Source organism: Glycine max, chromosome 9, assembly GCF_000004515.6.
Source record: "Glycine max cultivar Williams 82 chromosome 9, Glycine_max_v4.0, whole genome shotgun sequence".
Classification (NCBI taxonomy): domain Eukaryota; kingdom Viridiplantae; phylum Streptophyta; class Magnoliopsida; order Fabales; family Fabaceae; genus Glycine; species Glycine max.
In genome coordinates, this window is record NC_038245.2 from 30,159,555 (window position 1) to 30,231,643 (window position 72,089).

At 33.1% G+C, this 72,089-nt stretch overlaps 1 protein-coding gene and 1 pseudogene across 1 annotated transcript; one reads left to right on the top strand and one right to left on the bottom strand.

Annotated features, from left to right (window-relative positions):
* Positions 1-16,039: 16,039 nt before the first annotated feature.
* Positions 16,040-37,907, top strand: LOC100799477 (protein FAR1-RELATED SEQUENCE 11-like; annotated as a pseudogene).
* Positions 37,908-66,988: 29,081 nt separating this feature from the next.
* Positions 66,989-67,929, bottom strand: LOC100797734 (pectinesterase inhibitor 7). The gene has a single exon (XM_003533904.5). It carries the CDS (start codon positions 67,867-67,869, stop codon positions 67,243-67,245), a length of 627 nt encoding a protein of 208 aa, XP_003533952.1. The 5' UTR covers positions 67,870-67,929; the 3' UTR covers positions 66,989-67,242.
* Between the last annotated feature and the right edge of the window lie 4,160 nt (positions 67,930-72,089).

Sequence of the window (72,089 nt, forward strand, 5' to 3'; positions counted from 1 at the left end):
AACAAGGTTGTTTGGCATCTTCAATGGTCTTAAGGTTGCAAAGGCTGCTGGATTTCACATTGTTAATTGTGAGTCAAATTCTCAAATTACGTTAAAGATGATCTTCCAAGGTGTAGCTCTCCAGAATTAATATGCACTAATCATCTCTTCTATTCCCCTTTCTTGACCATGTCTAGGATTTAACTTTCAAGCACACTCTATGGAAAAGAAATGCTTGCGCCAATTGGTTGGCTAAATCTGGAGCCAACTCTCAAGATCATTTTCGCTTGTTAAGTTTTTGTCCCACACCTATGCATTACTTGTTACTTACTGATGCCAAGGATTATTTCTTCCTTAGAGTTTAGCTTCTGTTGTTCTTTACTGTCATACTCATCAAAAAAATTTATAGAGTTCATATACATAATATATTTTGTACTTGGTCATGTCCAAACTGATCCATTATAGCTTGAATGAGCTATGCATTAGAAGACACCTTTTGTAAATGGGCTGCACCTTACACCTCAAAGCTAAAGTACATCTAAGCATTTGATCAAGAGGATCTAGATATATATTTGGTTCATCTTCACTACACTAATAAAGTCAACTGATAAGAGATGTTAAAAGAAGGCTAATAATATAAGTTGTAAATAAAAATATAATTTGTGAGTACATACTTCCCTCATTAAATCTCTAAGCTCAAGAGCAAACTTCCCAATAATTTAAGCACATACACTATCCCAGAACACAAAAGTTGCACTATTTTTTTCTATCCAAGACTGTTATTGATAAGAGCTAAAAGGGAAAAGATTGGTTTCGAGGACCAGTGACCTCCAAAACAAAGAAGAAAAATAAGAAAAGACAATTTTCATTCATAACTTGCTTGATTATTACATGCTTATTTATACTATCCTTTGTAACAGAATTTGTAATCTTTGTGCCTAAGGGAATATTTATTTGTTATGCCTGCCTCCTAAGGTCCGACAAGCACCAAGCAAGAAGATCACAGATGATTTGCTGCTAAATTTCCCATCTCACCCTTAGACAAAGTCCTTGAGGTAAGATGGCTTCGTTACTGCCCTCTTGGGCCTTTCTACTTTTCGCACCTGTGTTGCATGTTCTGCTACTCTTGTTTTTGCTTCAGCTAGTTCTTCTTCCTTATCACTCTGTGGCCCTTGGAAAAGCACCTTGTCCTCAAGGTGGTATTCTTGATGAAGCTGGGACCAATCCTCCCAAGAGGTGTCATCTGGTGATAATCCCTGCCATTGGACCAATACCTCCCAGGCAGCGTTGGGTGGTGGTTTGGTTCTTCGATAATCCAAGATCTTCATTGGAGCTATGACAGGTTGATGATCTATAATTTGACCTGGCAATGTAACTGGTGCATTTTCCGGGTCCCCACGAAATGGCTTCAACATGGAGTAGTGAAAAAGCTGAGTGAATTCTTGCTTCTGTCGGAAGTTTGAGACGATAAGCCACTTTGGCAATGCGTTCGATGATCTAAAAAGGGCCATAAAACCTTTTGGCTAGTTTACACGAGAATGCTTAGGAGCCTTTGGCAGTGGATTGCTGATGAGGACGCAGTTTCAACAATACCCACTCTCCAGGGTGATAGTTCACATCACGACGTCTCGTGTCTGCTTGGTTCTTCATTGAAGCTTGTGCCTTCAATAGCTTCTTTCGAATGAGCTGAAATACTTCATCTCGGTTAGTCATCATGGTATCAACAACATCATGGTTAGAGGTTCCGACGATGTATGCCGGAAAATTGAATGGCTTCCGACCAAATGTAACCTCATACGGTGTGGTGCCTGTCGCTGAATTCCAAGATGTGTTATGGGAGTACTCTGCCCTTGCAAGAAACTTGCCCCAATTAGATGGCCGGTGGTGAACAAAGGACCGCAAATATTGTTCAATAACGTGGTTTAGGACCTTAATCTGGCTATCACTCTGAGGGTGATAGGCTGAACTCATCCTTAATTGCGTTCTGCTTAGACGAAAAAGCTCCTGCCAGAACTTGCTGATGAATAACAGGTCCCTGTCGGAGACCAAGCTTCGGGGTACCCCATGGATCTTCACAACCAGCTCCAAGAACAGAGAGGCCACTGTGTGAGCAGTATGCACAGTAGGAAGCATGCCCAAATGCATGCCCTTCAATAATCGGTCAACTACAATGAGAATGACAGTGTTGCCGTGATAAGGAGGTAGCCCTATGATGAAATCAAGGGAGAGGTCTTCCCAGGGCCGATGCGGCACCGACAGGGGACACAACAACCCAACAAGCTTCTTTGTCTCATATTTAGTGCACTGACAGTCGAGACACATGGCTATGAATTGAGTGACGTCACTCCTGAGACCAGGCCAATAAAAGTTCTCTGAAATTCTCACAATTGTCTTTGCAATCCCGGCGTGTCCTCCCATAGGAGTAGCATGATATTCTCGTAGCAACGTGGAGATCATTGGGAGGTCCTGCGGAAGCGAAATTCGACCTCGGTGGAGAATCATGTTGTTGGCAATGGAGAAGTCGGAGTGGTTTGTGGGGTTGTCAATGATTACAGTGCGTTGCTGGACATACCTTGAGTGAGCTTCTAGTTGGTGTCAAAGTTCTTCCAAGAAAGTCAAACAAGGAACCGAGAGGATCATAGAGATTGACGATTCTTGCTCCGGCAACCTTGATAACGCATCCACGGCTTGGTTGTGAGCACCAGAGCGGTACTGAATCTGGTAATCATAGCCCATGAGCCTAGCCAAATACATGTGCTACTCAGGTGTTTGAATGACCTGAGTGAGCAGTTCCTTGAGGCTACGATGGTCAGTCAGTATGATAAACTGATGACCAAGCAAATATTGATGCCATTTTTTGATGGCTGCGATAATCGCGAACAGGTCTCGCACGTACGTTGATGATCAGAGTAACTTGGCACTGAAAGGTTTGTTGAAGAATGCTATGGGGTGTCCTCGCTGTGAAAGAATGGCACCCATACCAATTCCTAACGCATCTGTCTCAACTATGAAGGGAAGGTCGAAGTCCAGTAAAGCTAACACTGGAGCTGTTGACAAGGCATGTTTCAAAGTGTCAAAGGCTTCCTGTGTCTCCGATGTCCATTGACGGGGTTCTTTGGTTGTGGCTTTGACCAATGGGGCCGCAATAGTGGCATACTTCTGAATGAACTGATAAAATCCAGCAGGGCCCAGGAAGCTTCTCACGACCTTCGTTGTACGAGGAACAGGCCATTGCTGAATTGTAGCGACCTTTGATGCTAAAGGCTCCACTCCCTGATGCGAAACCAAATGCCCTAAGTACTCCACCTGAGACTGGGGAAAGAAACATTTAGAAAGCTTCAGAACAAATTGGTTTGCAAGTAATACCTGAAAGGTGAGCTCCACATGCTTCATGTGTTCATCAATGGAGGCACTGTAAATTAGTATATCATTGAAGAAGACGATGATGAAATAACGAAGGTACGGTTGGAAGATCATGTTCATAGTTGCTTGGAATGAGGAAGGTGCATTGCATAACCCAAATGGCATGACCTTGAAATCATAATGGCCATGGTGGGTTCGAAAAGCTATTTTAGGAACGTCCTCAGAATTCATGCGAATCTGATGGTACCCCTGCAACAAGTCGAGTTTGGAAAAACACCTTGCACCCCCTAATTCGTCGATAAGCTCATCAATCATCGAAATTGGGAACCTGTCTCTCATTGTTAGAGCGTTCAAAGCCCTATAGTCAACACAAAATCGCCATGCACCATCATGCTTTTTGACCAACAATACCGGAGAAGAAAATGGGCTGGTGCTTGGTTGGATGAGCCTTTTTTGTAGCATGGAATCAACCTGAGCTTCCATTTCCTGCTTTTGGTAATGAGGGTATCGATATGGCCTGACATTGACCGGAGCTGCCTGAGGAAGTAGATGAATGTGATGATTAGTCTCGCGAGCTGGCAGCAATGTGTGGGGTGGCTGGAACAGAGCATCGAACTTGGTCAGCAGAGTGCGAATGGAGAGAAGGAGTTCTTGAGGAAAGGAATCATTGTCTGAAAGTAAAGTGATGTGGTAATAGAGAGCATTACTATGTCTCCGGGAGAGCCGCCGAAACGAAGAGATGGAGCTAAGAGAAGCGTCCATGTCACCCTATAAAGTAATCAGGCTACCTTTATAGAAGAATTTCATTGCCAAGGTGTTGTAATCAGTCAAGACCAGCCCCAAGGACTTGAGCCACTGAACGCCAAGCACTACGTTCGCGCCGGAAATAGGTAAGATATAAAGGTCAACTCAAAATTCCGTAGCCTGGATACTGATGGAAATGGCTTCACAAATAGAATTGCAATCTAATTGTTGACCATTGCCAACCATAACACACAAAGGAGTGGTGGGCCAAGAAGAAAGACCCAATTGGGTGACCAATTGTTGTTGAATAAAATTGTGGGTGCTTCCTTCATCCACCAGAAGTACCACGTCGCGACCGGAGATTGTGGCGACAAAACGGAGTGTTTTCGGGGCAAGGTGGCATGTCAGGGAATTTAAACTTAGTTGGGCCGGGTACGGGTCATGGGTTATGGGCAGGTCAGGAAGGGTCGAGGCTGGGGTCCAAATTGGCTATAAGAAGCGGGTCAGGCGGTTTGTCCTCTTCTGCTAGCAAAAGAAAGACCCTAGAGGCACAACGGTGACCTTTATGGTATTTCTCATCGCAGCTAAAGCAGAGCCCTCGCTTACGGCGAGAGACAATTTCCTCAAAGGTCAGGTGCTTGAAGGGTGGTGGCGGGTTTGGACGTGGGGAAGAAGAGGGAATAGATGGTGATGGCCGAGGGGAAGGAGGAAGTAGGGTTAGCTGCGGGTTAGGGTGAAGGGGTCCATGGTTTGTCAGGGAGGGTGGTCGAGGGCAAGGCGGGGGAGGTGATGGACGATGATCAAAGAACTTCTCCTTTTGGAGACGAGCCAAGTCGGCGGCTTGAGTGAGGGAGAGAGGCTGATGAGCCTGCACCTCAAAGCGGATCTCTAGAGTGAGATCGGAGACGAAACAACTGAGGAGGAACGAGGGTGGAATCCCCATGACGCGGTTGACCAAATCCTCGAACTTCAACTAGTAAGTCGCCGTTGATCCTTTTTGCGTAAGTTTACACAAAGCCCCAGTAGGGTCCTTGTACTGCGATGGTGCGAACCTAGTTTGCAGGGTGTGCAAAAATGTTGGCCAAGAAGTGAATTGACCATTGCTGGTCATCCAATGGTGAGGTGATCATACTCTGGGGTACCATGGTACCATGGTACTCAAAGAATTGGTTGATCTTGAAGGTCCAAACAAGGGGGTCAGTGCCATCGAAACGAGGCATATCTAATTTGAGTCTATGGTTTTGTGCAGGTGGATTGACAGGGAAGGTGTGGGGAAAGGATGAAGGGAAGGTGGGAGCAGTGTGGAACGAAGGTGCAACGTGTTGAATAAGGTCATCAATTTTGTAGGTTAAGGTGAGTTGTTGTTTGGTAAGGATAATGAGGATATCCTCTAGCTTATCGGAAGAGGAAGATGATTTAGCAAGGTCGGCCATGATAAGGACAACGAGAGCACCAGTTGATAAGAGCTAAAAGGGAAAAAGGCTGGTTTCGAGGACCAGTGACCTCCAAAACAGTGAAGAAAAATAAGAAAAGGAAATTTTCATTCATAACTTGCTTGATTATTACATGTTTATTTATACTATCCCTTGTAATAAAATTTGTAATCTTTGTGCCAAACAGAATACTAATTTGTTATGCCTGCCTCCTAAGGTCCGACAAGCACCAAGCAAGAAGATCATAGATGATTTGCTGCTAAATTTCCCATCTCACCCTCAGACAAAGTCCTTGAGGTAAGATGGCTTTGTTACTGCCCTCTTGGGCCTTTCTACTTTTTTTGCACCTATGTTGCGTGTTCTGCTACTCCTGTTTCTGCTTCAGCTAGTTCTTCTTCCTTATTAGTTATCTCCAGTTTATACCAAATGTATACATGATAAAGGAGGCAAACATACTATTTAATATTAGAATATTAGATTGTTAACTTTAGTTAATGCAACAAAAGAAATAAAAAGCCGTCGATGTAGCTCTTTGTTATTTGCAACAGAAGAAATGAGACAAGTTTAGAAAGAACCCCAATAGCCCACACCAAAAACCCACCGACGAGCCTTTGTTTTTTCCCCCCAAAAGAAGTTGTGGCGAGTTTCCTACTACAGAAGAAGAAGCTGCGACGAGTTTCCTACCAGAGAAGAAGCCACACCGAGTTTTCTCAAGTGTAGAACAGAAAACTCTTTTTCACTCTGAACACGGTAGGAAAGAAGAAGAAAAAAAAAGAATTTTTTTGCTTCGATAGGAGAAAAAAAAACAAGATTTTTCACCTTTTCTCTTCCTCTTCTTTCTAAAACCTTATAGTACCAAACAAAAAATGATTATAAGATAAAATAGCCTTTAGAATGGACAAATGTCATGAAATTAAAAGGAATAAGACACGAATTTCCCAGCCTAAATTTGGCATAGAGAGATAATAGACAAAAAAAAAGTTAGATTCTTAAATAATTAATAATGTAAGTGTTAAATGGATCAAACAATCAAATAAAATAAATGATGAAATTTTTTTTTTTAAAGAATAACGATTAAACTAAATATTTTTTAAAAGATAAATAATCAAATTAAACTAAAATATAAGATTAATAACCAAGAGGGAGAGGAGAAAGAGGGTGATGAGAAGTACTGGAGTGAATTAAATAAATGAATAAAAAAATGATAGTTTTGGAATTTTTGTAAATTAGGTGATGTAGTTTATTTATGTGACTTTGATAGCTTGATCTTTTAAATGAAAATGACTCTTTGATTGCATATTTTGTGTTTGTTATATGTGCAACAAAATCGATGTAGTCAAGCCAAATGGCATCCAACCAAGAGGGTCTAGCTCAGTTAGTTGAGCAGAGTATGTGAGTTTTGTAAATCTCTTGGTATCGTATTCAATTCATATGGATAGAAAAAAAATAGAAGCCAAATGGCGTCCGGCGATCCATGTAGATAACTTTACTAGTGGTATGATCTATGTACCTGACTTTGCTAGTCATATGATCCATGTAGTCGATTTCCTGGTGAGGTAAAGCTTTGTTGTTTATTTGTGCAAGAAAATCCATGTTGTATAGAGGATGCTGATGAGTACGGGGTTTTGGCTTCTCTATTTTTCATGTCGGGGAATTTGATATACATGTTGAAGTTCTACTATCTTAAGGCAAACTCTAATATGTCTGGTAGCTTGATTTGGTATCACTTGCACTGCATACTATCTTATATGCCTCAACGAATCTGCATGCTGTTTATGAAACTACAATGGCTTTGAATTTGGGATCCATAACTGTGGTTTGTAGTTCTGGAAGGTTTTGTGGCTGTATTAGCCACATTTGCCTGAAATTTCAGTAACCATGACTGTGATTGCAACTGTAATTTAAATCCTTGGATACTATCAACTGAAAATATTTGTGAGGATGTTTTATGAATTAGATTGTTCTGCTCAATGGGATGAGTAAACATGAATTGGATTGATATGCAGATAGAAGTATGAGAGGTTGTACTTATTGATTTAGATGTCAGAATAGGAGTTCTGGTTGTCTAGATTTCAGAACATGTTTGTACTGTTTTTTTTATGGCATAATTACATGGAGAGTCGTTTTTGTTTGATCTGTTAGACATAAATTATGGGAATCTTGGCTCTTAACTTAGGTTTATTCTGTCTCAATCTCACTTGTAACATTGGACATACTTATTATTATTTTTTTTTTCATTTAGGTTCTTATGGTGACCATATAAATTGCCTCTTTGACCCATAAATGGTTGTTATTAGTAGTTGCTCTGGTTTTTGGTGTGTTATGTGTCTCATTCTTTAAACAAGACATTCTGTTATGTTATTTGTGGTTTAATTTGGTTCTTTTGTCATGGTGATTGGGTTAGAAGAGACCAAAATAATTCAAAATTGCTGATGACAATGGTATTTTGCCTTCCAGTTTTTATCTGGGTATGGGGGGAAATTCATAATACACGACACTGTTGAAATTCTATGATCTCATGCATATGCTTGTACTCCTATAATAGATTGGCTTGATTTGGTGCCACATGCACTGTTTGTCAGCTTATATGCCTCAATGAATCTGGGTGTGCCATTGATAAACACTACTAAGGCTTTAAATTCTGGTGTGTGCAACTGCTGTATCATTGTTTTGGCGGTCTTTGCGATTGCATTAGCCACATTTACCACATATCAGTAACCACTTGACTACAACTATGACTGCAACTGCAATTTAAGATTTTTGTCACTACCAACTGAAAACATTTTAAAGGCTATTCTTTGAATGATAATCTTGATCGATTGGATGAGTAGGGATGGATTGGATTGACATGCAGATAAATGCATGGGAGGTTGTGTTTATTGAATTAGATGGCATAATAGGGATTCCAATTTCTAGATTGTAGACTGTGTTTGTACAGCTTTGTTGATGCATGATTACACAGAGTTATGGTTATTTGTTAAAACATAAATTATGCGAGTCTCAATTTTCAACTTGGTGCTATTCTGTGGCATTCATAACATTGAAGTATTGAACCTCCTATTTGTTTGGGTTCTTCAGATAACCATATAAATAACCTCTTGGACCCATATATGGTTGTAATTCATAGTTCTCTGGTTATTGGTGTTTTCTGTATCTCAATTGTTAAAAAAGGGATGTTATGATATTTATGGTCTAATTGGTCCATTTGTCACAGTGATTGGGTAGAAGGAACAAAAATAATTCAAAGTTGTATTGTAGTATTTTCCTTTTTCTTATCCAATATCAGTCTAATTATGCCATTTCCAGTTGTGATAAGTATTTCAAGGAAATAGTTGATATATGGCTTTGTGAAACATCAAACAAGAAGGTCACAATTAGAGAAGTTAGTCAAGTCACTCCTTCAAACAAGCCAAGCCTCCTGTGGTTAGATGGAAGAAATTATAAACTGATCTAGCTTTTTTCTTTTCTCTGGTGTGTAATAGTGTTCTTGGTTTGCTTTATAATACATTCTGTAATACGATGATTGGTGTGTGTTATGTAATTTCTTCTGTAATGGTTACTGTTTATAGGTGCAGCTCCAAATACCTTAATTTGGAACAAAAAGAAGTCTGGCGGGTACTAATTGATATTGAAATGCATTATGTCTGATGATGTGGTAAATTGATTGTTTGTGCTATCTTCATGATTTTTTTGCTGATGTGATTAAGTGTTAACCTTTGTCGCTCATGATGGTTATTCATGTTTGGTTGCTTGAATCTTGAGAAAACACTCTGGCCTTATCTTGCACTTAGAAAGACAACCCTCTGCTTGAGCCTTTTTCAACTGATTTTCCATTGAATCAAATGTAGTGAAAGTTCAAGATTTGAAGTAGTTATGAGTAGTAGTAGTAGTAACAATTGAAATATATCATCATGCCTAAAAAAGCCCTGAAATAAACATGCACATTAGTCATCAAAGACTCGTATTTTGTAGGTGTTTTTGCTTTTTTTAGTTGGAGTGGTTTGTGTTCTTTTCAGTTTGTTTCTTGAATTAATCATTATTTTGGTTCCTAAAAGATTTGAAGTTTGTCACATTAGTTTCAGAAAGATGGAAATCAACATTTTCATCTTTGGAAGATTAAAAAGTTGTTTTAGACACTTTGAAGGACAAAAATTCATCAACATTTTCATTTTTAAAGAACAAAAATTGTGGTTTCTATCTATCAAGGAATAATGTGATTGATTCCAAATCTTTCAAGAACCAAAATAGCGTTTTGACTAAATTTGTGTATTCATTTGGCCTTTGGGGAGATAGATATCGCTGAATCATCAATCTATCAATAGATTTATCTTTTGCAAGCTAGATAACTCTTTGAACTTAAAAATAAAAATTCAGTCTCTGAAGGAACTATGCGTTCCCACACAAATGACATAGGCTAATAACAAATAGCAAGGTGTCTCCGGATATTCCGAAGGGGTGTCAAGGTTTTTGCTTTCTTTATTTAAATTGTTGGTCCATGCTTTCTATATATTTCTTTATGTCATTCATATATTGAGTTTTTTTTTTTTTTTGAAACTTCATAAATTGAGTTGATGCAACATTTTCAGCTCAACAAGACTTTCATTATTATTTCGGTGTTTGACCCCTCTCCCCCTAATCTCTATTTAACAAAAATTACATATACTACAAAGCTTGTTGTTCCAACATAGTCATCGAGATTCCTAACCAAATCTTGCTTCAGAAGTTGTTCCCACTCCACACAACACCCTTATCTACAAGTAATCCAAAAAATAACCAAAACTTGTAATTGGCATACTCACCAGAACATCAAGGAGGGCAAGGGGAGACCTTTCAGAGTCAAAAGTGAAGTGATTTTCTCGCTGCACATTCTCTTCAATGGGTATTCAAATGTAACTGCTCATCTGTTTAAGAATTTTGGGAACAAAAGGGGGGCAATTAAAGATTTTTTAAAATATTTGATTGATTAATACAAGGTTTTTTAAGGACAGACGGGTGATTAAACGGAGATACTGGTTCAATGGTTCAATCATAGTTGAATTGTGATTGAATCGGTTTTATATTTTTTTAATATTATATATATTTTAAGTAATAAAATCATATATAATTAAAAAAATTAGAATCTAAAACGATTATAAATTAGTATAAATGAGTAAAGTATATGTTTTATGAGTTAAAAACTAATAATAGTTGAGAAAATAGTTGATACTTATGTGAAATATTTAAGAATATATTTTTATTTATCTTAAAAATATTTTAGATTAAATAAATAAAATTTGTAAAAATAAAAAGACCAGTTCAACCTAGTTTTGGCCGATTCCCAATTCTAAAGTCCTTTGGTTTTTAAGAGTCTTTGGACCGATCACCTGATTGTTTCTTGGTTCAATCGGTTGAACTAGTTGATTTGATCTAGTTATCAAAACCTTGGATTGATAGTTTGATACTAAAAGTTTTTTAATATTTTTTAAATATACGAGAATATTTTAAGGTTTAAATGTAATTTTGATCCCCTTATTTTTTAAAATTCGTAATTTTGGTCCTCTTATTTTAAAATAGAGAAATTTTGTTCCCTTATGGGGTGTTTGGTTTGGTTATTTTTTTTTCATTTTTACTGAAAATAGAAAATGGTAATGGAAATGCATTTAGTTGAATTTTTGAAAACATTTTCAGTGAAAATATTTTCAGAATTCTAATAAATTTAATTGTTTTATTGATTTTTTTTAAAATTCAATATTTTTTCCTTCTTAATAATAGAAACTAATTTTTTATTCTAATAAATCAACCTTAAAAGATACTATTTAGAAATTCATCCAAGTTAGTTAATCAATTTATTGATTTTCATAGATTTTATTTATTTATCAATGTTTACAAAGATAGCATTTTAATCTTAACTTTTAATTAGAAGATAAAATATTTAAATTAAAAAATACTATATATATATATATATAAGATAATATAATATACAAAAATGGACTATGCATTAATAATTTTAAATTACAATATATAATAAATTTGTTGACTTTTATTATTTATATCTTAAAAGTCATACAAACTGTTGTTTTAAATGGGTCAATAGTATAAATTTGTTTTACACAATTAGTCAGTAAATAAAAATAATATAATTATATTACAACGGTGGTTCATTAAGTGGTAATTCTGTTTCTCTCTTTTATTGTGTTTGGTTGTTAGGAAAGAAAATAAATGAAAGTGTGGGGAATGGAAAGGAATGGAAAGAAGTTGAATAGAGTAGTAAGAGAGTGAAAAATAAAGTGAAAGAAATTGGAAAAGAGAACAAATATTTGAATTAAAACGGTTTGAAAATAACCAAGTGAATGAACACAAATGATTAATGTGTTGAAATTAAAGTTGAATCTCTAGTACTATGTGAGTTTGGTCCTTGACAGAAACAACTATTGGTTAGACTTTACTTACCTTTCACTTGAAACTTCGAATTAGTCAATGCCTCTTTTCCCTTGTGAATCGAAGGGTTAAGAAAAAAATGGTTTGAAAATAGTGTCATTATATCTTTTGCCATCTCATTTTAACAAAGATAGTCAATTTGTGGGTTCTACTATTTTTAAAAAATAATTCACTTTCTTTGATTTCAATCAATTAATTCTTATTTTTACCTTTTCACCCTTTTCACTTTTCTTCTCCAATCTTTCATGTCAACCTAGAGGGCCGGCCCTGGGCCTTGCTTGGAGGTGCAATAGCACATGACCCACAAATTCAAGGGGCTCAAATTAAAAAAGAACATATTATAGTCCTGTAATATTTTTTTATATTATTTATGTTATTTTTGTGACAAAATTAAAATTATTATTATATTTCATATCTCCTTTTATTTAAATTAAGATGTGACATGTGATTAAAAAGTATAATTATTTTGGTTGTTAGTTTCTTTTTTTGCATTACCTTCATAAGTCCATATTGAATGAATGTTTAGCTCCCTATGACATATCAACATGTAATTATTCACCAAAAAAATATCAACATGTAATTGATCTATGATAATAAACTTAAAATATTTCTTTTATTTAAAAAAAAATAAGAAACACAAACAAGAACTCAAATTATAAATGAATAAAACTAAATATTAATATATTAATAAAAAAACAAATATATGAAATATTTAATATAAAATGATATTTTGTTGATGATAGACAATAACGATCGAACTAAAATATTTTCTTCGAGAGATAAAATGTAAAATTAAATTATAAATCTACCATTCCAATATATATATATATATATATATATATATATATATATATATATATATATATAAGTGGTGGCTATTGTGGAAATTTAATTTGTAAAAATGATGTGAAAAAAATAGGCTTTAATATGAATTGAGGAACCCTAAATTGCAAAACACAATAATGGTGGTAATGTCGGCAATGTCATACCACTGTTCAATAGTAGCGGTGCCACATGAGTTTGGGATCGAGGATCGAAGCCGTCCTCAATGTTCACAACGTGCCACTCGAGCAAACATTTTGTGAAGCCCAATGTATTGGGGCTTTCGAGTTTCACTCAGAAGTCAAAATACAATAAGGAAAATGACGGTGTGTGTGCTTAAGTGATAAGGTTAATTTGGATAATTAAAAAAAAATTAACACCCTCATTAATAGTGATAGTTTAGGGGAGGTAAAAGAAATGCAATTTGAAGTAGGAGGTGTTCGTGTAAATGGTGACAAAGTTATGTGCTACAAATGACTTAAAGGAAGACAATACGATCAAATCGGATACCGATTTGGATGATCCTATTAGGATATTTTGTTATGTTGTTTGAGTTTAACAATTTTCTTATAAAAAATAATGATTAGATGTTTGTTGATGTTGGATATTTCGGAATTTTGCCATTATTAATTCTAGGAAATTTCACTATGTAATTATCCTTCATTTATAAATATGACTAATTGTAACAAAGAAAGGAAACTCTACAATTCACTTCAGCTTTTCAGTCACAATAAGATTGATCGAAATGAGACCACTTGATAAAAGTTCGTAGATATGGGCGTACTATCATTTATTCTTTTAAGTTTTAATATATAAAAGAAAGTTGGTGGGGGTAGTTGTGGAAATATCAATTGCAATAATTATATATAAAAAAGGCTTTAATAGGAATTAATAGGAGTTAAAAACATAAATGAAAGAGAGCTAAATATCATTTGCAACAATGAAGTGAAAAAAAAAGACTTTAATAGGAATTAATAAGAGTAAAAAAATGTAATGAAAGGGTTAAAAAATATAAATGAAAAAAATATCGTTTGCAATAATTTGGATCAATAGAAATTTATAGGAATTAAAAATGAAGTGATCAATGGAAATTAAATGGAGTTAAAAAAAAGGTCATTTTACATTAAAACTTTGAAATTTTATGTTTTTTTAAAGAGTAGAAAATTAATGCATATAATTATATTTTCATATTCCTTCTCATCATCATAAATAGAGAACCAATTCGTTTAACTCATCATCATTTTTCTTTTTTCATCCAGTCAATTTTGATTCCGGTAGATAAGTATAGGATTGTCTTTTAAACGATGGGCTGAGCAATGGACTTTGAGAAAGGTTCGACAAAAAAGCCACACTCATTGAGTAATAGACTGAATTGTGTGTTGTAAATGGCTTGAAGAAAGATACCATAGCCAAATTGGCTATTGATTTGTATGATTCTATCAAAATATTTTATTATGTTATTTCTCTTTAATAATTTTTATAAAAAATAACGGTTACATGTATGTTTATGTTGGATATTTCATAATTTTGTTGTTAATTCTAGGAAAATTTTGTGATATATTGTTGTTGGTAAAGATTTGTCTATGAATATTCTTCTTTTTAGCTTCCAATAATAATTATTAATATTCTTCTAATAACCATACTAATTGTAACAAAGAAAAGAAACTCTACAATTCACTTAAGCATTTCGGCCACAATAAGATTGATCGAAAAGAGACCACTTTGATAAAAAGTACATAGACGTGGACGTATTATCCTTTATTCTTTTAAGTTTTGAATAGTGACTATATCATTTTCCTTAATTGTTATTCTATGCCAGTTTTCGATGATATAATAAAAGCTACTAATAATTATAGCTTTTATGTTTTATTTGTGAATTTTTTTTTATCAAGAGCAAAATTATTTCATTTCATCAATGATAATGGATGATACAAAAAGCATGAATATAATCAAAATTTTGGATGCCAACTTGAAATCTTGATGCTCTTGCAAACTTATGTGCAACGAGATTAGCATGCCTCTGAACTATAATTGCTTGAGTTTCTAATGTGAGAGAAAGAGGGTTTACAATTGGATAGAGTCAAGTAAAAATCAGATACTTCCTTTCTACCATGAGAAAAATGATCATGAACCCTTTTACAAGTCTATTCGAGAATTATATTGTGGATATTGAGTTCCTGTATCCAAGCAAGGCTTTGCTGCAAAACGAAAGCTTTTGAAAATCTTCATGAAGAGGAAGGCCAGAGCATTGTGCGGGCATTGATGAAAGTACCCTCAGCGTCACGATTGCAAGAGCTTATTGGAAGTTACATTTTAAGAAGCCATTTGGAAGTGCAATCCAGTTTTGAGGCGAGACCAGATTTGGATATGTTATGTGTGTAGTATGAGATCTCACCTAGAGCTACCACTCTTAGTATTAACCATCGTCGTATAACTTGAGTTAGTTGTTAGTTACCTAATTAACTAAGTCTGTTATAATTAGTTAGAGGTGATTATATTAACCATCCTAGTATAACTTGAGTTAATTGTTAGTTACCTAACTAACTAAGTATGTTATAATTAATTAGAGGTGGTTAGTTTTCGGTTATGATAGTTATAAAGAATACATAAGTAATGAAAGATACTTTGTATTCAATTTTTTGATAAATGATAAACACAATTTCTCATCCATTATTAGATATTCTTCCTATTCCAATAGTTTTCTTCACAAGTTATCTTTTCTTCTTCATTTGAGTTCATCCATGGCATTCCTACATACCTTTATTATGGTATCAGAGCGCTTCAATTGAAGAACTCTGCTGTGCTACTCTATCCTTCATCTTTCTCTCGTTTGTTTGTTTAGTCTTGTTAGTACTATGTTGATTCTTCAAGATGAGTGAATAACTACAAGATGAATCTCTCAATGTTCATAGCCATTACTACCTGCACCCTAGTGAAAATCCAACAATCGCATTAGTTTCGCCTCTTCTGGATCCAACGAATTACAATTCTTGGAGCAGATTAGCTTTCACGACCCTAAGTTCAAAGAATAAAGTAGAATTGTTGATCGTTCCCTTCCTCGACCAACCTCGAATCATAGATTGTACGCAGCTTGGAAAAGAGCGAATAACATGGTGGTTTCATGGCTTGTACACTCAGTTGCAACTTCCATTCGTCAAAGCATCTTATGGATGGACAACACGGTTGATATCTGGAAAGATTTGAAAACATGATACTCACAAGGTGATTTGCTTTGAATTTCTTATTTACAACACAAATTAGCTTCAATTAAACAAGGAGACATGAATATTACTGATTATTTTACAAAGCTGAGAACAATTTGGGATGAGCTTGAGAGTTATCGACCTGATCCTGTGTGTACATGTACTTCTAAATGTGACTGTGATGCTCTTGTTGAAGTAAAGAAAAGGAAAGATCAAGATAGAATAATGAAGTTTATGTGTGGTCTCAATGATCAATACAATCATGTTAGATCAAACAATTAACTCAAGTTATACTAGGATGGTTATAACCACCTCTAACTAATTATAACATACTTAGTTAGTTAGGTAACTAACAACTAACTCAAGTTATACTAGGATGGTTAATATCCCCCCCTCAAGCTGGTGAATGTATATCTAACATTCCTAGCTTACACTGAAGAAAATTGAAAGCGTATGGTGGAAGTGCTTTAGTATATATGTCTGCAAGTTGCTAAGCAGAAGCAATGGGCAACAACTTGATAAGGCCTGAATGTAGTTTCTCTCGCACAATGTCATTTACATAAACTAGTAAAGTAGTAAAAGATTAAAGATGCTGCTTAATAAACAAAGAATGGTCAGAAGAACATTGTCTATATCCATGTGAGATGAGGAAAGCGGACAATCGAGCATACCACTGTCTACTGGCTTGTTTAAGGCCATACAAAGATATCTGTAATCTAACAACTTGATTAGATTTTGTTGAGTGCATACCAGGAGGCAAAGTCAAGTAAACTTCTTCATTAAGGTCTCCATGCGAAAAGGCATTATTCATATCTAATTGCTTTAAATGCCAGTTGTTAACAACAGCTAAAGCAAGTAACAATCTCACAATATCTTAGCCACTGGGGAAAAAGTATCAAGGTAGTCTTGACCCTCAATCTGAGTATACCCCTTGGCTACTAACCTAGCCTTATATCTTTCTACTGACCCATCAGCCTTGTGTTTAACTTTAGAAACCCATTAGCATCCAATAGCAGATTTGTTAGGAGGGAGGTTAGTCAAAATCCAAGTATGATTAGCCTCTAAAGCCTCAATTTCAGCATTCATTGCTTTGATCCATTTGTTTGATTGGGAAGCTTCTTTAAATGACTTAGGTTCTATCTCAGAGGATGTAGCCATAATAAAGATATGTAGGAATGTCATGGATGAACTCAAATGAAGAAGAAGATATAGCTTGTGAAGAAAACTATTGGAATAGGAAGAATATCTGGTCATAGAAATGGATAAGAAATTGTGTTTATCATTTATCAAAAAATTGAATTCAAAGTATCTTTCATTACTTATATATTCTCTATAACTACCATAACAGAAAACTAACCACCTCTAACTAATATAACAGACTTAGTTAGTTAGGTAACTAACAATTAACTCAAATTATACTAGGATGGTTAATATTGAGTAATATTGTATAGTCATGTTGACCGATATAGATGGAGCTTACTTCCGTAGCACAACAGCAACAAGATTAAAAGTATGTAAGTGTCTAAAATCCATACCTCCAATTTCTTTTATTAGATTAAAATTAAGATAAGATTATTAACTTTTATATGTAATTAAATATATTTAAAATTATACCAAAAATATTAACGTGATGAAAAATTAAAATAAAAAACATTATTGAAGGTTAACGGTATTTTCATTATTGATGATTTGTTGTTTGTTATATCTATATTATTTGTTTTAGATTTTCCTTATTTTGTAGCATTTAAAATATAATGAAAAAATTTTGTTTTTGACATAAAAAAGGTTGGTTTTCAATTTTATGGTTAGATATAATTAATACAATTAGTTAATACAATTAATTAGTAAAAGATAATTTGCAAACAAAGTTTTAAATTAATAGCATTCTGAATAATCAATTTTGAAATCAAATGATTATTATTCAACTTATAATCATAAGTTACTAATTTTATAAACTACATTAACTCTATATATATATATATATATATATATATATATATATATATATATATATATATATATATATATATATATATATTTGCTAATGAACTCATTTTTTTAATGAGTTCATTAGCCCCCAACACCATTAGTATTGGATAGAAAAACCAATACTCTTCCTCACTTTAAGTGGTCTATTTTACGGTTATTTAAGTTATTTAATTATTAATTTTTGAAAAAAAAGTATAAAAAAAACTTATTCTCTCACTTGCCCCACTCTTAATCTCACGGATGAACATTGCTGGTTCGTTTTCTCTTTTCAGCTTCTCAATTGTTGGTGTGTCTTTTTCTCAGAGTTCATTTCATGTAATCGATTATTAGTTTTCTTTTCTCTCCTTTGTGAGTGTTGGTGCTCTCTTTTGCAAAGTTGCATTTCACATAAGTTCTCCATGACAATTCTTCGTTCATCTCCTTTTGCTGGTATTCACGTATCATTCTCAGCTTCATCATGTACCAATGACATTCTCAAATTCAAGTAAATAACATATGTTAATATTCTCTTGAATTTAGATGATTGCTAAATCTATCACGTTCTCAAATTCTTAATCTTTCTTGGTGTAAGTCCTTTTCTTTTGCATTCACATAACATTCTCTCATTGTTCTTGCTCTATGCTTAGGATATTTGCTGCCTTTCTCGTTGGCATCTTTGGTGCTTCAACCTCCATTTTCCATTGGTTTCTCATATCACAACTCCGTAGGGCAGTGAAGTAAGTCACTTTGGTTCCTTTTTTTTTTGTTGATTTTTGGTATTTGCATATGCTGTTTTGTTTGCTTAATTTGTTATTATATATATCAAGCTTATGGGTCTCTATGAATTGCACATTCATTTTTTCTACTAAATTTTAATAAAATCATAATTTTACCTTTGCATGTCCCAATTCTCAGTCTGGTCTTCAATTCCAAGGGTTTTCGGTGTCCACGTGACTCAAGTATTTGTTGGGACGTGATGATACAAATGCATATGCTATATTGAATGATGGTTATGTACTTGTATCATTGATGGAGTATAGCTACGGTGGATTAAAATATTGGATGGGGATTGGATATAAGAAATTATCAAGTTTGGGTACAATAGATGTTATACTCTAGAGTAGGACATTATGTCTCGACATTTGGAAATGGGAATTCAAGTCTTTTGTTTTGTGCTAGTGGGTGCAGGGGATTGTTTTACATTTGTATCTCAATACTTTATGTGGCATAAGATTTTTCTTTTATTTGTTATTTTTATTTTGTTTTAAACCTTCGATTGATTTTTTTGTCTTTTTTTAATCATGACAGTTTTGGTTCTTTAATGTGGATAATGTGTCCTTATGTATAATCCTTCTTGGTTGCAAACTCAACATTCACATAAAATTATTAGATTCTTTTTCAGGTTTTTTATTTCACAAACCCAATCATTCTTAGAATGAAATTTGAAGAAAGAAGCCATGTTGGTGATTGGCCTTTAGGCTTCTTAGAGATTGTACTTTTGTATGTGAAGATGATAAAAATATGACATCTCTAACTTTTGAAGAGTCACAAATTAGGCCTTTGCCTCAAATGAAACGTATTGATGCATGTGTTCCTTAGAAAGGACAAATATTTAAGAGTGATAATGATGTTTATGATTTTTACTCTTTATTTGCAAAGAGAAGTGCACTACTACAATGAAAGCCTACTACATCGGTTATTTGTAGCTTACAGCATCGATTATTGATTGTCGTCGTATCAGGCGTTGTAGAAAGTGTGGACGTCTACGACGACGATAGTATTAAACCGTAGTAGAATGTACCACATTCTAAGACGGTCTAAAAGGAAACTGTCTTAGAATGTATTATTATTTTTAAAATTAATTTCATTTTTTATAGTCATCTCCATGCCAGCTATATTATAATGATTGGCACCAATAGATTGCTACTTAAGTGTCATGTAATAATTGACAAAAATGTGTGACCATTCAACTAATTAATGTGTAAGAAAATTCTTTTTGTCTCTAACTATATTATAACAATCATTCATTCAGACCATTCTAATGTGTAACAAAAGAAATACTAAAATAAATATACATCCTTGCATACTTAAAGATGACTAGAAGATATGAAGATGACAGGCATGGCACCTGCATAGAGTGGTTGACAACAGAAGGGCCATGAGTAAGGACAATCTGTATAATTATGAACACTGGGAAAGATGCTTGCCCTAGGTTTGTAGTTCTTAAGAATCTCATATGATTCTAACCTGAAAATTACATAAACAAGAAAACATGATTAAAAAACAGTTAAAGAATCTCCCTACTACTTTTTGGGAATTTTTTTAAATAAATCACTACAATTTAGAAATTATAAATTGGTCCCTTTAATTTCAAAAACAGGAGGAACAATTGGTCCATCACTTTAATTTTAAATGAATCCTAGTTTAATTTTGTTCATCTGTAAAGATGTACAAAGCTAGAATGAAGAGATGTATGGATACACAATATTGCTTACTATAGGTTGAAGATATGTACATAGCTAGAATGAAAATATATTATAAAGATGTTATTACTTTTACACTTGAGAATGAAAATATTATATCATGATTTAATAAATTTATCCATTAGTAAGAAGATTTGGTGCAATACATATATGAATAACCATGCTAATTTGAAATGCCACTAAACTACAAGGTACATTAAATAACCATGCTATTATTCCCCTGAAAATTAAAAAACTTAGCAAATATTTATTTTCTATACAAAAAGGTGGTGCATAAAGCAATTGTCTTGATTGTGGTTATAGAACATTTTCAACTTTCATGCCTCTAGCCTTCAGAAAAAAGTTACAAGTCTTTAGCTCACCTAATATTAAGTTTGAGAATTAATAAAAGTAATACAATGGAAGAACTCTTCTACTCTCACAGAGTCAAGCTACTACAGAGAACTATTTCACTCCGTTCATATCTATCGTAATGTTTTCCATGTGATACCCCTATTACCCCACATTCCCACCAATACTACTGCAAACCACAAATCAGTAACAACCCTCTTCTTTATTTCTCTCTCTCTATCAACTCGACATTCTGCCATTCCTTCCTTTATTCTTCCTAGTGTAAACTCTCCAAACCTTGAGGCCATGTGCCAACTGATGTAAACAGCTGATCCTTGGGGTCCAATGACCCTTTTTTGGGCAATAAGAGAGAATGAACTAAATACAAACTTACATAGATTTCAATTGCTAATCTAGTAAGTGGAGCAATAGCATTATTGTTCTCTAAAAGCAAAAACAACAACTTTAACATTTTTTTTCTTAACTATTATAATTTCATATTAGCAAAAAAAAAAAAAGAATAGAAAATAAGAGGTCTCTACCTCTTAAAATAGCAAAGAAAACTTTATTTTAGAAGTTAGGAGATGGTGTCAAACTAAATTAACATATAGAAGCTAGCTAAGAAGCTAAAAAGGAGAAACATGCCTGGAGATTTACAATAACAACTTTACCACCACCATGAAGTGCTTTCAGACGCAAGTTGCATACTGGAGTTATTTGTAAACTGCATTGAGATTTTATCCATGATATATCAAATAACAAAAAATATAGCAAAGCAAAATATGTTCAAAAGATATGAAAAATTGATCATGTAGAACTCATTGATATCCCCTTCAAATACATAACAATAGCATAGTACTGAAAAACATATAGAAGAAAAAGAAAAATAAAATAAAATTGTTGGAGTGATAAGAAAAAAATTATTACCTTGTACCCATGCATAACACAATATATGGCTGTTTTGCAATGCTTCTCAGTAGGATTCATCTCCTTTGAAGGAAATGAAACAGTATGCTAGTTGCAAGAAAACAAAGAACCTCAAGCAAGTTCGCAAACCTTTGGCAATTACTAATCACTGATATGATTTCTTACAACGTCCACCCACCACCAATGGATTAAAATCAAGCCACAATACTAAAACACCATGTCATGAATCCAAATTTAAAGCAGCTTAAAAGAAGGACAATATTAGCAACTTCCAAAATGGAGAAAAGACTAATTATTTCATAATTGGTTGGTTTTAAACAGAAACCACTTTTGGTTTATATTGAAATTTTAAAAAACATTCCAACTAATAGCAAGTCAAGACTAAATGACCATTTTGTAACTAATCTAGCAACAGGATGAAAAGGCCCAACTCATCACTTAACACCACCATTTTTTATTCTTCTCACCCATTTTCTAAGTTCACCCCAACTTTTTAAATGAATTTGTTTTATCAAAATAGTTTCCACGCAAACCTGTTTTCATTTGAGAAAATTACAGCAACATTCCTTAAGATTTCATATAATTACAAAAACACTCACTTCTTGTTTTTTAACCATCACATCCATCTCCCTTATAGGAGTGTTAGTATAAGATTTAAAGAGTGTTGAAGAGATATCTGTGTAATATTTTTTAACTAAAATAAAAATTAGTACGGGTGAAAAAAAAGTGAAGTTATGCATAAGAGAAATTTAGTTACACTTAATGAAAATGACAAGAAAAACAAATCATGCGCGAGAGAGAAAAGCTGCACGTATTCAAAGAAGAAAAACTTTGTTCAATCTTTCAATTAATTTTTCTTGAAGTTTTTTACATTGTTATATAAAGTTATAGATATTTTATGACCCCTACCCTACTTTAAAATTTTAAAAATTACTTTATTCGTTTAATATATTCTTTTCTATTTTTGTACTTCATACTATTATGTATTTCTTTTGTTCATAATTAATAATTGTTATATGTTAAACTTTGAGATTAAAAAGTTAAATTCTTACATTTATATTAAGATTAGAAAGAAAAGAAACAATTTGTTATTTTTCTAATAAATTTTTTGTACTTGCTTCTCCAAAAATTAAATACTATCAAAGAGGGTTTATAATCTGCTTCACATTGATAACATACTTGACATCTTCAAAATTTGGGTTTATAATCTTTGTGCACCTTGCCACCTATTCTATAAATAACCATAGTCAGCAAATCCTGCAAATATTAAAACACTTAGAACAAATTCCACTAAATAACTCAAAAATAATCACCTAAAGAGGCTGCTCCTCCTGCATCATTTGCTTATTAGAAACAAGACCCCAGTGGCTTGGTGCAACTAAACCAGTATCAAACTCCTTGATACCTATTGTAACAACAGGAAACAAACATTTAAGGAGGTGTACAAGTGATAACAAAATCCAGTCCATGCAATTAGGACAACTAGTATAAACTATAAATGCAACGAAAAATAGAACACTACACTAACAATTATTAGCCCCTTCAGTTTTTTTTCCTGGTTAATGACCGATAGCAAAAACTACTGCTATCACCTATTGAGTATTGACAAGACATAATAAATTTATATCTAAAAAAAATACAATTAAGGAACCACTTGTGACCCATCACCCATCAAAAAGGAAAAGAAGAGTAGAGGCACACTAGCTACACAACAAGACCCACCCAAAAAAAGATATGAGATGTAGTTTTTTTATTTTTAATTTAAACAATTAAAATTATCTACCAACCAGAATAAAGATTTGCAGTAATAAACTAAATCTTTTGCACATACCAAAAGTTGTATCCTTTATCATCTTCACACATCTCCTTCATGCCACAAGCCATAGCTGTTATGACTCATATATGATATATTAATAATGCTTATTAATTAGTTATTGGTGTTATCTTTTTTTTTTTTGAAAAAATAAAGTAGAGAAGTATTCTAACATATTTTCTAACACGTGTGGTTTAACTTATTTTTTGTTATTAATTAAAATTTATCGTAATTTTTTAAAATATGAGTGAAACTTATTAAATAAGAAGCAAATATTACAAATATTTATTATTTTTTAACAAATTTTAAAAGCATACTGTAGGAATGAAACTCATTAAAACGAATATATGTGCGCAAATGTGTGAGTACAAGAACTGAAACATATTCATATATGTATTGCTTCCTAACAAAACACTGCAGGAGGCTGCTTGTCTTCATTCCAATAGAAAATTAATAGTACGCTATTAAAAACAATTGGAGAGCCAATTACTTAGTGTGTTCCAAATTGCTATACTAACCACAAAATGATTGCTGAATCCAAAGCAAGCTAATAACTAAAGCAAAAGCAATTTTGAGTTGCGGCTTCATTTATTCCAACCCATACACTGCAAGTGAAAGAAAGGAAACCATTTAGTGCCATACAAACACTTGAACAATAATGCTCCTCATGTTATGCAACAAGCCACCTATGCTTGATGATTTTTCGAGACAATAAACTCATCTGCAGAACCTAAAGAAATCATGAGCAGATGATGAGCAACATGTAGCTAAAATGTGTGTTTATGATTTATTTCCTATAAGGTCAAAAGTAAAACCAAGGAAATAAGAGAAAAAACTATAGTGATAAAATGTGAAGTAGGAAAAAAGAATACGACAAACTAATTAAATTAAAACAATTATTTATGTTATTTCAATTATTTAATTATGCTTAGATAATTACAAAATTTACTAAACTATTAAGTGAATATAAAACTAAAATAAGGATTTAAAAAGAAAAGGGCACCAAAAGATAAGATGAAAAACTTTCGAACAATTCTTCAGTAATATAGGAAATAAACTAGCAACTTCATTTTACCTTTTATATTATATTCAATTGTTGTTGAATTCACAAAACAAATTCCTATTTCTCTACAACTCTAAAGATATATAGTTACCTTCTATGCATCTTCCCTTGCTTAAATCTCAGATCATAGAACATGAATTTTCATTGTTCAAGTAACCAAAAGAAAAATTTATGGCCTTAAAATATACCATTTTCAAGCATCAAATTATAGTGTTGCTTCATAGTTGAAGGAAAATCCTGCAACATAAAGGATATCATTAGAATTTTTTCGACAAATATTCTAAGCATCTTGAACTATAGAATTCTATAAACATAACAGTAGCAGAAAACATATTACATTCCTCGGCCATATATACCCAATTGCTCATATACATATATATGCCTCAATATATATATAACATGATAGTTGGCACACACAATCAAGCATCAACTTCAAAGATATGCAGTATGGTAAACAACACAGTTTTTAACAGATAAATTGAAATGTAAAAGTATTCATTGTTACTTGTCCAATATAACCCAGCTTGATCAGACTCTCTTGGCTTCAATAGCAATTGCTCTGGATAAAGAACCAAAAAGAATCTTCACTCTGATTTTTATCTGTGTAAATATTTGATAGTTTAGAATAAGAAAAAGGAACTTATATCTGGAAGGTATTACACTTTGACGTTCAAACCTTCTCTGGATCATAAAAATCATGGAGTTGAAGTACTAATTGAGAACATGAATCTATAATAACTTATATGAAATAGTTCCTAAACTGGATCTCCAATGACTTGAGGCACAATCAGTAGTAAATCTTGAAAGTCCCCAAGCCTGAACCTGTTAGTCTATCTTCTCATACTCTGCTTGTAGATAATTCTTAAACATATGTAAGCAGGTTTTTCATTCTCTAAATTACTCACAAATTCCCAGCTATTCATGTTGAAGATTAATCTAGAAAAGTGTAGATGCATATTTGGTGGTCCATTATCTAGAGAGTTCCACACCTATGGAGATGTTGTAGTGTGTAGAAACTTCTTGATGGATGTAGAAAAATATCTTATAGAAGCACCTAGAACATTATAGAGATGGATGGTAGATGATAGATGAGTCTAGAAGACTCTAGGACTAAGTAGTATAGAAGTGTGTAGAAATCACCTATGTAACCTATATAAAGGCATAAGTTGTAGCAAGCCATGAAATGTAAGTCAAGAAACTAATAAGCACAATTCAAGTTAAGATGTCAATTTTCTGAAAACTCATCCTCTTCCTACTCCCATAATTTCTATCATACATTTCTACCATATCCTTCCATAGAAAAAAGACATAACCACGTCCCATATCCTAACAGTGGTATCAGAGCAGTATTGATCCTATGGCCTTTGCTACATCACCTAGCCCACCAACCTTCAACTATAACCAAACCTTAGTTCTCATATTTAATGGAGAAGCATATGATTATTGGAGCATCCAAATGCAAACTATATTCATCTCACAAGACTTGTGGGATGTTATAGAGAATGACTATCCAGTCCCAGAAAGCCAAGAAGAATTGGCTACGTGGACAACAACAAAGCAAAAGGAGTACAAGCAAAACAAGCAACATGATGCTAAGGCTCTGTTATTCATCCAACAAGGAGTTAGTAGAGAGATCTTTCCAAGAATCATGCAAGCAAAAAATGCAAAGGAGGCGTGGGAGACTCTGAAAAATGAATTTAAAGACACAGACAAAGTAATTTCTATTAAACTTCAATCTTTGTGGAAGGATTTTGATACATTAATAATGCGGGAAGATGAATCTATACAATCTTTCTTCTATAGTGTCTCTAATATCTTTAATCAAATTAGAAGTTACGGGGACACGATTGAAGACAAGAAAATAATACTAAAAATATTAAGAAGTCTTCCCGTAAAATATGATCATTTTGTGGCTGCCATAGAAGAATCAAAAGATTTATCTAAACTCACTCTAGTAGAATTAATGGGCTCTTTAGAAGCTCATGAAGCTAGAATAAAAAGATTTGAGCAGCCACTAGAGCAAGCATTCCAATCTAAAATTAATATCTCTAAAAATGATGGAGATAAGAAAAATAACCATGGTAAATTTCCTCAAAAAAGAGGAGGAGCATTTACTAATCGTGGTAAAAGGAGCGGAAAGCAACGGAGTAATAATGCTTCAAGCTCCTATTGCAAATTATGCAAGAAAAATAATCATGATACAAATGATTGTCGGTACAAATGCAAAAAGTGCAAAAGGCACCTATGCAATGAAAAAGATTATTTTTATTGACAAAAAGAAGAAGCAAATTTTCTAGAAAATAAAGAATTCCTTGATCATACTTTGTACTCCGCTTTATCTTCTCAAGAATAAAGGGATATATAGTATGTTGATAGTGGTTGTTCAAACCACATGACAAAAAACAAAAGTCGCTTTGTGCAACTAGATGAGACAATAAAATCCAAAGTTACACTTGGTGATGGAAATGTTCAAACAGTTGAAGGAAAAGGCACCATTGCTGTTAAAACTCAAAATGGTAGCCAAAAATATATCCATGATGTTTTTTATGTGCTAGGTCTTACTCAAAATCTTCTAAGTGTTGGTCAACTTATTCATAAAAATTATAAAGTCATCTTTGATGATGATAAATGTAATATCATTGATAAAAGAAAGGCCAAATTATTTCTATCAAAATGGCTCCTAATAAAGTATTTCCTCTATTTATGCCATTTGGGCAAAACAATGCATTGAAATGTGAGAATATGGATGAGTCCATACTGTGGCACTTGAGGTATGGTCATCTAAACTTTAATGGCCTCAAATTATTAAAACAAAAAAATATGGTGCTTGGGCTTCCTTTTATTTCATCTAACCTTAAAGTTTGCAAAGGTTGCATTTATGGCAAGATGCACAGGTTACCATTTCCAAAAGCATCTTGGAGAGCTAAAGCTCCACTTCAATTGGTGGATGTTGATATCTGGGGACCATCAAGTACCCCCAGCTTTGGTGGAAGAAGATATTTTCTCCTCTTCGTTGATGACTACACTCGAATGATGTGGGTGTACTTCATCCAACAAAAATCCGATGCATTCTCTTGCTTCAAGGAGTTCAAGGCCCTAGTGGAAAAGCAAAGTGGGCATTCCCTCAAAATCGTGAGAACAGATCGTGGGGGAGAATTCAATGGGCACATATTCATCAATTTTTGCAATGATCATGGCATCAAGAAGGAGCTGACTATTCGTCACACTCCATAACATAATGGTGTCGCTGAAAGGAAAAATAGAACCATTGTGGAAATGGCTCGATCGATGCTACAACACAAGAACCTGCCAAAGAATCTATGGGCGGAAGCTGTTAGTACAACAGTATACATCGTCAACCATTCTCCAACTAAAGCAGTCTTAAATATGACGCCATATGAAGCATGGTTCGACAGAAAACCAACAGTTGATCATTTTAAAGTTTTTGGATGTGTTGCTTATTCGCACATTCCAAAGGAGAACCGAGAAAAGCTCGATGAAAAAGGAGAAAAGTGCATCTTTGTCGGCTATAGTGACCAATCTAAAGGTTACCGATTATTCAAACCAGATTCAAAGCAGCTGATCATTTCAAGAGATGTCATCTTTGATGAAGGAGCAAGGTGGCAATGGAGTACTGAAGTCAATGAGACGCAATAAGTAACCAATCCAAGCCCGTGCACACTGCCACCATCACCAACACAGCATGACCAACAACACCAACAAGAAGAAGTAGAAGAAGTCCCACAACAAAAATTTCGAAGATCAGGAAGGCCACACAAACCGAATCCAAAGTATGCAAATGTTGGATTTTTTGCCTGTGAACCTCAAAAGTTTGAGGAAGCATTAAAAGAAGAAGTTTGGAGAAAAGCCATGGACAAGGAAATCAAAATGATAGAGAAAAATCATACATGGGAGCTCATGCAAAAACCAGAAGACAAGGAGATCATTGGCCTGAAATGGGTTTACAAAATTAAATATAATGAGGATGGAACAATCCAGAAACACAAAGCATGACTTGTAGCTAAAGCTATTCACAACTGCCAGGAGTTGATTTCAATGAGACATTTGCTCCCGTTGTGCGCATGGAAACAATCAGAACTGTACTAGCCTTAGCTGCACAGTTGAAGCTACAAGTCTACCAGCTAGATGTAAAATCAGCTTTCTTGAATGGAGAGATTGAAGAAGAAGTCTACATGGAGCAACCACAAGGATACAAAGTTCAAGGAGAAGAAGACAAAGTGTATCGCTTGAAAAAGGCGCTTTATGGTCTCAAACAAGCTCCCCGAGCATGGAACAGTAAAATAGACAAATATCTCGTCGAGCATAGATTCCTCAAAAGTCCAAGTGAGCCGTCACTATATGTGAAGATGCAAGGTAATCATTTCTTGATTTTGTGTCTATACGTAGATGATTTAATCTACATCGGCAACAACTCACATATGATGGAAGAATTCAAAAAGACTATGATGCAAGAGTATGAAATGACCGATCTTGGACTCATGAGATATTTTCTCGGCATGCAAGTCAAGCAAAGACCTAAACAAATATTTATCTCGCAAGAAAAATATGCGGATGACTTACTGAAGAAGTTCAACATGCAAGATTGCAAACCACTTGCCACACCTATGGCGATGAACGAGAAGCTTTCAAAAGATGATGGGCTAAACAAAGTTGATGCAACAGTTTATAGAAGCCTAGTCGGTTCACTAATCTACTTAACCAACTCAAGGCCAGACATCGTACATGCAGTTAGCATCGTGTCTAGATTCATGAGTAACCCAAGCAAAACACACTTTGCAGTAGCCAAGAGAATCCTAAGATATGTCAATGGCACAAAGGATTTTGGCATTTTGTATGATGCAAATAGAGACTTTAACTTGACAGGTTATACAGATAGTGACTAGGCAGGAAGCACAAATGATAGAAAAAGCACAAGTGGATATGTGTTTCTTCTAGGCAACAAAGCAATATCATGGGCGTCAAAGAAGAAAACGAAAGTTGCTCTATCGTCAGCAGAAGCAAAATACATGGCTGCAACAAGCGCTGTGTGTGAAGCGACATGGTTCAGAAAAATTCTGCAAGACGTACAACAAGACTACAAGACTCCAACATATTCATTGTGATAATATGTCGGCTATTGCAATGACTAAGAATCCAATATTCCACAGTCGTACAAAGCACATTGAGATTAGATAACACTTCATCAAAGAGCTCGTGGAACATGGAGAAATCAAAATGGAGTTCTGCAAGACTGAAGAACAATTAGTAGACATCTTCACCAAGCCAATTGCAACAGAGAAGTTCATCAAATTCAGAGACATGGTTGGAGTTCAAGACTTTTCTAGATTAAGGGGGAGTGTTGAAGATTAATCTAGAAAAGTGTAGATGTATAATTGGTGGTCTATTATCTAGAGAGTTCTACACCTATGGAGATGTTGTAGTGTGTAGAAACTTCTTGATGGATGTAGAAAAATATCTTATAGAAGCACCTAGAATATTATAGAGATGGATGGTAGATGATAGATGAGTCTACAAGACTCTAGGACTAAGTAGTATAGAAGTGTGTAGAAATCACCTATGTAACCTATATAAAGACATAAGTTGTAGCAAGCCATGAAATGTAAGTCAAGAAGCTAATAAGCACAATTCAAGTTAAGGTGCCAATTTTCTAAAAACTCATCCTCTTCCTACTCCCATCATTTCTATCATACATTTCTACCATATCCTTCCATAGAAAAAAGGCATAACCACGTTCCATATCCTAACAATTCAAATCCAATTAGAAAGTGAAGTATATGTGTTTACCTCTTCTTATCAATATTCTTTTTAACATGAACTTGCTCTGTGTTAGTAGGTCTCGAAGCTGCATACAAACAATTTCTTATTTTATTAAATCCTAACAACTTAAAGTTATTTCTTTTTAATTTCATTTCACAACCAAACACAGATTATAAGTCAAGTCTTGAGTTTTTTTCTTGAAATAAGAAAAAAGTTAGGAAGGATATAGATAACTGATAGGATTGGGAACGCTCCACCAAAAGAAAAAGGGATAATGTATTATTAGATTTCAATCTAGGTGATTTTGTTTTCCACATATATTTTGGTACTCAAACATACCACTAAATATCTGGAATGGATTGCCGTTGAACTTTTTTCCTTTTGCCAAGTTATCTTAATATTTAAATGTATTGACATTTTATAAATAATAAAAGTGCATGTGAACAGAAGCTAGGACAATCGAATTAGGTAATGTACGTTTGTTAAATGTAACGTTAAAAAGAGGTAAGAAAAAAAAAGAGAAATAAATGCTCATAAGTCTTGCAACTTGAAACTTATATTCATTAATTAATAAAATTTCATATAAAGTTTACTCTCTTCTTTTTATTTATATTTTTAGTTTAAACAAAGATGCTCATAAGTCACAAGTAACAAACCTCAATAATGGTGGGGACAAAATCCATGTTTGGAATTGGTTGAAGGGCTAAAACAGAAAGAAATGCATCTGTGTCAACTTCATACCTAACATACAAATAATTTGAAATCCATTAACTTCATTTAACTGAAATTCAGCACATGACAAAAGTCAAATTAAGTAAAAACTAGTTACTCTACTAAAACAAATGAACCTATCTATGTGAACAACTGAACATGGTGAAGCTTGCAATTGGTCAACATGGAATAAATAAATATATGAATGAATGAATGGAAGTTGAATAAAGGATATATCATTTGTATTGTGGGATAATGTGTTGTTCATCCCAGTACGTTGTACTGATCTTGTGTAACTGAGAACCTGCAGCATGATAACATCATAATAAGAAAGCAAATCAAAGAAAAATATGATCTTAGTTAAAAGAAAGAAAGAAGGAAGGAAAACCCACAGGGCAAAGCTCTTTTGTAACTTCATTCAAGGTCTTCTTGGGTTTTTTGATGTAGCTCCTGTTGTTTAAGCTTGAGGACTCAAATGCAGCTCTTTTATATTGTTCCATCATGTAAGTATCATATAGATGTGGTAACCTTCGAAATGGGTTTATTGCCAGTATACGTCTGCAACAATGTATGCAACAATGTAGTAGGAGTAGGGGCAGCAGCATCATGGTTACATTGAGTTCTACTTTCACTAAAATAAAATAAAATAAAAAACAATTTTAGCATTAAAAGAAATAATAAGATTATTAGTATCTTACTTAGGTACATAGATTTCATTGAGTTCATATCTAGCTGCCAAGTTGTGCAGAACTCTTGGTTCATGCAAGTATGACAGTTTTGTCATGTCATCTATACCTCCAGGGGGAGCTTCATCATCTTTGGGAAAACCTGAGATATTTGTGATAACCTGCAACTATATTTCATGCTGTTAAAAATAAAACCATAAGCAAAAACCTTGGACACTCTTCTTTAATTGCTGGTTAAACATAAAAGACATAGTAAATTAGACAATAAGGAGGGAATAAGCATAGGATTTGTTTTACCGAAGATATAAATTAACCAATTTACTCATTTGGAGAAAATGTGCGCATTAGAAAGAGGAAGAAGATTGCCATATATTAGGTGAAGTAACTTCATGATTAATTAGGCTCCATGTATCTATTTATCCTGATAAATCATGTGTAGAACAAGTGTCTTATAGTAAGTACAAGTCTGGGTAAATAACTACACCACAATACGCTTAATATAATTATCTAACAAAAATGATTTTACAAACTGTTCAATCTACAATATTTTCTTATTCATTAAAGTCCCTAGATCCATTGACTAAACTCCTCACAAAATTTGTATCTGCAGCTGAAGTTAAAGAACAAGTACCATGCTTATGTCGTATTGTTAAAATGGTTAGATTAACATAGTTTGTGAGATACCAACACAACCATGTGTGAAGTTTATAGCAGATAATGAAACGGAATTTAGTGACCCAAAGAATTTAGTACCAATGCACAAATTTTGTTGATATACAAAATAATCATATATACGAACAATGTGATGCTTATCCTCAGGATCATACTCTCATTTAACTGCAGGACAAAAATAGTATACATGTGTAATTTCTCATTGACTTGCAAGAAAATGACAAGGATCTTAATAATAACAACACGAGGTTACCGTTATTAAAATAGTTACTTCAATCAGCGCCCGTTGATAGTATGCAGGTTGATTTTTAATGATCTTCACGACAACAAAACTGTTGGTATCTGAATCCCAACATTTAGCCACTTGTCCAAATGTCCTGTGGCCAAGGAGATCCACATTATGTACCCTTATCAACTGCCAATGTAAAAGACCACAAAAATTTAATAGCTTTTTTGACAACTTTTGGTAAGATCACAAGTTATCCTCACACTATTTGGGTGTTGCCGCCCTGGTCACAAGTTGCTTCTGCTGGATTTTGAACTCTGCATTGCAAGTAAAATGCACCCAAAAAAGACAAGTTCCAAAAGGCCATCATCCAAGACAACTGTGCTTAGAATTTCCCCCAAGAATGTGTCCTACAAGCACAAAGGGCATTAAATTATAGAAACAAAGCAAAAACCCCGGTTTAATTCATTTCTGCATAGCTTACACGATTTTAATAATTTCTGATGCACTGTAGTGTTGATGAGAAATACCAAGCCATAAAAGTAATTGAAAATCACATTCTTCGATTGCGTTGTAGATCACGAGTGCAGGACAAATTCTTGAGGGAAATTTTCTATGATCTCTCATATATAGTGCAGTGCGAGCAAATTAGCCAAACCTCACTCGTAAAGCCTCTTCAAATTACACTTCAGGTCCAACCAAGTTTTTCATCAAGGCCAATTTTCTCTCCAATGTAGTTATGCAAAGTGAAAAGCAAAATAACAATAAACATATTACTATATGCACTCCAACATCTAGCTATGTTTGCTTCGTAAAAAATAAATAAATAAATACTGCAACAATATTGTTAAAAATTTTCAGAGAAACAAGAAGCAGGGAAAGGCATGCTATGTTAACATTTTGGAAAAGTGAAAGACAAGAGTAACCATAATAATGGGGCGCAATGAAGGTGTCCCTGCCGACGCCGCTAAGGCCGCTGATGACGATGATGAGGGTGTAACCGTGAATCTCTTTGATTAAATTGAAAACGGAGAGGTTGACGCAAGCACGGAGCAAGGACAAAAGAGTAATTAAGCACAACTATAGGTTAAGGGGTAGCATTTTGTAGTAGAAGGAAATGAAATCGAAGGGGTTGGTGGTGGCAAGGGCGGAGATGATGGGGTTGAAGGTGGAATCGATAAGGTTAGTGTCGAGCGAGTGGAAGAGTTGAAGGGCTTGATGGAGGTTGTTGTTGTGTGCGTGGAGGGAGATGATGGTGTTCCAAATGACGATGTTTCGGTGCCGCGATAAGGTTTGGAGGAAGAGTTGGTGGGCTAAGGGAGGGAGAGGCGGGTGTCATAGAGGTGGAGGAAGGAGGAGGAAGTTATGAAGGAAGGAGGACTTGGCGGCGTGGGCGTGGAGCAAGGTGGCGAGGAGGTGAGGGTTGAGAGGGAGGAGAAGTGTATGGAAGCTTCTAGGGCACGAGGAGCAAAGAAAGAGAATGGAATTCTCAGCGTCAAAGTAAAAAGGTGAGAAAAATTCAAAGACGATTTTATTAAAGACATGTCTTTGAATATTTTGAATACTTAATTTCTAGAATAGTTTTCAATGACCGTCATTGTATAACTTTTATTATTTACAAAATTGTCACCGTGTGATATTCTAAGACGGTTTCATATAACCGTCTTAGAATGTGTGTCGTAAAAAATAGTTTTTTTAATAGTGGTGGTTTTTCAATTAGAAGTGATCATGTTTTCAAATGTAGTAAAAGTGAGAATGAGAAGAACCCATCAGGTGTTTATAAAAGGGAGTTTGTTTGCCATCGTGCAGGCAATGCTAAACATCACAAAGTTATTGAATTAGAAAGAAAAAGGAAACAAAAAAGTTTAAAATGTAATTGTAGTGCAAAAATGTGGATTGCTAAAAGAAAAATTGGTTTTGAGGAATAATGGATAGTTTCATGTTTTAATAATTCTCATAACCATGAGTTGTTGGATGATAAAGAGGTTCAGTATCTTCCTGCTTATCATGACATCCCTGCTGATGATCATAATCGTATATTATTGTTGTCAAAGGTTTGTTGTCTCGTAAGTCTCATAATAAAAGTTCTTGAGTTAGAGAAAGGAATAGATGCAGACAATCTATCATTTTTAGAGAAAGATATTAAGAATTTTATTCAATCTCAACATAGTATTGAAGAAGAGAATGAAGGTACTGAGGTTCTCAAATTATGCAAAAGTTTGAAAGACAAGGATGATGCCTTCCAATATGATTTCACATTAGATGAAAACAATAAATTGGAGCATATTATTTGGGTATTTGGTGATTCAATTCGAGCATATGAAGCTTTTGGAGATGCGGTCATCTTTGATACCACATATGGAATTAATCGTTATGATATGCCTCATGGACTATGGATTGGGGTTGATAATTGTTATGCTCTCTGCTATTCAACAAGTGTACCGAGTCTACAAGTAATATATAAAATGGTAAGACCGAGTATTGTATCCACAAGGAATTTGTTTCACTCAGAAAATGTATATTCAGTGAGCAGACATTTGTATAAACCGAAAGCAAGTAAATATCAAGTTGGGTTTTTGTGTGGAAATCTAGTTAACTATAAACTAAATATCTATGGTTTGAGAAGTAAAAACAGTCAAGTGAAAAGCGTTGGGTCGTTCTACTGAATTTTCCTTGATGTTGTTATATATTTTTCTTTATTTAATGTTATCCTAGTGTTCTTATGCCGAGAAATTACCCAAACCAAGATCCCTCGAGTGAATGGGCCCAACTCTCTTTAAACCTCGTCCTTGATCCCTCAACAAACTCAGCCTAAAAGAGTTGCATTAAGTCTACATCATAATATGGACTAGATCGCTGCACTCCATTCCTAGACATACAGTTTTCTAGCTTGCTCTATCAAGCTCTAAGGCTTTAAAGCACTTTCCAATGCTAAAAATCCAAACTATACATACAAATGGGTGATCAAGCCACAAGCATGTAAAAATAAGCATGGATAGAGTAATGAGCTTTTAATACAAAGAAGAACATATTTTGAGTGAAGAAAAATGGCTAAGAAGGGTTGAGAATGTCTCCTTCAACCTCTAGAACCTTAATCTCACTCCTATAACCTAAACTATCTTAGTGGCTTCGTTTCTGTCGCTCTAGCTTCTCCCTTGGCTCTATTTTTCAACTCCTTCCTTGATTTCCGCCAACTTCAGTGTTTTAAAGGCTACTTGGACGTTTCAACTTCTGAAGGCTCGCTTAGCGAGATTGGCTCGCTAAGTGAGAGTAAGTGAATTTGGCTTAGCGAACTGGGTGCGAGAAGAGACAAACTACTCGCTGGGCAAGCACATCTCTGATTGATCCTCTTCTAGGGTTTTCTAGCACGCTAAGCGAGTTGCATGCCTCGCTTAGCGGATGTCACTTGCTAAGCGCATAAGCCTTGCTTAGCGAGACACTAGCTACTCGAACCTTCTTTTCTTTTAGCCTAAAACTAAAGTGGTTTCAACATTAATTCACAAAATGAGAGTATCTATTATATAAAATCAAACTAAACATGAAAATATGTACAATTCCTACAAAAAGAACCATAAATTGGAGGAAAGATGCTAATTTCATGTCACTATTCAATACAAAAGTTAGTCGTAAATAACGACTAACAATAATCATATGGATGAAAAAATTCCTTCCTTCATACGGGCTTTAAAGGTATGTTCCTATTTTTCAAAATTATTATTATCCTAATTCTAATTGAGATTTTAGTAATTTTTTATGATTTGTTTTTTTTTCTTTAGAGTTTTATGTCTTTTGTTAAAGGAAAATGTCTTCAAACAATTCTTACAGATGAAGATCTTGCACTTGAAGAAGCCATTTCAACGGAGTTTCCAAACACAAAACATGCATTTTGCATATGGCATATTGTGGCAAAATTATCAACTTGGTTCTCTTTTCCTTTGGGTTCAAGATATAACGAATTCAAATATGAGTTCCATAGGTTATATAATTTAGAATGTGCAGTTGATTTTGAAAACAATGGGAAGTAATGATTGTACAGTTTGGTCTAACTATGGATGGACATATAGACTTGTTTTATTCTCATCTTCAATTTTGGGCTTTTACCTATTTGAAATACTTTTTTCTATTGGTGACAACAACCTGGAGTCTATAAATTCATATATATAAAGGTTCTTAGATGCTAAAACAAGTTTGGTGGATTTTGTATACCAAGTATAGAGTCGTGTCATAAGTTTTATTGTGAGCATATTATTCCTTTAATCATTTAGCTTTTAAAGTTGTTATAGCTAATATATTTTTGTGTAGGTTGGTGTTGATGTCACTATTAGAAATCAAGCTGGAGAAGAGGCACGAATGCGGAAAAAGTACCATAATCCTTCAATTAGAACAAGTTTTCCTATTGAGGAACATGTTGCAACTATACTTACACCTTATGCCTTTGAGTTGCTACAACATGAAATTGAGTTATCTACAAAATATGCAGCAACTAAAACTAGTAATGACTCTTACACAGCATGACATCATACCAAAGTTGATGGAGGCATTTCGTAAGTTGGATAGAAGAAGAAGAATCAATCTAATGTTATTGTAAAGAATTTGAATTCTTTGGGATATTGTGTAGATATGATATTCGAGTACTATTGAAGAATGATCATTTTCATCTTCAGACAAAATATCTTCCTCTTCAGTGGAGACAAAAAAGTTCATTGGTCCCAAAATCTAATCACTTAACTAATTTCAATGATAAATCCTCTATTGAGATTTGATCTCTAATTCAACATCTAGAAGTTAAATGTTTAAAGACAAAAGATCGAGTTGAAGTTGTTGTGAAAGAGTTAAAGAGAATTATTGAGTTGGTAAAAGGCATGCCTGAAGTTCAAGAAGACTCCATTGAGTTGGAACATTTTGCTCCAAATGATAATGAGTGTGATGTTAAAAATTTCATGATATCTAAAACAAAAGGTTGCCCAAGAGGGTCAAGGCCAAAAGGAGGAGTTGAAGTTGCAAAAAATTCTGGTCGTTGTCATATTCCTAATTATGATGGGACTAATCATGACTCACAAAATTGTCCAAACAAAAAGAAAAATGTTGAAAATTTGTCTTCTCAATCTTCAACTAAGTAAGTCCTAATATTTTTTTTGGTTGATCATGACTTGTTAAGTGTTAATGATGACTTACTGAGTGTTTATGTTATTTAATAGGATAGCAAAGGGTTGGAAAAGTAGTCTAAAAGAGGATGTGCACCAGTCAATGGATGAGTTGAAAGAGTACTTCAGTTTGTTTTGTGATTAAGTGTTGTTTCAAGAGTCGAAGCGAATCTTCAAACAATCTAATTGTGTTTAGTCTAAGATAATGAGAATGTATTTTGCATCTTCTATTATTTTAACCATGAAAAGCTTAGGCACGATATTGTCTTGAATATTTTTCCATTTTAATGTCAGCATATTTCCTCTCTGACTTATTTTCATTGAGTCAGAAATAATTTTCAATGAACGCCCTTTTGATTAATAGTATTCATTAATGTTAGGATTGGTCTTGGCTCATTTATTAAGGGAAAAATAGACCAGAGATTTGTTTCACCAACTGGTGCATACTGCACTATATATTTATTGTAGACTTCTTCACTTCGGACCCATTCTGTTATTACAACATTGACATATATTAGGCATTCGATAACAAGGATATATTAAAGCTTATAGTCCTTGCAAGGTAGTGTACTTTCATGTCTTATGCTCTGCACTAGCTATATCCAATAAATCTTCTGTTCATATAAATATGCTTGTAAAAAAAAGTAACAATAAATTGGTATCAACATTATGCCACTAAAGAATTTGGTGTTAGTGTTAAGCTTTTCTTAATATTCATGACCATGAATAAATATTATTCAAACAAAATTGTGTTCTATTACAACAAACAACTTAGATATCTGGGAAGTAAAACTTAAAATCAAGAGATATATTTACTAAACTCTATCATTTTATATTTACCTAAAGTACAAAAGACTGGAATAATGTTCCAAGATTTGACAATAAGAGCACATAGACAAAACCATTAATTATAAGATCGACATTACAAATAGCCTAAAAGCACATATACATCTATTTGTGCACATGGTAGATGTTGATATGACTCCAACAACCAGTCACTGAAGCAAATTCCATTGTTTTTTATTTTCTCCGAGAGCCTTTATTGTATCACCTCCTTGAGCACATATCACAATCTTTAATCTATTGTGCATGATATTGACAGACTCCTAGCTTCCTTTTTGACAACCAGACACGTATTTGGTTCGTCTAGCAGCATTTGGCACCAAGCATCAAAGGTTACTCATCTTTGTAGCAATCTTACATGACATCACTTTGGCACAATATCAGTATTATGCGTCTCTATTGCATCACCTACACCAATACAATTATACACTTAACGAACATATTAGAAGGAAAAAAAATCACTCACAAAACACCCGCGAAAAAGATAAATTAATGATAAAACTAGTACTAGAATATATGCACAGTAGAAAACAAAAAGATCAATTAAAATAGTAATAGAATATATTGACTTCCAAAAAATTCAGAAAACTATACGTTAAAAAATTTGTTCATGTAAAACTAGGAGCAACTAACAATTATCATGGTCAAAGAAGTGATGTTTAATGTGCTTATTTTTCTGAGAAGTCGTGAATTTTTCTCACCAGCTAGATCTGAAACTTGCTTCTCTTGTACCTTTCTTCAGTTTCTTGTCTAGAATAAAAAGAAAATTAAAGACCAAAAGAGACACAGAGACCCAGAAAGGGAAAAACGAATACGGTTCAATGAGACTATGAGAGACATAAATGGTCAAATTTCAAAGATAGATAGGCAAAAGAAGGTATTTTAAGATAGGTAAAAGGAGACACTTTCATCTCTTTCTCCAACAGTGCCAACAATGCCAAAGCAGCGGCACCCTTGGTGGTGGGTGGAAAAAGATAAAGATTGAAGACGGAGCGTCATTCAGAACGTTCTATGAGTGGGGCAGGTGAAGTGTGACATGAGATTCAGAGCATGTGAGAGAATAGAATTTTTTATGTTTTAAAAAAATTAATAATTAAATTACTTAAATAACCTTAAAACAAATCACTTAAAGTAAGGCAGAGTATTGGTTTTTTCTGTCCAATAATTATGGTGTTAGATGCTTATGCACTTCTAAAAAAAAGGACATGAGTTCATTAGCAAGCCCCTATATAACAAATTTTAAAAAATTAATGATTAAAGAAATTTAATCATTTAATTTTTATTAATCATGTTTTCACAACCGTTAACATCTTTAATAACCATGATTAAATTAATTTTCAGCAATTACAACTTTTTTCTTATGTAAATTAAAAAGTACAATATGATTTACTTATACTTATTTAGCATTGTTACTACAATGTATGTAAGGTTTTTATGATTTTTTTGTATTTTTTTATATTTTCTTTGTATATACTATCATGCTGTTTGCTTATTAGGGATAAATTGTTTTCCTTAATTTTTTGTTATAATTATTTAATATGAATGAACTTTTTTACTTGCTTATTATTTTATGAATTATTTAATTAATTTATTGAATATTCTACTTTATCTAGTATATAAAGTGTGACTGTGTGAGTAAAATTAATATCTAAATTATGTTTTTCAAAAATCATTATTAATTTATTCTTTGTTATTTTTTAAAATTATTGAAAATTTTCATTTATCTACGTAAATTTAATTTTTTTATACATTGATATCTATGTGTAGTTTTTTTAATATAAAAATTATATATATAATAGAACTTGTGAGAATGATTTTCTTTTATGAAACCAAATAAGGGATTTCCTACTTAGCTCACAATGATGAATAATTTACTTGAAATCACATTTATTCTTAAATTATTAGAATAATTTTTTTTCAATTCATTGTTATAATAAAAATTGTAATATAACTGCATTTTTATATTAATTTCTGTATGAACAAAATGAACTTTTTAGGCAAATCATTATTCATTACTTATTATTTTCATCTTAATTATAGAAGTTTTTCTTCAAATACGTAAATCCATTTTTTATACAGTGGTATTTATATATAAATGTTATTTAAAACTTATGCGGAAGTATTTTTTTAATGAAAATTCTCTAGCTCTTAACGTGGATGAATAATTTACCTAAAATCACATTTCATCTATATTATAAGGTTGAATTATTATTTTTTAATTTATTGCTATAATTCTTTATTATAAATATTTTTTCTTATAACTTAATTAATTTATTGAATATTTTATTCTATCTATCATAGAATGCGAGTCAAATTAATTTTTAGACAAATCGTTATTCATTTCTTATTTAGTATACTCTTGCTTAAGTACTAGTAAATTATTGAAGATTCTTTCTTACATGTGTAAATTTTTTATGTTTTATTCTTTTGATACATTGTATCTATATCTAAATCAATATAGAAATTATATATAAAATAAAATTTATGTGAATGAATAATTTTTATGAAATCAAGTAAGGAGATTCACGCTTAACTCATAGGGATGAATAATTTAACTGAAACCATGTGAATTTTAAATTATTAGAGTCAAAGTATTCTTTTTATTCATTAGTATAAGAATAAGTTTAATATAAATTTATATGAATAAAATTAATGTTTTAAAAAAATTTTGTAGACAAGTTATAACTCATTTCTTATTTATTATATTTTCACTTGCGTAAATTATTGAAAATCTCTTTTTATATTGATTAATTTAAATTTTCTCTTATACGTTGATATCTAAATGTAAATATTTTAATAAATAAATTATATTATATATAAAACCAAGTAGGGGAATTTATGAAAATGCAAACTTGCTGCATAATTTATTGTAGATTTTGGAAGTATTTTAAGAATTTAGACATGTAACTTTTAATGAATTATTTAAGTTTTTTTCACATTTTAATAAACATTTTTTATTACAATTATAATATTATAGTTCTTTAACCTAATGAAAATATTCTATTCTAAAAAAATAATCAAAATATACAATCCTCCTATAATTTTAACTATTCAATCCATCAAAGTTTGTTAACAATTATTAATACTTACAAGCATGTTTTATAGATTCACAACAAAGATAAGTAAACGGTTGTCAGTGTCGCCCATTCATGCATGGGTCAACATACTAGGAATGTGGTAAACATAAAGGATGTGAATAGTCTTTCATTCGTTTTTCTTTTTTAATTTTCAATCTTTTTTTATAGTCTTGCATAAAATACATGAATAAATATTTTAATTTATATCATGTTTATTATTGGTGAGTTGCATCGAGCCATGGATATGTAATCTATGCTTTGCATGTTTTTATTTTGATTCTTTATAACATTTATGTTATGGTAAGTCCATAACCAGTTGATCCAAAAATAGATTTATTTTAGGTAGTTTTTAAATAAAAAATAAATATATTAAAATTCATGTGTTTGAAGGAAACTTTCTGTTTCATATCAGGCGACTAATTACATTTCTATGTTAGAAACATGTATGTCTATTTTGATACTTCAACTCACACTACATACAAGACAATATCTAACTAAAAACTCTAAAATATCATGTTCATATGGTGCAATGCACACTATTAGAAACATGTATATTGATACTAATGGAAGCTTGTTTGAGAAGCTTATATGAAGGTTGCATCTTTGAGCTTTACTAAAGTCTTTCAATGGTGATTTTCCACCATGAAGATGCAGCGGAAGATAAAGGAGAAGAAGCGAGAGCAGACGTCATCTATTAGGGAATAAGTCATGAAAGGAGAAGTTTCACCACCAAGAAAGTGTCTTGGATAAGAAGCTTAGAGAGGAAGCTTCAATGGAGGAAAAGAATGAGAGAAAAAGTGGAATGAAAAATTGAAGGAAGAAAGGGAGAAAAGTTTAACTTTAAAGTATGTCTCACAAGACTCTCATTCATCAAAGTTGCAAGTGTTACACATGTTTCTATTTATAGCCTAGGTCACTAACTTGTGAATTTCATTTTCATTTCATGTGAATCTAAGAGGAATATTCCAAGGATATGTCAAAGGCATCTTAGCATATTTCAAGAATATGTCAAAGACATCTTAGCATATTTCCTTTAGATGCCACAAGTATGAAAGAGGTGACTCTAGCACATGGGAAAGGAATATGTCATAAGAATATTCCAAAGAAATATTCCAAGAATATATCAAATGCATCTTAGCATATTCCTTGAGAAGCTAGAGGGGGGAAACTACACACATCCCTCCAATAGCAAAGCTCACCCTCATGCCAAAATACATGAAAATACAAAAAAGTCCCTACTACAAAGACTACTCAAAATGCCCGAAATACAAGGCTAAAACCCTATTACTAGTACCTTAACTCGTAGGTAGGGTGTTCTTAATTAGGACTCTACAAACTAAATGACCAAAATACAAGGCCTAAAAGAAGGAAAACATATTCTAATATTTACAAAGAAAGGTAGGCTCATACTTAACCATGGGCTCAAAATCTACCTTAAGGCTCATGAGAACCCTAGGACCGGTCTTCTCTTACATCTCTGGCCCAATCTCCTTGGAGTCTTCTATTCAATGCCCTTGGGGGGGGGGGGGGTGGATTGCATCATTCCCTCCCCTTGAAAAGGATTTGACCTTAAATCCAAGGTTCTTGAAACTCTGGGCTCTTCCCCAACACCTGTAAAAAGAATAAAAACATATATATTAGTGGTGTTGGTATCTAGGTAGGTAAGGTCTGAAAACTCCTTTCTTGTGCATCTTCTCATGAGGAACATGGTTCCTCACCAACTCAATGAGTGGTGCTACAAGTATAGAAAAATATGGGACAAACCTTTGTAAAAGTTTGTTAAGTCATGGAAGCCCCAAATTTCCTTATACTTGGTGGAGTGGGCCACTTAGGAATGAACTTTATTCTCTTAGGGTCTGGGAACCCCTTAATCACTGTTTAAAAATTAAGGAAAGTAATGCAATAAAACATACCTTTTTCTGTATTTTCATGTTGATTATTCCTACAAAAAGTACAACAAACCTAAGGTGTCCCATATGAGCACCGATGTTTGTATTGAAACAAAAATAAGAAAAACCTACCTAATGAGTCCCTATGTACACGAATCATGAAGATGTTAGGTGCATGAGTGATTTTACAAAAGAGGGTTGCACCACTCAACACATTCATCATATCACCTATCTTAGGGATTTGGTGCCTAATAATACCTATTATGGGCACCAACAAAGCAGAAGGATTTAAGTTCTTACGAACCAAACCCTTATCCAATAACTCTTTACATGAGGAATAACTCAAGCCCAGAGGTGTGGTAGTGCTACAATGTCTTTTTACAAAGAGAAGATGCGGAGGTTGTCTAAGATGGGAAAGTTTCTTTAATGTTTGTCTTTATTGCAAAATGATTTCCTTCTTAGCTAACCTCTTGGAGGAGACACTTACCTCCTTACACTCTCTTAACCATTAAAGTTGTCCTTCTTCTTGGGTGTAGATTTCTTCACTAGATTCTTCCCATTTTGCTTCTTCACTTTCACTAGCGAAGGTGAAGTAGTAGCCTCATCTTGGCTATTATAAATGTCTTGGTCCCTCATAATCATGGTTTTCTTGGTGGGGCATTGAGAAGTAATGTGTCCTCTTTCAAGACATTTAAATCACTTTATAGAGTAGTCTTCTCTTGCATACTAGCCTTGGGGTTGCTTTTCTATTGTCTTTCCCTTATCATCTTTGGGCTTAGAAGGTGTCGCCCCTAAGATGCCTTGCCTTGGTCTTTCTTTGGATAAGAGTGAGAGCCATAAGATTTTGAAGTAACTTCTTTTAAGTTGTTGCTCTACCCTTATTTCCCAATCTAAGTTAGCCTCTACATTGTCCTTCCCATGGAAGTATGAGAGGTTAATGTTAGCCTCTTGAGGCTTTCTTTCCTTTTTTTTCTCCTCTGGAAGTGAGGTCTAAGATATGACCTATGTCTTCCTTCATAATAATAGTCACGAAGTTCTTCACTTAGGCTCTTGCAAGAGTTATGACTACTATAGGAGACATGTTTTTATTTTCTTAATCTTTAAGTATTTTTCTTCTTTCTTCCTTCTTATTTTCTCTTTCATCTTGATTATTTTTACCCTCTTTTTTTTCCTTTTTCTTTTCTTCTTTTTTTCTTTGCCATAACTTGAGGGAACTCAACTCATCTAAGATTCTAGATAGAGGGTCCTTATGACTAGTACCCTCGCCATTAACACTAGATGAATGATGACTCATGTTGGTTCCTAAGTTGTGGTTCTTTCTTGTTGGGGTTTGAAACAAAAGGTAAAAGCTAGGTTTACCAAATAAACACTCAAGATAAGGTGTGATAAGCAAGAAGAAAGTATTATGGATAACAAGAAAACTAGGGTTTGACTAGTAAAGGAAATAAGCTATGAAAGTAAAGTGCAAGAAATGTAAACTAGGCGAATCCTAAGAGTGTTTGGATGACCACATAAAGGTTCCCAACAAAACACTCACTATCCTAAGGAAAATTGCCTAAAATTATTACACACAAATGGAAGTTTGGTAACCTATTGGAGGCTCCCAACACACTTCCAATGAAAGACCTTTTAGTTACAAAATTGAAAGCAATGAAGGTAAGTAAATTGCAAATGACAAAGTTACAAAAGGTCCTCAATTTGGTGGTTGTTCTCTCTTTGGTGTTCACTCAATTTGAAGTGTTCTTAGTCCAATAGCTCTTAAGGTGGTTGGCCCCTTGCTTCTTGACTCAAATTCTTCAAGGGATGGCACCAACCTCTTTCCAATTCCCTATATGGCAACCCACAAACAAGGAAACAAAGAGAAAGCAATAACCAAAGACCAAAAAAATGAAATGAAAGCTAAACCAGTGGAGTTTTAACAAGAAATTTTCAAGGATTATTCAACAATTAAAGCAATGAAAAGCACATAAAGCAAGCTAGGACTCAAAGAGAAACTAGAATGACTCTAGAGTAGAGTAAAAAAACTAAAAAAAAGACTCAAAAACCTCTAGTTTGTCACTTGTTTTCACACTAATTTTCAATTGAAATTTCAGAACTAAGATGGTCTAAATAGCACAATTATAAATAAATTTTGAGCCAAAACAACAAGCACACTTCCCTTTCACTTTTTTTTCTGGATACTGATTTTCCTGCCAACTTGTGTGATTTTTCGTATTTTTTCCTTTTATCCAAATCACTTGTTTTTTTTTTATAATTTTTTCCAGATGTCTAGAAAATTCAGTAAAAATTTCAGCTCAAAATTCGAAGTAACCAATTCTCAGTAATTTTTACAAGTTTGTATGTCCAAGCTGCCAGCACCAGCGATTTGTTTTTTAAGCATGGTATATTGATTGCCTTGGGCTTACTTTCAACCTTCCTATGTATGTTGAACTCACTAGGATTGTTTACCACAGTTTTAGGAGTTCAATATTCACTTAGGATCAACATTTCAGCCCAGCGATTCAATCACCAAAACTCAAATTCACAATAGAGACATTCATAAGGAAACCTAAAAGTTCAAGAAAAGGTTCACAATCAAATACTCTCTAAGAATTATATATGAACATGTTAAGGACTAATTAACATGCAAGATTAGACTCAAATCAAATAATAGGCTAAAATAAATTTCATACACTCACGAACAAATGAGTTAGACAAAGAAACAAGAAAAATAAAATTCAGCACAACATAATGAATCTTATGTGACAAGTTTCATGACTAGACATGACTTCTATGACAAAACTACAATGGGTTAACATGTCACTCTAGATTTTTGAGGTTTTCTTCTACTTTAATGTTTTTGTAAGAATTTTATGGTTTAGGTTTCAACCACAAAAAAATAGCAATACAAAACTCAAAGGAACCTAAACTCAACACAATTCATGGTTCAAGAACAAGAACAAGAAATTTGAACCATAGATAATCAAACCTAGCTTCTATAGCAAGTTTAATCGGTGGAAATTTTGAAGAATCATGTTAAAAACATTCAACACAAGACATGTGAGGAAATACATGGAGAAAAAATGAAGAACAAGGAGTTAAAGTGAATTGACCGAACAAAAAGATAGAGGAAGCAAAAGAACATCACCTAGATGAAGATGCTCTGATACCACATGATGTAGCTCCATGTGGAGTTTGTAGGCCTTGGAGATCAATGGCAGTGGAATGGAGAAAAATGAAGAAACAACAATGGAGGTGAAGGTAAAGCTGAAAATTAATGTAGGTTTAAGGAGTACCTACTTGAAGCTCTTGTGCTCTGATACCACTTGATGGAAGCTTGATTGAGAAGCTTTTATGGAGGCTGAATCTTTGAACTTCACTAAGGTCCTTCAATGACAAAGGAGAAGAGGTGAGAGTAGGCATCATCCACTAGGGAATAAGTCATGGAAGGAGAAGTTTCACCACCAAGAAAGTGTCTTGGATAAGAAGCTTAAAGAGGAAGAAATGGAGAGAAGTTGAACTTTGAAACCCTATACTACTAAGATACCCTTAACTTGTAGGGTACCCTACAAACCTAAAATGGCAAAAATACAAGGCCCAAAAGAAGGAAAACATATTCTAATATTTACAAAGAAAATTGGGCTCATACGTAGTCTATGGGCCCAAAATCTACCCTAAGGCTCATGAGAACCATAGGACCTTATCTTGCACCGTCCAATTTTCTTGGAGTCTTCTATCAGATGCGCTTGTGGATAGGATTGCATCATATACTTAATCAATGCACATTACATGCATAACAATATTTGCATAAAACTCTCAAATATCTTGTCAATCTACAAGTCAAAAAACTGGTATATATCAATAAAAGAAAATTTAATTCGATGAGGTGATGTCAAGTGATAATCTCACTTTTATTCCTCCAAAAACTATCAAATGACATTATTCAATTATTAATGCAAATAAATATAATCATGATATGTAAGAAGAACAATATAAAGTAGAAAATCATGTTTTATTATTATTCTATTTTTTCAATTGGCAATCTAAATTAGATTTGTTATACGAAATTCTTATACCGATTAATTGATTAGATTGAAAATATATAATTGATTGATTAACTAATTAATTAATTACCTAGTTGATTAATTCAAATATTAATAAAGTGTTTGGTTGTAATGTATCAAATTTTGAGACGGATTAATCACAAAATTTATGGGTTGTCCAAGTTTATATTAAGTATCAACAACACAATTATAAAAAAAACCTAAATCAACTCCTTTTTAGGAAGAAAGTCAAGAGAGGACATGACATCCAAGTTTGTTACGAAAAAAATGAAAAATGTGCAGGACTTACCCACATCTTTTCTGGTATCAACAAAATACATGAACAATGCCTGTTAGTGTTCACCTAAAATCTTAATTCAAATAGTATTCTTAGTTCACTTCAACAGTTTTTTTAACTTTTTATCACACAATTTGGCGAGTGCTGACTAATACACATCCTCCATGTAATTTTTTTAGAAAATAAAAATAAATAATTAGGTTCTAGTGATTGATTATCATAAATAATATTAATTTGTATCATTTTCCACCCATAACCTTATAATTCAATCAATATGACTTATTTGATATCATGTTGTTTAGTTTGTTAATATTATTTATATAACCACTAATCTATTTTTTATTTGATTTTGTATGTAACAATTACTAATTTATATAACTAATTTATAATAATAAATATTTTTAAACATGTAAATTATGTTGAAATATGTAATAAATATTTTTTTTGAATATATAAATTATATTTTAGATTTAATTATGTTTAATAATTTATATTATGATACCATGTTATATTTAATAATTTTTAAAAAACAATATTAAAATTGAAGTCGGAACTAAAAATATTTAAAATGATAGATTGAAAGGGATAAGAGTTTAAGAAAAAATCCAAAAAAATACATTCATGTAAAATTTATCTTGTTTTGTTTTCCTTCTTTGATGTTCCATGATACAATAAAATAAGTAACCAAGAGAGAAAGAATATAATGTTTTAGCTTGTATTCAGTTACTAATGTTTTTCACTCCTTCTTTTTTTTAATCCTTTTACAATACTTGATCTTTGTTGAACTAAAAAACTAAGATATAATAACAGAGATATTTTATATTTGTTAAACAAAATAAATAATTGACTAACCAATCACAACAATACCAAAATATTGAGCTGAAAGTTATTTTAACACCCATCTCATGTTCGTGTGCTTTCATACTCCATGTTAATTTATCTTTTTTGTTTGACATTAATTAACTTGTTTCTCACAACTTGCATCTAGCTATATATATACACACACGAGTGTGTCCGTAAACAAAATCATCCTTCATACATATATATATATATATATATATATATATATATATATATATATATATATATATATATATATATATATATATATATTTATTTGTGTGCGAAGGTGAGCACGTTGGTTGGATCCAATTTTGTACTCATGTTTGTAGAGAAATCACTTTTTGCATTGGAGGATTGATAAGTTTTTTATTTTTTACCAAGATTGATAAGCACATTATACCTTGTTCTTTTAGAATTTTCCATTATTAAATATGTATAATAAAAATAGCATGGCAAATAAATACTAAAATCATTATAAAAAAAGTATATGATTAATGCTATGAAAATAGATAAAGGAAATAAATCATTAAAGTTTCTGAAAAAAAAAATGATATGTTAAGATAGATGGACTTATTTGGCTACATTGTTGAGGAGACAATAATGGTAGGTTATCAAGGTGTAACTCATTTAAATAAATACAAAAATATAATGCAATTCATATGAGGCACAAATATGGTGTGCAGGAGTTGTGCAGTGATATTAGCGTGAATAAAAGTAGTTGGACATGCGATTAAGGTGATAAAGATGTAACGTGAAAGTGAAACTCATTTAGAATATTTTGTTAATTGTGCAAGGATATTATTTGTCCTAGACATATTTTTGGGTTACGTGGACACATCTAATTAGTGGACTTAAAAAATGTAATGGAAAATACAAAATGCAGAATGGAGGTGCAAGGATACAATTGGGTTTGATAAGAATTGGGACACATATAAAAAAGTACTGGCATTATCATTTTTGCTATTGACACTATCCACATGGATGCCTTTCGACTATATTTCCAAATTGTCCCTTGGCAGCAAACAAAACAAAATGTGTTTTTGCTATCCAAATGGGGTGAAAAAACAATTAACAAGATAATCATTTTTTTGTTGTATGTTTTGATATTCACAAACAAAAGTGTGCAACAAAAATATATTTTCGTTTTGTGAAATGTTTGTGGAAAAAAAGTTAACAGAAACATTTTTTTGTCTGTCAACCACAATAGTTAAATGTATAAGGACCTCAACTTGACATGCAACACAACATGCATGACTTACAACGAAAACATGATTTATAGTCAACATTAAACGAATACACATAACAATACTTAATACAAGAGGAATTAACTAAAATAACTAATCGTCAGTGATGTCTATTACATACTCAGATCATATAGTTGAATGAAATATCAATGAATTGAACTCTTGTATTCATCATATGTATGATCTCTACCATGAATGAGTTTCATGTGTGCAATATGTACCACATTATGGTGCAATAGGAGGTAAGGGACAATCATCCTTCCAATACAACTATATTATCACAGAAGAAAAAAAAAGTATGGTTGAGTTAGTGAACAAATCAAATATAGCTATACCCATGTTGGAAATGATCATCCACTTGTCAACAAATGTTGTTGGGCCAGACTAGACATACAATGAGTCTAATAATTTAACCAGTATTTCTTGTGTGCCAATAAACAACTCAACATTTTGAGAATTTCATGTTTGAAGTTCTTGAATCAAGTATTGTTGAACTAGAGCCCATGATTCCTCATCCTGACCTAGTAAAACTGCAATTACCTTATAACCACAATTTCCACCGAGTCTTACATCAACAACTTTTAGGATGCACTGTTGCAATGGATCGATAAAAGTTGTAGCTTTGGTGGGCAAACATTGGAAGTAGTGTTTGGGCCAAGTGAAGAGGTTGGAAAAGGGAAAAAAAGGGTAGGAAAAATTTGTGAGCGGATAAAGGGATTTGATTGAACAAAGGGGTTGATCAAAATTATGTTAAGAAGGGGGGAGAAAATAGGGCTTTAAAAAGGGGTGGTCGAGAGAAATGGGTGTGGTAAAGGCAATAGAGGATATATTATGAATAGATCCATCCTGAGCGACTTGGAAAGAGGGTGTTTGTGTGTGCTACAAGATGAGGATGAGGTGGTATGGGTTGGCTGGTGGGCATAGTGGTGAGCTTATCCAAAATGGTGGAAAGAACACCATGAAAGGCATCGTGATGGGTGTCTATAATGTTTTGAAGCTACTCAGTATGGCTATCCCACTTCACTTGATGGTCTTGAGTTCAGTAGGCATGGCTAAAACAACGTCCTCTAATTCTTCATCGATTTGGGACGCATGGTGATGATTCAAACAAAATGAAAGCACCAAGATGGTGGAACCCAAATTCTAGAATGGATCAGATCTCCAAATTAAGAAAATAAAGACAAATAAAATATCTGAATAATTTCATCATGTTTCCAGTAGAATAGGAGATAAAGTTAAATACAATATAATCCTAGAAATTCTATAGTAGGAAATAATTGTGTGCAATTGTAGGAAACTTCCAGGAATAGGAAAATATCCCAAATAGTCATCAATGACTAGAAATAAAGACATTAAACAAAATTCTTATTCTTAGAGGGTTTTTGGTGCATTCGTTTGGACCTGAATAAGCCCAATTGATCTAATGGGCTATCACTACTTGTCAATGAAAAAGGATAGTGAGTTTTTTCTTGCACCAGCCCAATTTCTTCTACAACACCCAACATATGGAGTGAAAAACCAAAATTTTCCTTTTTCAGTCTCCTCAATTCGTGTTTGATCTTCACCAATCTGCGCTTCATCATCATCAATCCGTCTGTGGTTGTCGTCGTGTTCATCATCGTCTCGCTATTGCCGCTGTGAGTTTTATTGTTGCTCTATATGCTTTTTTTTTTCTTTAGTGTATCGAACCTATATAGATTGACAATTCATAGAGGTCATATGGATTGTCAATCCGTATGATCCATACAGATTGTTAATCCGTATAGTTTTATATATTTTAATTATTTTATAAATAACTATTTAAATACTTTTATATATTTAAGAAATCAATGTATAGATTATTAATGTTATTTTTTTATTTTATAAATAACTATTTTATGCTTTTATATATTCAAAATAGTTATATATAAAAAATTAAATAAGAAAATGTGGAAATTTTTATAATGTAATTTTTTGAAAATTTTGTTAAATAACAAAAATAGGAAATATTGTATAAGAAAAATGTTATTGAGAACCATATATGTATAAATATTATTACATTAATAATATTAAATATTTATATAAATAGTGATTTCAACTATAAAAAATTTAAAAATTAATTTATACATTGATTTTTAAATATATAAAAGTATTAAAATAGTTACTTATAAAATAATTACATAGTTATTTATAATATTTAAAATAAATTTGTACATTGATTTTGATGATACATTTTAGTTTGCTCGATTAATAATTTAAAGTTAATTTAAAATTGTTTTTATTACATTTCTTAAAATATATTACATTTAATAAATACTACTATGGTTTTAAAACATTTATTAGTATGATTTTATTTTCAATTTAAGACTATTTTGTTGAAGTTGTGGGTTGATTAGAAGTGAATGCGTACTATTAGTGAATGAAGCGTTTAGGTTAGAAGAAAAACATAATCAAAATATGTTTAAAAATATTGTAAATTTTTAGTTAGTTTGAGTAACAAAATGATGACATTAATTGACATTAATGTGTAAATTTGTAGATTATGGTTAGAATCAGAGGATTGTGTCGGACTTTAGGTAGAGCCTTAGGTAGACAGGTTAGTGGTGATGAGAAGAAGCCTCTTAGCATTGAAAGTTGACAACATCGACATGTAGACCACGAGCAGCTACAACTGTTGTCAAGGATATTGAGCATATGGGTCATGCTGCTGACAAGGCTCATAAGGAGCCTCACGAGCCAATTACGGATCATGTAGGTGCTGCTGATACATACGATTTTCCAGGCGAGCCCTAAGATACATCAGTGTTGACATCATATGTTGATCATGTGACAGCCAGAGTTTGGGCAGGAGAGGTAGTTATTTGTTTAATTATAACATATTTAAATAACTATTTGTCCTTTTAATTTACCTAATTAACTTTAATTATTTGCAGTAATGTACTGAGTTGAAGTTGGCCTCTCATGGGAGAAAGGTGAAGAAATTTGGAAGGCTTGCACTTGATTGAAGGCATAGTGACTGCTACAGGATTAAGTTCTCTGATTAGATGTTCGTTACAGACAGGAGACATGGGACTTTTATCTATTTTTGTGGAGAGGTGGCACAAGAAAACTAGCAATTTCCATCTACCTATAGGAGAACTAACTATAACCCTTGATGAGGTGGCATCCTTATTACATCTACCCATTACAGGTGTCTTCCATACCTTTGATGACATTGATGTAGAGTAGGTTGTTGACTTGTTAGTTGAGTCGCTTGAAGTCAGTAGACAAGACGCAAAAGATGAGACTGAGCAATATAGAGGGGCATACGTTTGCCTAGCCTAGCTGTGAGACGTTTATCATAGCAAATGTGACGCAAGACAATGGACACTAGCAGCTAGAGCATATTTATTGCATCTTGTAGGTTACACATTATTTGCTAACAAAGGTGTCACACGTATTAGTGTGGTATCCTTGAACGCATTTGGTAACCTTAATCAATCTAGAGGGTTTTCATAGGGAGCGATTGCACTAGTCCATATGTATGACAATCTGAATGTTGCATCCAAGAATACCACAAAACATCTTGCTACCAACATATAGTCTGAAAAACTTAGCATCCGCCCAAACATATGGACTGTGTCAAGTGGTATGCTACCAACAACATATCTAGCTAACTCACATGCACATGGGAGATCATGAGTAGTTCTCAAGATACATCCACAACAAGAACTATCAATGCCAACATAATTCACTCACTCAAACTTAGCAGTAATATGGTTTAACACATATCTTGATACCATGCCAATTAGTCTCTTGTTTAAGGTAACTTTAAAAACATGTTCAACCACATGTGTGTTTGTCTCAAAAGATGCCTTAATTTTAGTGTGTTGTAGAGTGATCATATTTTTCATGGCTTTCCAAATACTACATAGGTCTCCAAGACTATTCTGCAGTAACTCTTTAAGGCCCAATGTGCAAACTTAACCCTGCATTTGAAAAACACAAACAATTATTTTTATCCATTAATGTGTTCTTATTAACACCAATATACATTTACAATTTTCATACCTGTTAGTTGTTGTGTTTCCTAAATGGATCACTTTATCCGTCTATGCTTTAACAAATATTTGTCTATAAGGAATCAACCATGTTTGTTTCACATAGTCAACAAACATTGGCCATGGTGAGTAAGCAATTTCAAACTTCATAAGACAATCATCATACTCTATCTCAATAGGACAATCCATAAGACTCCCCCATGCTTCCATCACATAGTTGCATGCGTTTTTTTATGCACAAGGGTTTTACATTTTGCCTTCATATTCTTATCAATGTGAAACTGACACAACAAGTTAGTTGCCTCATGGAACATAGTTTTCATTTCATTCATCAATGTTGAATCTTTGTCAGTAACAATAACTTGAGGAATTGCATCACGTCAAATAAAATACCTCTAAACCGTTCAAGAGTCCAAACAACATTATTTATACATTTTCCCTCCAAATAGGCAAATGCAACTGAAAATGTCATCCCAGTAAGTGTCACACCAACAATGTCAAGTAAAGGCAACCTGTACCTATTTGTTTTGTATGTACTATCTATGAGGAAAACCAAATTATAGGCATTGCTTAATTTCACTACATTTGGATGTGTCCAAAATATATCATGTACAACATCTCCATCATTCAGTCTATGTCAATGAATATACTAATCGCGTTCAAGTAGCTTCATTAATTGTTGCATTTCACTATTACTGCTCTTATAGAAGAACGGTATGCATATCTTTCATTGTAGACTTGCTTCATTGTTGTACAATTGTTGACATTGTGCTCCTTCAAAATGAGAAGAATATTATTTGGTTTGACCATTGACTTTGTCATATCACCAATAATAATTTTCTCATCCTTAATTAGTCGACCAACACATGGATGTCCAGTGAATGACTTAGCCAATGCATGATTATGAGTCCCACATATTAAGTTGGACATCCACCCTTTACCTCTCAAAACTGGTTTCACTCAGAGCTTAGAGGAACACCCACATTTTCTAGTGCTAATCGTCATCCATACCAAGTCTTTCTTGTATGCTCTATATTTTCTACTTCTCTCACAACCAATTAAAATATATGAGACCCTTCCTCTCTTTCTAGTTGATGTGTATGACCTCATTATCACAAATACAAAACCAATATCATACGCAATAGTACAAGCCCATTGCAATAAATCCTCATAGGTAGCAAACACCTACAAAAGGGACAATACATATTTAGTCTTCTTAGGACATTCATTTAGTTATTTTAACCAAATACAAAATCATATTAATACCTGAAAAGTATTGAAGACATCAGAACAATCAATATTTTCAAACACACTAGGTTCTTCTCAACTGTCTTCATTCATATTAATTTTTTCAGACATAATGCTTTCATATATCCAGTGATCTTTATCAATCTTAACAAAACATTAAAAAAATCAATAGCAAACTAACGACAACTAATGAAATTCCATAGGTATAGCCTATACGGATTGACATATAATAATTCATACCTCTATATACATATAATAATAATAATTTATCTTTTAATAAAATATATGAATTGTCATTACTTTTAATTATTTATAAATAAATTTGTTTATTTTTGAAATTTTCAATGTTGAAATTTATTTTAAAATCTTCTGCACTAGACAAAAAATATTTATGTAGATATATCAATAAATATGTTTTTTAACATATACTATGACACAACTTTATTATTATTTTACTACATATACTAATATATTACATTGAAATTGATAAGCATATAATAATAATAATAATTTATATCTAAATTTTCATATTTTTTACACTTGAATAAATTATTTAATGTAATAATATTTATACAAATATCTTAATAAATATAACTAAATTTATATAAAAATACATTAAAAATATTTTTTTTTACTTATACAGATTAACGATTCGTATAATCAATACGGATTGACAATTCATATGATTTTTATGGATTACCAATCCATATATGGATTCGTTACGGATGTAAGAAACTTACCTTTCCTTCGTCGTTTTCACCGCAACACCCACCACGACAATCATAACCTAAATGTAGCAGGTAACCAATCACCATGACAATACACGTCGAGAGAACTAGCCACAATGGAGTGACAACCTTAGCCTCCAACAAACCAAAGAATGGTGTAACAAGAAAATGTTGGAAAATTAATTTATGGCAAACCGAAAAAATTACTGGCTGAGTCGCGGACAATGTCGCTTTCTTTAAGACGTTTCGTGACACTGCCAAAACTTGTGCAAGCAGACTATCAACCACGAAGTCCCCAGGATAAAACAGTTTAAATCACTGTATAAGATTCTCACTGCACTGAGGGAACCTTTCTAGAATTACACCCTTCTGTATGACTTGAAAAATCACTCTAAAGTCACCCAAAAATATGACTTGAAAAATCACTCTAATAGTCAATCGAAAATATGACTTGAAAAGTCACTCTAATAGCCAACCAAAAATATGACTTGAAAAGTCACTCTTATAGTCAACCGAAAATATGACTTGAAAAATCACTCTAATAGCCAACCGAAAATATGACTTAAAAAGTCACTCTTATAGCCAACCGAAAATATGACTTGAAAAGTCACTATTATAGCCAACCAAAATTTTAGAGTGACAAAAAGAAAGAGGAAGAAGTTTACCGAAAATGCATCGGCTGAAATATGGGAGGGAGAAAGAAAAGTTGAGGAAATGCTTCTCAACTGGGACAAGAAAAAATGAAGAAAGGGGCTCTCTATATATAGGGAGTGAAACACTATTCAAGTGTTTATCCTGAGCGATGTGGGACTTGAAGCCTTTTTTTCTCCTTTTTTTTTCAAACTTTCACCCATTTTCTCCTTTGTTCTAACAATCCCCCACTTGAAATTTGAAAAGAAGATTTTCGAGGATTTCATAAAATTGTGCATAAACAAAGGTGTCATACAACTTTCTCTGCATAGTGAGTAAGATTCAGATTTTACTAGAGTGACTCGAAGTCTTGAACTCTATCTCCGACATCAAACCACACACAACCTTTTCATAGGTGTATTCTATAAAGCCCGTGTGTTAAAGGCCATGCACGTCTATCCCGGTATAGTGAACGCTCTAGAAATTTTTGCCCAAAATTTCATATGAAGCGGCCCCCACTTCAACATTCACATAGGTGAGTCTATCAAGAGTACTCATGTAGCCTAGGTACTCCACTCAATATAGAGTATAAATCTCATTAAGAATTATGAATTTTTTCCATAACTCATCATCTTGTTACTTCAAGAATCATGCTGCTTTCACTTATAACAGCATGTTCATCTCATATCACTTCATAACTTGTTATTACCCATTGAACCTAGTTCTTGGGATCTCCAGTCATTTAGGTTGGGTTACCATCATGAATTATCATCGCAATAAGGGAAATAGTCCCATTCTTTTAGAAGTATTTTGGACTTTCTTTCTAGCTAATCCTTTCGTCAAAAGATCTGCTAAATTATCATTAGTGTGTACGTGATCCACTCTAACAGCTCCTGTTGAGAGTAATTCTCTAACAGTGTTGTGCTTACGACGTATCTGTTGTTTCTTACCATTGTAATAACGGTTCTCAATTTTTGCAATAGCTGTGGTACTATCGCAATGGATTAACACAGCTGGTATCGGTCTTTCCCATAAAGGAATCTCTGCAAGTAAGCTTCTCAACCAACTTGCTTCCTCACTAGCAGTTGCTAGTGCTACAATCTCAGATTCCATAGTGGACTGAGCTAAGATAGTCTGTTTCTTTGACTTCCAAGAAACAGCCCCACCAGCTATGCTAAATATATAGCCGCTGGTTGCTTTGGAATCATCTGAAAGAGTGTTCCAATCTGCATCGCTATACCCTTCAAGTACAGCGGGAAACCTTTTATAATGTAATCCAAGGTTTATGGTTCTTTTAAGGTATCTCATTACCCTTTCGATAGCGTGCCAATGCTCCTTACTAGGTCTACTGGTAAACCTGCATAATAATCCCACAACATAGGCTATGTCGGGTCTAGTACAATCAGTGGCATACCTAAGGCTACCAATGATACTTGCGTACTCAGTTTGTCGTATACCTTCACCAGTGTTCTTAAACAGTTTTACACTTGGATCATATGGTGTACTAGCAGGTTTACAGTCATATTTCTTTAAGATCTTCTCAATGTAGTGAGATTGATCCAGAGAAATTCCCTCTTTTGACCTGTAATCTTAATACCAAGGATTACACTTGCTTCTCCGAGGTCTTCCATATCATAGTTGTTACACAACAATGATTTCACATCGTTCACTACATGAATATTTGAACCAAATATGAGAAGATCATCGACATATAGACATATGATAGTGCAAATATTATTTACAGATTTGTAGTAAATGCATTTGTCACTTTCATCCACCTTAAATCCATTCGAGACTATTAAGTTATCAAACTTTTCATGTCACTTCTTAGGTGCTTGTTTTAGACCATACAAAGATTTATCTAACTTGCAGACTTTATCTTCTTGTCCATGAATCACAAACCCTTCGGGTTGTTCCATATAGATTTCCTCTTCCAATTCACCATTTAAAAAAGCAGTTTTAACATCCATTTGGTGTACCACTAGATTGTGAATAGCAGTACGAGATATTAGCACCCGAATAGATGTTATTCTAGTGACTAGTGAAAAGGTGTCGAAGAAATCCACATTCTCTCTTTGCCTAAAACCCTTGGCTACAAGGCGAGCCTTGTATTTATCCACAGTACCATCAGGTTTTAGTTTCTTTTTCAAGATCCATTTACAACCAATTGGTTTGCAACCAGGAGGCAAGTCTACTAAATGCCAGGTCTTGTTAGATTCTAAAGAATCCATCTCATCATTAATGGCTTCTTGCCACAAGTCAGCATCCAAAGAGGACAAAGCTTCTTGGAGATTTGATGGATCCTCCTCTAATGTATAAGCCATATAATCAGGCCCATAGTCTTTAGCAATTCTTGCTCTCTTACCTCTTCGAGGCTCTATTTCTGGTTGTGGTTGTACAAGATTTTCACTACTAATAGCAGGAAGGGGACTAGATGAAGTACCCCCACTATTCCTTAATTTAAAAGGAATTTTATTTTCATAAAAATCAGCATCATTTGACTCTATGATCACTTTTGCATTTAGGTCATAAAACCTATACGCTTTGTTGTTAATAGCATAACCAATGAACACACATTCATAGGCTCTACTTTCGAGTTTAACCCTCTTGGGGTCTGGGATCCTTACATAGGCTAGACATCCCCAAGTTCTCAAATAGGACAAATTTGGTTGTCTTTTCTTTAATATCTTATAGGGAGATGTCTTACTTTTTGATTTGGGGATTCTATTTAGCACATAACAAACAGTTAATAAAATTTCGCCCACCAAAAAGATGTTGCACTAGAACTCAACATAGTAGCTACAACTAATTCTGTAAAAGTTCTATTCTTTCTTTCAGCTTTACCGTTCATTTCAGGTGAATATAGAGCAGTCGTCTCATGTATGATTCCATGCAAATTATAAAACTCATTAAACAAATTGGAATCATACTCTGTGCCTCTATCACTTCGAAGTTTCTTAATTTCTTATTGAATTGATTTTCAATTTCTGTTACATATAACTTAAACATGTCAAGCGCTTCACTTTTATTTTTCATAAGATATACATATGTATAATCAGAGCAGTCATTAATAAAAGTGATAAAATATCGTTTTCCATTTCTGGTCAAAGTAAATAAATCTGCACCTATGGTCTGAGTAAACCCAGCCTTGTTTAAAAGAAAACCAGAAACCAGATTATTTCTCATCTCTGGAGTATGCATCACATCTTTGAGGATCAAAGTCTTTCCAGAGGTAAACTTCAGTTCAACATCTCCACTTCCAAGAACAGTAGTAGTGTGGGAATCACCCAACAATACCTTTTTATTTTCAATATTCGTGTATGTTTTAAACATAGCACGATCATAGCAGACATGGCGGGAGGCGCCAGTGTCTACCCACTATCCATCTGATCCTCCAATCATATTGATCTCAGTTATCACAGCTATGTATGACTCTTGAGCAATTTTTTGTATCTCATGGGATTGAGACTCTACTGATTTATCATCAGTCATTTGATACTTGAGGTAGCGGCTAACAACATACTTTTTAGTCCCAGCTTCCTCAGTATCATACTTCTTTTCCAGAGCCAGCCAAACTAATTTGACAGACTTATATGAGCTATAATAATCATAGAGATCATCAGCTAACCCATTCAGAATGAAATTCTTGCATAGGTAATCATTTTCATTCCAGAGAGCTAATTCCATAGTCATTTTATCTTTCACTTCCTTTTCAGCATCTTCAGGTATCACTGGAATATCAGTGTTCAAAACATAGGCAACTTTCCTCATAGTTAAAGAAAACATCATCTTTTGTTTCCAACGTTTAAAATGATACCCTTCAAACTTAAAAGGTTTGTTGAGGTCATTGTTGTTCGAGCCAGTAATATCTATGGTAGCCATAGCAGAACCGAAAATGTCTTAAAATTGTTGGAAAATTAATTTATGGCAAACCGAAAAAATTATTGGCTGAGTCACGGACAATGTCACTTTCTTTAAGACGTTTCGTGGCACTGCCAAAACTTGTGCAAGCAGACTATCAACCACGAAGTTCCCAGGATAAAACAGCCCAGATCACTGTATAATATTCTCACTGCACTGAGGGAACCTTTCTAGAATTACACCCTTTTGTATGACTTGAAATGTCACTCTAAAGCCACCCGAAAATATGACTTGAAAAATCACTCTAATAGCCAACTGAAAATATGACTTGAAAAGTCACTCTAATAGCCAACCGAAAATATTACTTGAAAATTCACTATTATAGCCAACCAAAATTTTAGAGTGACAGAAAGAAAAAGGGAGAAGTTTGCCGGAAATGCATCGGCTGAAATATGGGAGGGAGAAAGAAAAGTTGAGGAAATGCTTCTCAACTGGGATAAGAAAAAATGAAGAAAATGACTCTCTATATATAAGGAGTGAAACACTATTCAAGTGTTTATCCTGAGCGATGTGGGACTTGAAGCCTTTTTTTTCCTTTTTTTTTTCAAACTTTCACTCATTTTCTCCTTTGTTCTAACAGAAAACGAAACAAGGATGACCGAATAAGAAGAATGAAAAAAAAGGATAAATAGGATGTTAGAAATGATAGTAATTCTGACTTTGTTTGTTAAGCCTTCCTAATATAGGAAGTTAGTTGGTTAGTTAATAATGAATGTAATCAAGTTGTTAGTGAGGGACCAAAATGAAAAATACAATTTAGTCTTTGTCCCTCTTGTATAAATACTGTTTCATTGTTCTTTCGATTTAATTTTTTCCGATTCTTTCATTCTCCTTATTCTGTTAGTTTTGCTTCTCTCTGAACCTCTCTCACTTTTATCCTTCATCAAGTTACCTCTTTGTTCGTGTGTGTGTGTGAGGAAGAACAGCAAGTTCTAACAGTGGTATTTCAGAGCTAGGTTCAAAAAAGGGACCAATTCTCCAATCATGGCTTCCAATGGTCATTTTCCCTCAAATCTTCCAATTCTAATCAGCAAGAACTTCAACAGATGGAGTGTGCAAATGAAAGCCTTGCTTGGATTTCAAGATTTGACCGATGTGATTGAGGATGGAATAGAAATTCCAAAAGAAGGAGCCTCAGATTCACAGAAGACTGGATTCAAGGATCTGAAGAAGAAAGACTACAAAGCCTTGGTGATTTTGCATCAATGTGTTGATGATTCTCACTTTGAGAAAATCGCAAATGCTAAATCCGCAAAGGAAGCATGGGACATTCTGAACAAGGCTTATGCAGGAGCTGATAAGATCAAGAAGGTGAGACTTCAGACTCTTCGAAGGTAATTTGAATTGCTGCAGATGGAAGAGACTGAGAGCATTGGAGATTACTTTGGAAGATTGCAGGTTCTTGCAAATTTAATCACTAGTTGTGGTGATACAATTACTAATCTGACGTTAGTTGAGAAAGTTCTGAGGACTTTGAATCCAAGATTCGATTACATTGTGGTTGCAATTGAGGAATCAAAGGACTTGGAATCATTATCTGTTGATGAATTACAAGGATCACTTGAGGCATATGAACAAAGATTGCACGAAAGAGCAAATGATAAGGCTACAGAACAAGCCCTGCAAGCACACCATCAGTCAAGAAATGGTGGTTCTGATAATCACAGAGGCAAGAGAGGAAGAGGGAGATTCTAAAACACGAGAGGTTGAGGAGGTTACTCCAAAGATAAAGGCAAACCTCAACCTGATCAAAGAAGTGGAGATAGTTGCAATAAAATAAGTGGTGGTTCTGGTACTCGTGGAAGAGGAGGCAAAAAGAAATGTTGAATGCTTCAATTGTGGAAAAAAAGGTCACTATGCAGAAGAATGCTGGTATAAGGAGAAAAATGTTGATGATGAAGCACAATTAGCCACAAGAGCTGTTTCTGACACTGAACCAGTGTTGTTGATGGTCACAACAAAGACTGGAACTGATGCAGAAGATCAATGGTACTTGGGCATAGGATGTTCAACACATATGACTGGTCACAAGGACTGGTTTGTTAGCCTTGATGAGTCAGTAAATCACAAGGTCAGATTTGCAGATGATAGCACTATAAGAGTTGAAGGTCATGGCAAGGTTGTGATTAAAAGAAGGGATGGTACAGTGTCATACATTGAGGATGTGCTCTATGATCCAAACATGAGATGCAATCTTCTAAGTCTTGGCCAACTACTTGAAAAGAAATACATAATGGTGATGGAGGACAAAGAAATGAAGATCTATGACAAGGACAGAAGGTTGATCATCAAAGCTCCATTGACCAGGAATAAAAATTTTAAGGTTGGTATTCAAGTCATGAAACACAATTGCTTGCAGGCTGAGATAGGTAGAGAGGAATGGTTGTGGCACTACAGATTTGGACACTTGAATTTCAAGAATTTGAGTCAACTGCACAGAATGGCTCAAGGAATACCTCAGCTGAGACAGATGACAGAAAACTGCAGAGAATGCTTGGAGTGCAAGCAACCAAGGAATGCATTTCAGAAATTTGTACCAGTAAAGTCAACACAGAAATTGGAGGTGATTTATTCAGATGTCTGTGGTCCTCTTCAGGTTGAATCCCTAGGAGGAAACAGGTACTTTGTAACATTCATAGATGACTTGACTAGAATGACTTGGATTTATATAATCAAGAAGAAAAATGAGGTGCTTAGAATTTTCAAAAAATATAAAGCCTCAGTTGAAAAATGTAGTGGCCACTGTATAAAGACATTAAGAACTGACGGAGGTGGTGAATACACCTCCAAGGAATTTGTTGAGTTATGTGATGAGGCAGGTATCACTCATGAGTTCACTCCACCTTATACACCACAACACAATGGATGCTTGTGAAAAAGAAACAGGACTATCCTAAATATGGTGAGAAGCATGTTGAAGACTAAGAAGCTACCTCATTTCCTATGGAGTGAAGCAGCTGCAACAACAGTCTATATACTCAACAAATGCCCTACCAAGAGACTGAAAGGAGTGACACCTGAAGAAGCCTAGACTGGTACTAAACCAAAAGTGAATCAACTCAAAATTTTTGGTTCACTTTGCTATAAGCATGTCCCTGAGCAGCTGAGGCAGAAACTGGATGACAAAGGTGAACAAATGATCCTTATAGGCTATCATGCAACTGGAGGTTACAAGCTACTTGATCCAAGGTCAAAGCAGGTCTCCGTGAGCAGAGATGTGATATTTGATGAACTAAAGGAATATGAGTGGAAGGAGGACCCTATAAACAATACAACCAAGATTCTGGTAGATTCAATCATTCCAGAAGAATTGAGTGACACTACTGATGAACTGCCTACAAGGAACACTGAAGGAGGAACCAGGAGGTCTCAAAGGGTTATGCAACCCTCACAAATGTTGAAAGATTATGAAGTCATGAAAGACAGCCAAATCACAGATGAATGTGATATTGTACACTTTGCCCTATATGCAGATGCTGAACCTGTGAGTTTCGAAGAAGCCTTGAAGAATGACAAGTGGGTCAATGCTATGAAAGAGGAGCTGAAATCAATTGAGACGAATCATACCTGGCAGCTAATGGAGTTACCTAAACTTAAAAGACCTATTGCTGTAAAATGGGTTTTTAAAGTGAAGAGAAATCCTGTTGGTGAAGTAGTTAAACACAAAGCCAGATTGGTGGCAAAAGGATTCCTACAGAAAGAAGGTGTAGGCTATGGTGAGATCTTTGCCCCTGTGGCAAGGATTGAAATAGTGAGACTTGTAGTTGCAATATCAAGCATGAAAGGCTGGTCAATGTATCAGCTTGATGTAAAATCCGCATTTCTGAATGGTCCCCTTAAAGAAGAAGTGTTTGTCAAGCAACCACCTGGATTTGAAGTTGTTGGACATGAAGGAAAGGTATACAAACTAAAGAAAGCATTATATGGCCTAAAGCAAGCTCCAAGAGCTTGGAACAAGAAGATTGACAGTGTCCTAATTCAGATTGGTTTTAGCAAATGCATATCTGAACATGGAGTATATGTAAAAGGAGAAAATGAGTCAGAATTAGTAATATTGTGCCTCTATGTTGATGATTTACTCATCACAGGAAACAACAAGATAGAGATAGACAAGATTAAGCAACTGCTGAAGAATCAGTTTGAAATGACTGACTTAGGATCTCTCTCGTACTTCCTTGGAATTGAGTTCAAGGAAACTAAAGTTGGAATTATGATGCATCAAAGCAAATATGCTACAGACCTGTTGAAGAAGTTTCGAATGACTAACTGTAATGCAGCAGCCACCCCAGCTGAAACAGGATTGGCATTGAGTTTGAGAGATGAAGGAGAACCTGTTGATGAAACTCAGTACAGACAAATTGTGGGTTCATTAAGGTACTTGTGCAATACAAGACCTGATTTGGCATTCAGTGTTGGACTGATCAGCAAGTTTATGCAAGCTCCAAAAACTCCTCACATGATGGCAGCAAAGAGAATTCTAAGGTATATTAGAGGCACAATTAACTATGGTATTCTACTGCTAAATACCATCACGAGTTCAAACATGGAACTGGTTGGCTATACTGACTCAGACTGGAGAAGAGATAATGATGATAGAAAGAGCACTGCTGGATATATTTTCCTACTTGGAAATGCATTGGTGTCATGGAGTTCAAAGAAGCAAGATCCGGTTGCCTTATCAACTTGTGAAGTTGAATACATAGCAGCATCAATGTGCTCGTGTCAAGGCTTATGGCTAAGAAAACTGTTGAAAGAAATGAAGATCCAGAAGACTGAAGCTATAAACATACTGGTGGACAACAAATCTGCAATCAGCCTTGCTAAAAATCCAATTGATCATGGTGGAAGTAAACACATAGAAACAAGGTACGATTTTATTCGAGACAAGGTGAGCAAAGGGAAGTTAAAACTGCTATACTGCAAGTCAAAAGATAATCTTGCAGACTTAGTGACCAAACCTTTGAAGAAGAACATATTTGAAGACTTGAGAAACAAGATGATGATCATGATTGAATGAGAGTCAGAATTATGGGGGAGTGTTAGAAATGATAGTAATTCTGACTTTGTTAAGTCTTCCTAATATAGGAAGTTGGTTGGTTAGTTAATAATGAATGTAATCAAGTTGTTAGTGAGGGACCAAAATGCAAAATATAATTCAGTCTTTGTCCCTTTTGTATAAATATTGTTTCATTGTTCTTTCAATTTAATTTTTTTCCATTCTTTCATTCTCCTTATTCTGTGTGAGCAAGGATAACAAGTTCTAACATAAGAAATTAATGAAAAATTATTGGGTGCAGTATAAATTCGTCTAATGCAGGAAGCAAAGCCCAAAAAAATAACACTATCTTGAGATTCATGATAAGAATAATATATACTTTAATACATTTTCCCTCTATTTTTACTTTTTTTATTATAAAAATATATAATATATCAATGTGCAAATTACTAACACGTACTCATGAGCTCGAGGAGTCATCATGCCTAGGTTATCCTTTATTAACTTTTGCCGTCTTTTCAGCGGTGGCTTATGAACCCCACCAAATTACACTCGAAAGAAAAAATAATAATAAAAAAGGATTCTTTCATGTTTAACAGCGTGCTTGGATTGAATTCGAATCCCTGTTTTGTAAGACCTGATCTGTCTTCAAGCAAAAGTTACTAACTGCTGCGTTCCAAAAATAAATAATGTTTTTTATTAACACTTATGAGATTACTGAACTTGTGAAAGTAATGGTTCAAATTAAGTTGATCAGTTCGTGACTGAATTAGGATTGAATATATAACGTTGAAATATAAAATACTGATATGTTGTATAATATTAAGTTACTAGCTTCTGCGTTCCAAAAATAAATAATCTTTTTAATTAACACTTATGAGATTACTGAGCTTGTGAAAGTAATGGTTCAAATTAAGTTGATCAGTTCGTGACTGAATTAGGATTGAATATATAACATTGAAATATAAAATACTGATATGTTGTATAATATTATAAAGTGATATAACTAATATAAAATTCTTAAAAATTAATATAAAAGAATCATATGACACATGTCCTATACTATATAAGATAATATTCACAATAAATAGTTAAATAATAGTAATCTATATGAGCCTTTATTTATTTAAAAATGTTGTTAAATGAATTTTAAAAAAGAGATAAAGGCTATCCTATTCTATAACAACAAAATGGAGGCCAGAATCAATAACATTAACTAAAATAAAGAGAGAGAGAGAAATGCTATTCTTTTCTATCTGTAAAATTTTCACTATAATTTACATAATATTCAAGAGAGAGGAAAAAAGAGAGAGATGAGAGGTAAAATAAGTAATGAACGAGGAGATCTAAAAGTAAATAAAAAGGGGAAAGAGTAGTTGGCTTTGCATGGCTCCTTAGTTTTTGTGAGTTGTAACTCCTTGTTTAGTTATGTGGAGTTTTTCTTTGCGAACATTTTAGCCCAGTTAAATACTAGAAAAAACATAATATTATAAAAACTAAATTACTGAGAAAATAACATAACCGATGAAAGCACAAAGCTACAACGGAGCAAAGAAACCAAAACCTTTGAACATACAAGAAGGATTCACATTCACACTTTTTAACTTAAGCAACACATTAACCTATGATCTTCCGCTCCTTTTTATCACACACATAGCAAAACGCAAAGTAACCAACCAAAACGACAGAGAAACCATTACTATTCCCATTTGGCGGTTATAACTATAAGTTATTAGCGAAACCGTTAACCAGCGCCAAGGCATTGCTGGTGAACTTCTTGACCCTAGTGACGCGATCGCATACGCTCGTCTTCACGGGACCTTCCTCTACACCCTCGAATCCGTCAGTACACGTTTCCTCGTCAGTGAGCGCGGCGCTCATCCACGTCAGCACGTTGCTGAGCCCAAACCGGACGGAGCTGGAGTCAGAGTTTCCGGCTCCGGCTGGTTTGAGCCGGCGCATCTGCTTAAGAGAGCCACGGATCTCGTCCACAGCGTCCTCGAGGTTCGAGAAGCAGTCGTGCAGGGCGGAGCCGGCGCCGGAGTCGTCGTCGCTGGCCGCCGCGGTCTGGTGCGAGAGGTAGGCCGCGGCGCCGTGGGCCTTGGCGAGGGCCACGGCGACGGCGACACGTGCTAGGGCGGCGTGGCTGCTCTGCACGGCGGCGGCGTAGCGGGAGAGGGAGGAGAAGCAGAGGTCGGGGTACAGGGTCGCGTTGCAGCTCGCGCGGATGAAGTCGGCATCGCCGGAATTGTCGCCGGAAACGTAACGGTCACCGGCGGTGGCGGGTGGGGTGAGATGGGAGAGTGTGAATGTGAAGAATAAGAGAGAAAGGAGGAAAGTGGGTTTCATTGTTCGTTTGTGTGTTTGTGTGATTTGTAACGTTGTGGTTTATATGTATGAATGTGACTGTCTCGGTATGAGAAGGGTTTATGTAGGCAGGACCGCACGCTTATGTGGCATCCCTAACTTTTTTTATAAAAATTAGCATATTGCAGTAATAATGCATAAATATGAAAAATAAACCATATTAAAAAGATATTAATTTTATATACATTCAGGTTTCTCAACAATAATATAATCATCAATTTTGTATAAAAATATATACATATACATGTTTAATATTTTAATATTTGGATAATTTTTGTTATCAAGGGTTTTGGTTGTGTATAATGTATATGTATATAATATAATGGCATTAAAGTCTTTTATATCTTTATTTTGAAGATAATAATTTTTTTAGACGAATTATTTTTCGTCTTATATTTAAAGTAATTGTATTTTTATAGATAAAATATTTAATGTTAGTTATTTTCTCTTTAATAGTTTTTATTTTTATAATTGGTTATCGATATTTTAAATAGGTAAATGCAGACACTAGTTAAGAGTGTAAAAGTAGAAAAAAAATTGATGCAATTTTTTTTATTGAAATACATACAAACTCACTTTCCTATGATTTTTGTATGATTAGCAAAATCCTTTTAACTTTCTCTTTAAATCAGGGGTGTTTATGGTGTGATTGAGTATACTTTTATATTAAAATTAGTTTGAATTAAACAAGAAAATTAAGTGTAATGTAGTTTGTTTCAGTTTAAATTATTTATGAAATCAGAACAAAACCAAATTAATCTTTTATGATTTGATTTGATTTTTTAGTTTGAAAAATCTACTACTAAGTATTAAAAAAATACTTACAAGTTTGTTATTAATTGGACAAAATTTGAATGATAACTACTCCAATAATCAACCATATAAATGAATAACAAAGATTTCAACAATTGAACTTAAAGTAAAACAATAATTATTTTTAAGTGAAATAATCCTTAAATAATAACTATTCAATTTAAAAGTAATTAAGCTTAAAAGTAAAAATGGTATAATGCTTGCTTATAAGTTCCAATGACTAAACTAAAAAAAATATATTCATAATATTTGTTTTCAATCATCGAAACTTAGAAAGTAGATATTCAATAATAAAATACTAATTAGAACAATAATTTATAGGGTATTCGCAGTTTGATTTGGTTTGGTTTTACATATCAAATTGTGAATCGAACCGAACTGTCGTTTGAAAAATAAAAAAATTAAATTAAACCAATGATCATCAATTTTTTGGATCGATTTTTGGTTTTACGCTCGATTTCGTTCAGTTCTGAAAAACTCTAATTAAAATGCATTACATGTAAATTTTGAGAAAACAAAGTGCTTTCAAGGTAATGACCATTGCCACTACATTGTTATGTTTGTATTGAGTAAACTTATTTTCTTTTAAAAAAATATTTATTTTAAAAAAATAATTTGTTTTTGGTTTTTTTAAATCTGTTTATCTAAACTGGTTATATATAAAAATTGCTTGTTTTGAAAAGTAAATTTTATCTGCTTATTAATTAAGTATTTTAAAAAAAAAAACACTTATTAAAATTACATAAGTTTAAACAAACTCATTGTTTGAATAGAAGGTTACTTTTTGTGTTCTATTGAACTAAATAATCTATAATAATGATATATGTTGACATCTATTTTAATGTACAAACGTTATGTCAACAAAATCATAACTAACGCGCGTTCACACTTTTTCCTCTCTAACTCTGTTATCTGTCCCTAAACACAGGAGATACATTGACATGTATTTTAGTTATATCAAAAAAATCATAATTAAATATAAAATAATTAAAAAAACCACAAAAGATAGATAGCAAAATTGTCTTACATTCACAATTTTTTTTATCCCTAAGCATACACGCACTCTTTTCACTCTCCCTATATCTGTCCCTAAACATCGGAAATATGTTGGCATCTATTTTAATATATAAGTCTTTTTTAAAGACCAATGTTCTTTTGTTGATGTATTTAACGATTAAAATTAGTTATTAATTCATTAATTTTGTTAATGAGAATGATTTAAACCATGATTTATCTTCCCACCTTCTTAAGTCTTAACTGCCATTAATGTACAAATTAATTAACATAAAAACATAATTAATATTATATATTATTTTGGTAGTTATAAAGTCTCATATCATTTGAGTCAAGGAAAATAATGTTTAATTTGTTAATGGAAATATTTTTTATTAATGTCAATCGAAGAAGTTTAAGTTTATTTATTTTTTATTTTTTTAATCAAAAGTTCATTTAAATAACTCATAATAAATGTACCAAAAAAATTAGTAGAAAATAAGGCTAAAATATATAATGATTCATTAACTTATTTTTTAGTTTTAAATTGTTCTCACCTTTTAAAATTTTTAAAATGATATTCTTACTTATTTAATTCATGATAAGTTAGTCGTTTCAAAAAATTAATATTTTTTTTTTTATTTTTAAATATTGAATATTTTTTTTATTGATTTAAGGTGTGAAATTTATCTCATTAAATTTATCTGTATAAAAATTATGAAAATCAACTAATGTTTGATATAAAGAAAGACATAAATAAGGTAAAAAAATGCATGAAAATTGAGTTTCATGATAAATCAAAAACTTAATAATTTAATATTATATTCTCTTCTTAATTCTTATTATTTATGAGATAATTTTCATGTGATTTTTATTATATTTATGATTTTTTTTAAAATATTAGTTGATTCCTATAAATTTTATAAAAGTGAATTTAATAAAACAAGTTTCATGTTTTAAATTCATCGATAAAAAATTAAAAATGGTATTAAAAGAACAAAAAAAGATCAATTTTTCAAAAAGATTATTTGTCATGATTTAAATAAGTTAGGAAATTATTTTAAAAAAAATTCAAATTAAGAGACTAATTTTAAAAAAAGATAAGGAATTATTCTTTTATTTTAGCCGAAAAATAACTCATAATAATGAAACAATCACTTTAGACCATAAAATATAACCGTCCGTCACTTTTTTGTTTCGCGTGCACAATGCCCACTTCAATTTTGCGGCTAGTGCGTATGCAAATACAAATAAGGTAGTTTCCCACTCATTCACTCGATAACGATATTAACGGTAGGCTAGCCAATCAGAATTTGTTTCCACGGTAGGCAAAAGACATAGTGGTACTTAAATCGATTTTAAAGGTGTAATTATTCAATATAGTTTTTATTTATTTGTTATCTGATCAATTTAATTACAAAATGAAATTTGATCCATTCTAATTTAAATCGATTCAATTTTTCAGTTTCTATGATTTTAGAAAATAATAAATAAATCTTCAAAATAAATAATAAATGTGTGATTTATATAAAAGCTTTTTCACTTTTAAAAATAGAATTTTTAAGAGTTGTTCTTTTCCTCTTTTAATGTGAATCAGCTCTATGAAGTATTTATTTTGAATTTGAATTTATATACTAATACATAAATATAATTTATATTGATTTGCAATGATTACAAGTATAGTTTAGGTTGTGGCTTGGTTTGCCAAAGGTTTGACCTAGCTTGTTTATTAAAAAGGTTAAACATAGATTTTTTAAAAAATTAATAAAGATGGTTAGGATTAAAAAAAAAACTCTCAAATATGATAGGTTGGCTTGTTTGTAATATATATATATATATATATATATATATATATATATATATATATATATATATATATATATATATATATATATCAACATTAATAATAAGTTTGATGGGTCTGATTGCTTGATTAGGTTCATTGGTCTATAGGCTTATTAATCTATTTATGGATCTTCTATAACTAAACCGTATAAATAAACTTTCAAATCAGATCATATCTATAAACAAGTTAGGTCAATGTTTAAAAAATAGTCCATAATAAATAGCCAATTACTAATGAGCAAGTTTGGAAAATACTTTGTAGATTGAAGAGGATAGGTAATGAGAAGAAATATTTTTTTGAAGACCCATTGTAAAAACTTCGCTATCCATTATACTATACACTAGATAGACAAATTAGTCGCCGACTACAATAACGCGTGAAAATCAATGTAAAAATACCATTTTAACTTATGTAAAATGTCAATTTTGTAATAGTGCGCATTCACAATGCATAATTACTTAAAATAGACTATTTATCTTAATTTTGTAGATCATATATATATAACGTTAAATAAATTTAAATATTTTATATGAAATTTACTCAAATGTTA

What these genes read in the sequence shown, in the direction of transcription:
- LOC100797734 (XM_003533904.5), bottom strand. Translation starts at nt 67,869, where the DNA reads ATGAAACCCACTTTCCTCCTTTCTCTCTTATTCTTCACATTCACACTC.